General features: G+C 37.3%; 4 protein-coding genes across 5 annotated transcripts; 1 reads left to right on the top strand and 3 right to left on the bottom strand.

Moving 5' to 3' along the window:
• Positions 1 to 530: 530 nt before the first annotated feature.
• Positions 531 to 6838, bottom strand: LOC109011834 (mitochondrial amidoxime reducing component 2-like). Its single transcript, XM_035689201.1, has 9 exons — positions 6812 to 6838; positions 6029 to 6155; positions 3062 to 3214; positions 2482 to 2661; positions 2108 to 2196; positions 1959 to 2023; positions 1690 to 1792; positions 744 to 854; positions 531 to 665 (listed from the first exon to the last, which is right to left on the bottom strand). Exons 1-9 carry the CDS (start codon positions 6836 to 6838, stop codon positions 531 to 533), a joined length of 990 nt encoding a protein of 329 aa, XP_035545094.1.
• A 3045-nt stretch (positions 6839 to 9883) lies between these two features.
• Positions 9884 to 13202, top strand: LOC118348267 (pentatricopeptide repeat-containing protein At3g57430, chloroplastic-like). Its single transcript, XM_035689555.1, has one exon. The coding sequence runs from the start codon at positions 9963 to 9965 to the stop codon at positions 12714 to 12716; it is 2754 nt and encodes a 917-aa protein (XP_035545448.1). The 5' UTR covers positions 9884 to 9962; the 3' UTR covers positions 12717 to 13202.
• Positions 13203 to 37842: 24640 nt separating this feature from the next.
• On the bottom strand, positions 37843 to 41230 carry LOC109011756. 2 transcript variants are annotated; one of them, XM_018993075.2, is made up of 5 exons: positions 40888 to 41230; positions 40647 to 40778; positions 40343 to 40544; positions 38972 to 39022; positions 37843 to 38152 (listed from the first exon to the last, which is right to left on the bottom strand). In XM_018993075.2, exons 1-5 carry the CDS (start codon positions 41068 to 41070, stop codon positions 38133 to 38135), a joined length of 588 nt encoding a protein of 195 aa, XP_018848620.1. In that variant the 5' UTR covers positions 41071 to 41230; the 3' UTR covers positions 37843 to 38132. The 2 variants fall into 2 exon arrangements, with proteins under 2 accessions (XP_018848620.1, XP_018848621.1); XM_018993076.2 differs by lacking the exon at positions 38972 to 39022 and having other exon boundaries at positions 37883 to 38152; positions 40888 to 41197.
• A 4755-nt stretch (positions 41231 to 45985) lies between these two features.
• On the bottom strand, positions 45986 to 47773 carry LOC109011823. Its single transcript, XM_018993166.1, has 3 exons — positions 47704 to 47773; positions 46550 to 46945; positions 45986 to 46329 (listed from the first exon to the last, which is right to left on the bottom strand). The coding sequence occupies exons 1-3, from the start codon at positions 47771 to 47773 to the stop codon at positions 45986 to 45988; spliced, it is 810 nt and encodes a 269-aa protein (XP_018848711.1).
• Positions 47774 to 60948: the final 13175 nt, after the last annotated feature.

Here is a 60948-nt window from a genome sequence, read left to right as displayed (position 1 = left end):
GCAAATGGAACGAAATGCCCCCAGATTTTGCTAGTGTATTTAAGGGATGAAGTCTCGATTATTTTCACAATTCTCAACCTATATCATCTAATTATTATAAATTTTTTAAATTTTTATATAAAATAAAATAAGTAATTTAACTTTTTCAAATCATAAAATAAAAATAATATTAAAAAAATATATTTTAATAATATTTTATTATCTTTCAACTTTTATTTTAATTTATCTCATTTTATCACGTTTTATCTATGAAAAGGAATGATACCGCATCTTTTTTTTTTTTATTTTTGTGACATCATGAAATGTTTTTTGTTTTAACTTTTTGCATTTTCTTTATTCATCAAATTCAAACCCTCCGATCATGCATGGCCATAAATATTCTTTGTCATCGCTGTATCTTTCACCTTTGGAATCATACATGCCTTAAGAAATTCACTACAAACGACAAGTGCTTTTGTGCACTAGCAGGCCACCTTCCTTTTTTTATTCCGTTATAATATTGGAATTTCAAAGAAGATAACTTAAAGAGTTCAACCTACTGCTTCATTAGCAGAGGAAACCTTTCTGAGAACATAAACAAGATTTCCCACTTCAATGACCTTTCCTTTCCCTTGATCAAGTACAGGTAGAGAGTCATTCCAGACTATATTCAGACCAAAGTAGACCTGCAGAATCATTTAACATGCCATTTGTGAATCATCTAGGACAATAATACAGTTGGAAGTCTGGGAATTACGAGTCACCTTTCCCTTCCGTTTTTGAGTTGGACGCAAGATTGTGTCTGACCTGAATGACTTGAGAGTTTCACCTATCTCAGGGCTTGCAATCCCAGTCTCTTGATTGATTGTAGGAATCTAGAAAAACACACTAGTGTCTTTGTAAACATTGGGAGACATAACACAGTTAATCGGGGGAAGCAATGATTTTTTAGAAGGCTCAGACGACACCAATCTACTTTACGATCGAGAAGCCCACATGTACATAGTAGACTCATGGCTGCAAACAGGATATCATGCCCCAGAAATAAAAAGTCCCAATGACATGTGCCTGTATTTCTTGCATACAAGGTACATTTAAAGTCTGGTTTGGATAGCGAGTTGAGATGGCCGAATGGAATGATATGTGATGAAAGTTGAATAAAATATTATTATAATATTATTTTTGTTTTGAGACTTGAAAAATTGAATTGTTTATTGTATTTTGTTTGGAAGTTTGGAAAAATTATAATGATTAGATAAAATAAGATAGATTGAGATGATTTCACTGTCCAAACAAGGGAGGACCGTGAAATGTTAAAATTTTGTAGATTTACTTAAATGACACACGGTGAGAATGGTATATTGATGTAGGACAAGTGGATTTCAAAATTTTCGGAAAAAATTATAAGATTCGAGTTTCCAAGCAGCTCAAGCATCTGCATTAGGATCTACTATCGATATCATCAACACTAAAAATATGTTCAACTTGTTTACCCCTGAGCTTGAAAGTGCACTCATGCTTCATCTCTAAATTAAACTGCAAATGTTATCTCTATAGCTCATCTTAGATATTTGCAAGTCACATTTGTTTAGTTCTTTAGAAAAAAAAAAGGGCTTTTAACACAAAACATGAAATACAGTGATACTATTGTAGAAAATATAACTTGACTGGCATGAGATAGGTAGAAAATGAAAAGAGGTAGCTCTTTACCTTACAGCGGGTGCATAGCCTGACACCCTGAAATGTGAAATTGTTTATCTTGATCTCTGTCCATAGGTCTTCAGCAAATGGTTCACAACCATCTACCAGGATGCTGAAAAATGCAAGTAAAACCTTTTTAAGATTCTAGAACTACTAGTGTTTATGAAACAGATTCAATGACATTTGGTCAGGATTAGTGGTTGGTATTGACTTTTATAGCTGTGAATGTCTCTAAATATAAGTAGCGCAGAAATAAAGAGAGTGATAAGAGTGGGTACTTGGGTCTAAAACGATTAATTGGATTGGGATTATTGAGAAGCTCGTTTAGTGCATCCAGTGATCCCTGCAAAATGTATGTTGAGATCCACCTTTAAAATTCTATGTGAAAGCAAAGGAAACTTACTTAACAATTCTCAACTAGACCAACCTGAGACAACAGCATGTATGGAGACATGTCAGAAAATAAGACTTTGTGTCCAGGAGCATATTTAGGATCCATAGGCCTAGTTTCTGAAGCTGCATCAAAAAATGATTGAATCCATGATAAAGGGAAGAAGAAACAAGCCCAGAGTCTCATAATGACTGGAAATCATCAATGGAGGCTGCCATGTCAAGACGCATGCATTTTGTCTGCGAGGCTTTTTTCTTCAAACACGTATACGTGCATGTGTGTTCAAGAGAGTTTTTATTTCCCACTAATGCCTCAGACAAAGGAATTTCTGCTTTTCATGGGTACCAACAAGTACTGGATTTAATTTTGCACTTTCATAATGTTCTAAAATTCCTTTGATGAAGCCATACCAGTATTAAAACGAACGAGACGGTAGGGCTTCCCTAGAAAATCTGAAAACCACTGTGATGCTTCATCTCCTTCATCCAATGCAGAGCCTGACCATTCCCAGACCGAGACACCATCTGCTAGTGTTTCATGTGGTTTACTTAAAGAAACCTTGAGCACATTCATCCCTGGTGCTTTTAAGACTGCAAATAAAAACAGGTGATAAATAATAATTAAAATTCACAATGATAAAGAAAAAGTAGAGCATCTTGCATGTTACATGTGAAATGAAAGGGGAAATAAGTTCAACTGACAAATTTGTAATTGAACATTATAGATGACGTGGCTCAATCATAGCGGTCTAATTCTAGAGAGGGTGTATTGCAAATATTGGTTACATCTTAAAATACGAGGGCAAAATGAAAATACGGAGTTTATAGGTATAGGATCTGAGAGTGAATAGTGGCTGATGTATAGCGTAACTGACATCAAAACAACAAATTGGGATCTGAGTTGCACCGAATATAATAAGTGATGAGAGTGAGGTGATAATTGAGTTTGGGAAATGTAATTAATTCTTCAAAAAAGGAACAAAGATTATACCCATAAATGAGCTCTCAGTAGGTTCCCAATCCTCTATAGAAGCTTCACTTGGCAACTCCACCAAAACTAAAGCAAGTTTTGGTTCAACTCTTTGAGTGCATGCCCTCCTCCCTTTGCCATTTACAACCACACATTGCCGATCCCAACGAAACCTGCAATATCCATACCCAACATATCAAAGGGAGTTTTTTTTAATAAACTTCTACTTATCATTTCCTAACACTATACATTATACATAATTTTTTATTTTTTATTTTTTTCTCTTACCAAATATGTAACGTATGAATGATGAGTAGAAGAACTCAATTAGTTTAAGAAGAATAAAATAAAAAAAATATGGTGTGTGATATGTGGGATTGCTGAGTAGCAAAACTATTTTTTTAAATCAAAACAAAAATCTTTATGTCTTAAAGACTCATTTTGACTTTTCATCCCATAATTATTCAAACACAAAGATCAATACAACTTTTATAAAAAAATATAAAACCTTCTAAAAAAAATTTCAAAACCAAGAATACCCATCATGTCTCTGGTCCTAGTTGTTGATATATTTGTTTACGTGGAGATTTTGAAAACCTTTTATCAATATAAGCTTCACATTGCAATTATCTTTTAAAGAGAAAAGATATTTACAATTATGAATTGTGTAATCATCGCTTAATTGTTTTGAAAAAAATGAATAAAATAGAGGATCCACATGAAAAAAATTAATTTTTAATAATAAACTTCACTTATTTTCAATACAATTACGCGATAGTTACATAATTCACAATTGTATATAGAATAATTCATATAGAAAAGCGCATAAGTGTACATGGGTTGGCTAGGATTTCTTAGAATCATGAACAGCCATAACTCGAACTAAAGTCTCAAATCAAGTGTCAAAATTGATAGTTTGGATTTCACTTTTGTAAAAAGGGTGATACTTGAGAGGGGTTAATATAAATATATATATATATATATATAAATAGTTTGGATCCACGTATAAGTAACATGCATGACAATTTTATTAAAATAGTTAGCGGGACTTGTTTGGATTCAAAATTTACATCAATTCATCTCATCATTACAATTTTATCAAATTCTTATATAAAATATAATAAACAATTCAAATTTTTAAAATTTTTAAAATAATAATAATATTATAACAATATTTTATTCAACTCATCTAAAATCATCTCAATTTATCTTTAAATCCAAACAAGACTACATGTCAAGAACTAGAAAAAAAAAATCATGGATATATTAGTTCCATTAAAGACAATGGTCGAAGCCCTCAGAGTATCGACCATTGAACACTCATTAGTAATTTCAAAGTATCGACCATTCACCACACAAGACATAAAAGAATCATATTCCAAATGACAAATTGAGAGTTAGGCCTTAAGCCTTTCTAACAAGCAAAAATATCCACGACTCTTCTAGGCATCAACCAAGCCTCTCCAATCCTATTAAACACCTCACATCATAAAATTCTTGCCACCTTATTACAATAAAGTAACAAATGATCTACCGATTTTCTAGATTTTTTTACATAAAAAAACACCAATCAATAACAAATCCACGCTTCCTAAGATTGTCTCTCGTTTCTCTCCTAAAGAATTAAAGCAGATCAATCAAAGAATGCAATCTTTGAAGGCACCTTACTCTTTCAAGGAAAAGAGTGTACCACATTCGAATGAGCTAGACAACATCTAGTACATGAAACGAACTGAAAACTTCTTATTTTATTACCAATATGAATTCAGACCATCATATCCCTCGCAGCCCGACCAAACTGTTTAGCATACAATAAGCCAAACAAATCCAAAGCTACGTCAATTTCTCAATCATTCACAGTTGAGTGGATATTCCAGTGGGATTAACCACTACAACAGTGCAGAACCTCAGCCAGCATCCGGATTCCGAGTAATACAATAAAGGCATGAAAACAGCACCAGTAAGAAGCCTAGCTACCACCGCACCGTGGATCGTGCCAAAAACGAAGTCTGAGCCATCACCTACCACAAAACATTGCACCCAACCAAGTTAATTATGAAATCCTTGAATATTTTTCTGGGCGCTTTCCATCGGAATTTCCCTTCTCTTTTTGAGTTTTTATTGGTTTTTATCCCGTTATTTCATGATGGGTTTCTTGAAGAGGTTGTTGGTGGACTAGAAAATTTTCATCTTCTCCAGAGAGAATGACAGGTCTCTTAGAATAACAGAGAGGAGCTAGCAGGAAATTCAGCACAGCAAGTTTATTCCGCTGGGATAGGATATGGTGGAGTGGCTAGTGGTTACGATAGAGGCTTGCATCAAAGCTGGCGCAATTTCTCTGGCTTTCTGCATGAAGTTAACAAAACAAAATCCTCTGTTTTGAGAACGGGAAACAGAGGAATGGATGTGTCGTCTGTTCATTTCTTGGGTCGACCTTTAAAATGGTTAATATAATCTTCCTTAGAATTATCTGCACCAATCCATTGAATAGCATTTTACATATACTGTTTTTTTTTTTTTTTGGCTTACACGTATAGTTTTAGATATTCTGCTTGCTTGTGCTTTCCGAACACAAATGCTTCTATTATTTTAAACCTAAGAAATACACATGAATATATACCTTGCATTCCACCAAATCTTCGTTATGTTTTCTCTCAACCAATTTCAAGATTCAGAAGAAGCTCCCACCGTTTGAAGAATACTAACGAATACTCAAAATTTTCAACATGCAGTTACAAACTTCACATTACAAGAACATAGATGATCAATCAGAAAAGTATACAGTTTACCACCCAACCTCAAAGTACTTGTTCTCCCCTCAACTTCAAATTAGAAAGTAAATCCATGAACTGAAATAAAGAGATACGCATGCACTGGTGAAAGAAAATAATTCCAGAGAACAGTCAAATGGGTTAGAGAAGCCATGGGGAAAGAACAAGAAGAAAAAAAAAAAAAAAAAATTTAAGAAAAGGGTCATATTGGCCTTACCGGTGGCAGTAATCGGTGCTTGGAGAAGTGAGATTCCACGACACGACTTTATTGGATATACGAAAATGGATGAGATACTGGCTGCCATAGGTGAGAGTCGTGTGTTTTTAGCGAGTGATATCACTTGCTAGCAGAAGCGTCGACTCATGCGGATTTGATTGTGCTTATATGGAGCCCGGACAGTCAGGAGATGCATTTCCAACGTGTACATACACAACCGCTAGTCAAATTCCTGTCTGTCTGTCTAAAATGCTTTATTGGGCATAATGGCCAGATCAGAGTATTAAATGTGGTAAGATTTTATATAGTTGTAAAGTATATCACCAATATTTTGGGAGTTTTTCCTTTTTAATCTTATAAGGCATAGGCTAGATGACACAATTGCCTATTAAAGAGTCTGACAACTCTGAGTGAATAGAATAGCCAGTGCCAGCCAATCCAGGTGAAAAAATCAAGACAGGTTTGAGTAGCACCGTTCAAGCTTATAGTTAAGTTAAAAATATTTTTTTATTTAAATTTTTTATTATTTTAAAATATTTTTAAAAAATATAAAAAAAATATCATACATTAATAATGACTTCTTTAACTATTAAGTAAAAATAAATAAAATATATAAAATGTCAAAAAGATTGATGGATAATACAATCTTATTGTAACGAGATAAAAATGAGATGAGGATGAGGTGCGAAATTTTAAAGAAAAAGTGACGTCATCTTCATTTATTTTTTCTTTTGATATTATCAAGTATGAATCTATGATATAGATTCCTCTAGATTGGCTTACAGCCTCTGTCGTCCCCAAGCCCCGCATCTGACCAAAGATAATCTCTAAGTCCAATAATAACAATTTGTTTAATTTATTTTTCTTTTTTCTAATGTACTTTTACAAGAGATCATCCGATTGAAACAACCATTAGAGCTCAAAGTGGACTCAGCAGTTAAACCTTTGAATTCTTAACTAAAGAAATAAAGGATGCCATCAGCTCCAAAGAACCATGTAAGCACTGCAATATTTAGGTGCATCTTCACAAAGTTTATTGGACTATGTCATGGCCCAAGCCCATGATGATACTGCACGGACCCTTACAAGAGCCCTTCCAAAACCAAATAACCAAAACACTTCAACACTCACTAATTTGTATTTAAAATCAATCTCAACTCATCTCATCATTATAATTTTTTTAAATTTTCGTACAAAATATAATAAACAATTTAATATTTTTAAAGTCTAAAATAACTTTTTCAAATTCTCACACACAAAATATAATAAATAATTTAACTTTTATTCTACTATTCATAAACTATCTCAATCCATCTCAACTTATCTCTAAATCCAAACCACTGCACTCTTTTAGGGTACGTTTGGGTGTTGAAAAGTGTTGAGAATGTTTGTGAATAGTTATGAGTAGAGATTGGAGTGAGTTTGTGGGTCCCATTGAGAGTATTTTGAGTTGTTTGGATGTGTGAAGTATGTTGAGTTGTTGACTTTTGAGTAAGTAGTTGAAAAATATGTGGGTCCCATAAATATTATAGTGATTTGATTTTTAATAATAAATATTATAATGATTTTATTATAGTGATTTTTTAATATTAATAAATATTTTAGTGATTTTATTTTACTTTTATATATAATAATGATAAATTTTATAATGATTTTATTTTTAATTTATATATAATAATGATAAATATTATAATGATTTTATTTTTAATTTATATATAATAGTGATAAATATTATAATGATTTTATTTATATATATATATATATAATAGTGATAAATATTATAGTAATGTTATTTTTTATTTATATATTATAGTGATTTTATTTTTTATTTATATATTATAGTGATTTTATTTTTTATTTATATATTTTAGTGATTTTATTTTTTATTTATATATAATAGAGATAAATATTTTTTTTTTATTTATATATTATAGTGATTTTATTATTATTTATATATTATAATGATTTTTTTATTTATATTTAATAGTGATAAATATTATAGTGATTTTATTTTTTATTTATATATTATAGTGATTTTATTTTTTATTTATATATTATAGCGATTTTATTTTTTATTTATATATAATAGTGATAAATATTTTTTATTTATATATTATAGTTATTTTATTTTTTATTTATATATTATAATGATTTTATTTTTTATTTATATATTATAGCGATTTTATTTTTTATTTATATATAATAGTGATAAATATTTTTTATTTATATATTATAGTTATTTTATTTTTTTATTTATATATTATAGTGATTTTATTTTTTATTTATATATTATAGTGATTTATTTTTTATTTATATATTTTAGTGATTTTATTTTTTATTTATATATAATAGTGATAAATATTTTTTATTTATATATTATAGTGATTTTATTTTTTATTTATATATTATAATGATTTTATTTTATTTATATTTAATAGTGATAAATATTATAATGATTTTATTTTTTATTTATATGTAATAGTGATAAGTATTATAGAATGTTTGTGAATAGTTATGAGTAGAGATTGAAGTGGGTTTGTGGGTCCCATTGAGAGTACTTTAAGTTGTTTGGCATGTGAAGTATTTTCAAAAGTACAAGAATACTTGAAAAGTGTTGAGAGTAGTTTGGCACCCAAACATACCCTTATTTGATATCCAAATTTTCCATCTCTCCTACAAAATTCTTATAAAGGTTGGTACTGGTGGCCTTCACTCAAGGGAGTGACTATAGAGGTAGTCTTCTTATCAAAGACTAGGTGGCTTGTGATTGTTGCTCCCTCCTTTCTTTTCCTTGTTTTTTCTCTTTTTATATATTTTTCTATTATTTAATTAACTTTTATTATTTTGATTTAGTTAATCAATCTTCTCCTTCTTTTGAAGCCAACCAGCTGGTCCTGACGTGTGACGTATCTATAAAAATGTTCTTTTTTATATTTTATTTAATTTTTATTTTTTTTAAATTCTTTAAATCTTAATGAGTAATGTAAGATATAATCGTAAAGTGCGTAAGTATTGTAAAATTCTTTTAAAAAAGAGTGAGGTTCACTATTAAAATATTAATTTTTATCATGTAAATTTCGTATTTACTCAATTTTTTAAAGAGATTGTACAACACTTACACATCTTAATATAATTTTCTCTTTTATTTTTCAAATTTGTCTTTGAATCGCATATCTAGCCGGATATGCCAATCACCATGCACGCACTTGCATTCCCTCTGTCACATTCTCCCACTTTTTGAGGTTTGATGGTGCTTTCTTTTGTTGATTAGTGGTTTGTCCACCACCCTTCTTCAAGAATATAAATAATATGTAGATTTAAGAACAGAACTATTCTATTTGAATAAGCTTCAATTGCAAAAGAAAGGCGAAAATCTCTGTATTGTAAGACCGTGCGATAAATGATTCGAAACAGTTGGACCAAGGAATTAGTCCAACAACCGCTTTGTAGTGGTCAAGTAATAAGTTTATATTTATTTTCTGTTTTGTGTTTTTTAGAAAAAAGTTTATATTTATTTTCTGAATGGTATCAATTGGAAGAATTTCCCATGTTTCCATTCTGCTTATTAATACTAGGAAATTGACCATTAAGAGAAAGAAAAAATAAAAAATAAAAAATAAAAGAAGAAATTAAGATTAGGTTTGTTCATGAATTGAGATGAAAATTAAAAATTAAAAAAAATATTATTAGAATATTATTTTTTAATATTATTCTTATTTTAAAATTTAAAAAAATTAAATTATTTATTATATTTTATGTAATAATTTTTAAAAATTATAATAATTAAATTAGATGAGATGAAATGAAATAAATTGTGAGTGTTTCTCAATCCCTCAATCCAAACTAACGCTAACGAGTTGGCCTCGTAACCCGTAAACTCGAGTCCCAGTCTACGTAGAAGTTAGAATAGCATAACAACTGCAACAACTACCAGATGACCTGCTACATCCAACCATTTTCTCCTCTCCTTACACCGCCCTTCTCTTCCCGCACATTTTCTTCCCTCCGGACCGACCACCACCACCACCCCGCACTTCTTCACGAACACAATCATTCTCTACCCCTTGCCAGTGCCGCCGCCGCCGCCGCCACCGCCACCGCCATCCCCATTACCAGTCCCACGCTCACATCCACCGCCGCCACCACTTCCTCTGCACAACCCTTGTTTCAGGAATCATGGGTCGAATCCCTTCGCTTCCAAGCCCGGTCCAATCTCTTCCGGGAAGCCATATTAACGTACATCCAAATGTTGACCCTCGCCGGTATTTCACCCGACAACTTCGCTTTCCCGGCTGTCCTGAAGGCCGTGACCGCCCTTCAAGACTTGAATCTTGGGAAACAGATTCATGCCCACGTTTTCAAATTTGGATATGCTTCCTCTTCTGTTACAGTGGCTAATACCCTCGTTCATATGTATGGGAAATGTGGAGATATAGGGGACGTGTACAAGGTGTTTAACAGAATGACTGATAGAGACGAAGTTTCTTGGAACTCCATCATCGCTTCACTGTGTCGGTTTCAGGAGTGGGAGCTTGCTTTGGAAGCGTTTCAATTAATGTTGTTTGATAATATGGCACCTAGCTCATTTACGTTGGTGAGCGTGGCGCTAGCTTGTTCAAATTTTCCTAGGCATGATGGTTTACAGCTTGGTCAGCAGGTGCATGCATATAGTTTGAGAACAGGAAATTGGAGAACGTTTACCAACAATGCTTTCATGGCAATGTATGCTAAACTAGGAAGGGTTGCTGATTCGCGAGCTTTATTTGAGTTATTTGAGGACCGTGATATGATTTCATGGAACACCATGATAAGTACTTTCACTCAAAACGATCATTTTCTAGAAGCATTATTTTTCTTATATCTCATGGTTCTCGACGGAATTAAACCTGATGGGGTCACCTTTGCAAGCGTACTTCCTGCCTGCTCTCATTTGGAAATGTTAGATAGAGGCAAGGAAATTCATGCTTATGTCTTGAAGAATACTAATTTACCTGAGAATTCTTTTGTGGGTAGTGCTTTGGTTGACATGTATTGCAACTGTCGACAAGTTGAAAGTGGTCGCAGAGTTTTTGATGGCATCTCAAAGCGGGGTATTCCACTTTTTAATGCTATGATTACTGGCTATGCACAAAATGAGTATGACGAGGAGGCCTTGAGCCTCTTCTTTCAAATGGAAGCACTTGATGGAATTTATCCAAATGGCACGACAATGTCAAGTGTGCTGCCAGCTTGTGTGCGATGTGATCTGTTCTCTGACCAGGAAGGTATGCATGGGTATGTGATAAAGAGGGGTTTGGAGAAGGATAGGTATGTGCAGAATGCACTTATGGACATGTACTCCAGGATGGGGAATATAGAAATCTCAAAATATTTATTTGACAGCATGGAGGTAAGAGATATCGTGTCTTGGAACACGATGATCACTGGCTATGTCAATTGTGGATGCCATGAAAATGCACTCCACCTGTTACATGCCATGAAAAAAGTAGAAGAAAAGAACAAAGATGATGATTTTGAGGATGTGAACAGGGTTTCTCCTAAGCCAAATTCAGTAACGCTCATGACAGTTCTGCCAGGTTGTGCTGCCCTTTCAGCACTAGCAAAGGGTAAAGAGATCCATGCTTATGCCACCAGACATTTTCTGGCATCAGATGTTGCAGTCGGTAGTGCACTCGTTGACATGTATGCAAAATGTGGCTGCTTGAATTTATCTAGGAGAATGTTTGATCGAATGCCCATCAGGAATGTGATCACCTGGAATGTTCTCATCATGGCTTATGGGATGCATGGGAGAGGGGAGGAAGCCCTCGAACTATTTAAGAATATGGCAGCAGAGGGAGACAAGAGTGGCATTTTAAGGCCTAATGAAGTTACATTTATTGCAATATTTGCTGCGTGTAGTCACTCTGGGATGGTACGTGAAGGCCTACACTTATTCCATAGAATGAAAGAGGACTATGGGGTTGAACCTGCACCAGACCATTATGCTTGTGTGGTGGACTTGCTCGGCCGAGCTGGCCAACTGGAAGAAGCTTATGAACTTATCAAGATGATGCCTCCTGAATTTGACAAAAGGGATGCCTGGAGTAGCTTGCTGGGTGCTTGTCGAATTCATTGGAATGTAGAAACTGGGGAGATTGCAGCTAAGAATCTCTTCCAATTGGAACCAAATGTAGCTAGCCACTATGTTCTACTGTCCAATATCTACTCTTCTGCCGGACACTGGGAAAAGGCAATGGAGATCCGTAAAATGATGCAGAAAATGGGAGTAAGAAAAGAACCTGGGTGTAGTTGGTTTGAGTTTGGTGATGAGGTTCACAAGTTTGTGGCTGGGGATGCATCGCACCCACAAAGTGAGCAGCTCCATGGATTTCTTGAAACCCTGTCAGAGAGGATGAGAAGGGAAGGGTATGTGCCTGATACTTCTTGTGTGCTTCACAACGTTGATGAAGAGGAGAAGGAAACTTTACTATGTGGACACAGTGAGAAACTGGCAATAGCTTTTGGTATTCTTAACACCCGTCCCGGAACTACAATTAGAGTTGCCAAGAACCTTAGAGTATGTAATGACTGCCATGTTGCCACTAAGTTCATCTCAAAGATAGTAGACAGGGAGATTATTGTTAGAGATGTGAGGAGGTTCCATCATTTTAGGAATGGAACTTGTTCCTGTGGAGATTACTGGTGACAAGTGCCGGAATTCAATTTCTCTTCTGGAAGAACCAACAAGATTTGCTTAAAATCCTATGCTGTCTGGTACTGTTCATGACAATTCGTTTTCAGATTTTGAAATTTAGTTTGTAACAAGTTATACCATGTAGAAATTTCTTGAAATTTCATATATGTGTATTTATTGATAAGGGAATTTATATAGTAAAGTAGTTGGTCTTCAACTGTTAATCACCACTTCTCTGACTTTGTTGTGAGTCATCGTCCTCAACCTTTGAGCTTCTAAAGTCTTCATATTTCCACAAGACTCTTGAAGATGTCAAGCTATGAGAATTGGTATGAGGAGCTCTTCAACAAATGCTTTTCGTTGTTAGTCAAAATCGAAGCTTTATGGCTACAGTGGATTTTATGTGAATTGGTAATGTTCTCATGCGCTTTTTCCATCCATAGAAATTTAATTTTTATGGGTAAATTGTCACAAACAATTCCTTTTGGATGAAATGAGTTTTGGTGTTGGTTATAGTAGTGGCATCTTTTGATTGTGGTCACAAGCTCTCACCAAAGTCACTATCAGATGTTTGAGATCATTTCTCTGTATGAACCATCCATCCAGCCATTCAATTTTTCATGTAGAAGGACAAGCAAAATGCTCAAATGCATCTGGTTTTTTGGTAGTACTCAACCACTACTATATTGAGAACAAAAATCCAGCTATAGCATTTTATTGTATTGCTCTCAAATCCTTTCAACGTACTAATTTAACCAACTCTTGGAATAATGAATTCCTAAAAAGTTAAAGTGAAACAGATGTATTGTCAAAAAATAGCAGAATATAACATCACACGAAACCTTTTTCATGCACGAGGATCTCAAAATTCCCTCCAATTCTCATTCTGTCAAAGCTTGCATTTCAAGAAGTCAGAGAAGGGGCCCTTTTCAAGAAGTGACCTCATTAACACGAGCTATCTTTTACGTTTGAGATGAAGGGATACTCCATTGAGAGTACTCAGAGTAGTCGCCAGTTGAAATAGCAAACAGAGAAAAAACAGATTTTACACATGATACTGCCTCCAAGTTGAACTCCTGAAGCCCGCAACATATTAGAAAGAATATTTCCTAAGTCATCACGTGGGGAGACATTGATATCAACATAATTCCATTTCTTAATACTTCATAGAAATCATGTTATAGCAAAGAAATTAAGCTAATGTGATCAATAGGACGTAGTTAAGAGATAAACAATATAGTAGTAACAAATGTGTATTTTATCTATTAAGTCATCAAGCACCCCCAACCTGTTAATGTAGTGTAAGAAATCATTTAAAAGTAGCCACGTGTTAATAAAACGGTTTAAAGAAACATATGTTCCTCCATTTCAAGAAGCCAAGTGTCAATGAAAGAGAATTGCCAACTGTTTGATTCTATGGTTTTGATTCCTCGAGATTATTTGGAAATTAAACTAGATGTTCAGATGTTGATGAGATGACAGCACTAATGGAGATGAAGTATAGGAATATGGAACGATTTTAAAGTCAGATTCACATAATTACACTGACACTTGTACTCAATACCTTTCAATTGTACAACCACCAAAAGGAAGGAACTGAGCCACCAGTTTTTGAAAGCAGAAAAATAGAGTACGTTTGCATAGACGAAAGAAAACCTATGGCTTTGCAAGAAAGAAGGATGCTAACCAAAGGTAGCAAGAACAAAAGCGATGTCAAAGCAAACTGTTAAGAACCTGCTGGAGAAATGTTGGATAATAGAGGAAGATGAAGAAACGTAGGAGATGGCTGCTGCAAGAAGAAGAACAGAATGCACGGAAGATGTTTGATAAAAAGACTATCAGAGTTTGTATTGTCACGGGAGTGCTTCGAGGGCTCCCAACCTCCTTACAGGAATTTCCTTACAATAATATTCTCCAATGATCCCTCCCTTTCCACTCACTTCCTTCTTATTCTTACATTTATCTCACCTGTAACTAACTCTTCAAATGATAAACTAACCAAGACTGACTTCCAATTAAAATGACAGACTCAATACTTGAAAATAACACATAAACTCTACGTTGCATACAGGTGTTAACCCCAGAATTTCCCAACGCACCGATTGAAGTCTTTCAACTCAAACGGTGCGTTTAACAGTTATTAAATGCCCAAAGCATAACGTAAAAGACACGACCCATGCCGAATTTAAAAACGCACGCACACTGCTCAGATTTCACACAAAACGCACGCACCCATTTGAGACTCAACATCAAAACGCACGCACACTGACTCTGCCTTTAGGACCTCGCTACGCACTGTTTCCCCCTTTTCTCTTACGTCGTTGTTTTGAGTTCTTCACTTAAAACACTTACACTTCAAGCCACTTCACTTCTCACTTCAAGTTCGGTGCCCAGAATCTCCCCCTTTCTTCTCTTAGTTTCTCTACTCTAGGGTTCCTTCATGCTCTTGTCCCAATGCCAGCCGCCGGTTCATGACAACTCCCTCCCATCACAGCACCTTGCCCACAAGGTGTGGGTAAAGGCCTTGCAGACGCCATAGTAACTCCCAAGTATTCTCTTCAGTCGGCAAACCCAACCACTTCACGAGGAACTCGATAACTGCTCTTGCACCTTGTTTCTCCATACGTCTTCCAATGATTTTTTCTGGTTCTGGTCTTAATTCCCCTGTGTGATCTATAGGTGGTAGTGATGGAAAAACTGGAACTTGGGAGCCGATTTTTTTCTTCAGGCACGAAACATGAAATGTCGGGTGGACTTTGGAAGATTCAGGAAGCTTTAGTCTGTAAGCTATTGCACCTATTTTAGCTTCAATTTGAAAAGGCCCATAAAATCGGGGGGCTAATTTCATGTTGTGTCGAATAGCTAGGGTTTTTTGTCTGTATGGTTGTAACTTCAAATAAACCCAGTCCCCTACATCAAACTGTCTCTTAGTCCTTTTTTTTATCAACAAAGTGCTTCATTCGATTACTGGTTTCACTCAAATTGTTCTTAAGTAACTGTATCACCTGATCCATATCCTTTAAAACTTGGTATGCCGTGCTATTAGTGCTTGTTCCCGGGACATAAGATAGTAAGGTAGGAGGAGGGTGCTCGTACACAGCTTCGAAATGGGTCATTTTTGTTGATGTGTGATAAGTGGTGTTGTACCACCACTCTGCCATAGGTAGCCAAACTGACCAGGACTTGGGTTTTACCCCTGCATAGCATCTTAGGTAGCATTCCAGACCCTTGTTAAGCGCCTCGGTCTGGCCATTGGTTTGAGGATGGTAAGCTGAGCTATAGTCTAGAGAGGAACCTTGGGAGTGAAATAAAGCCTGCCAAAAGGAACTCAAGAAAATAGGGTTCCTATCCGACACCACGGACCTAGGAAACCCATGCAGCTTAAAAATATTTTTCATAAACACATCCGCGACTACTTGAGCTGTATGGGGGTGGGACAAGGCTATAAAATGGCCATACTTCGAAAAATGGTCCACCACCACAAAAATAACACTAAATCCCTTAGAATTAGGTAAACCATCAATAAAATCAAGGGATATGTCGGTCCAAGGCTGATTGGGAATGGGTAAGGGTTGTAACAATCCTGCTGGATAAGTTGCTTCATATTTAACAGCTTGACAGGTCTCACATTCTCTCACCAGCTGTTTGATGTCCCTCTTCATTCCTTTCCAATAAAAATCATGTTTGGCTCTGTGATATGTTTTTAAATACTCGGAGTGACCTACCTGGGGGTTATTGTGAATGTACTGCAGAACTTTTAGCTTAAAATCTGAATCTAGGTTCAAAACCACCCTTCCCTTCTTAACAATCAACCCTTGTTGTAAGGAAAACCCTTGAGGAATGTTCTGATTTTGGTGCAGGTTTTTAAGTAACTCCACTAACTCCGTAGAATCTAGGTAGCTTTTCTTCAACTCCTCAATCCAAAGAGGTGTAGGAAATGAAATCATAGCTGAGCAAACCGACTCTTGGTCTTCCCCCTCCCTTCTTGAAAGGGCATTCGCCACCTTGTTTTCCTTACCCTTTTTGTATTCAATGGAAAAATCATAACCCATTAGCTTTGTAATCCATTTCTGTTGCGTCTCAGTCCCCACACGTTGTTCTAGTAAAAACTTAAGGGCTTGTTGGTCAGTTTTAATGATGAAAGGCTGTCCAAAGAGGTAGGGCCTCCACTTTTGTACCGCTGTCACAAGAGCCAATAATTCATTCTCGTATGTTGATAGTAGCAAGGCCTTGCCCTTAAGGGCCTGACTTAGGAAATAAATGGGTTGCCCTAGCTGCATTAACACTGCCTCTATCCCTTTCCTGCTTGCATCACACTCAATTACAAATGGCTTGCTAAAATCAGGGAGTTTAAGGACCAGTGGGTGGGACATGGCTTGTTTTAAGGCTGTAAAAGCCTTGCTAGCCTCCGGGTTCCAAGAGAAACTGCTTTTTCTGAGTAATGAAGTAAGTGGAGCAGCGATGAGACCGTAATTCTGGATAAATTTCCGGTAATAACCCGTGAGTCCTAGGAATCCTCGAAAGGCCTTCACATTCTTAGGCTCGGGCCACTCTACCATAGAAACAATCTTAGAAGGATCAGCCATTACTCCTTTATCATTAATAATGTGGCCCAAATAGTCAACTTCATTAACCGCAAACCAACACTTGGATTTTTTTGCAAACAGGCAGTGCTGTTTCAGCGTGTTTAAAACCTCTCTTAGGTGACCCACATGTTCCCCCATTGACTTGCTATATACTAGAATGTCATCAAAGAATACAAGCACAAATTTCCTCAAAAAAGGTTTAAAAACATCATTCATGAGCCATTGGAATGTGGCGGGCGTGTTAGTAAGGCCAAAAGGCATTACCAAAAATTTATAATGTCCCTCATGAGTACGGAAGCTGTTTTGGGAATGTCACTAGGCACTACTCTCACTTGATGATAGCCCGAACGTAAATCAAGTTTAGAAAAGATCACCGACCCAAAGAGCTCATCCAGCAGCTCGTCTATAACTGGAATAGGAAACTTTGCCTTTACCGTTTCCTTATTGAGTGCCCTATAGTCCACACAAAGCCGCCAACTACCATCGGCCTTACGAACCAGCAAAATAGGGGACGAAAATGGACTAGAACTAGGCCTAACCACCCTCGATATCAACAATTCAGTCACAATCTTCTCAATCTTAGTTTTTTGGTACTATGGGTATCGGTAAGGTCTATTGGAAATTGGCTGAGTGCCCTCCTTGAGGACTATATGGTGGTCATGGCTACAGGGTGGTGGCAGCCCTTGGGGTTCACTAAATACCCCCTCAAACTCCTCTAACAGATTAGAAATTTGCCCGTTCACACTTACACATTGTTCGTTTGTTACCTCCTCACACATGATTTGCAATAAAATGCCCTTCCCGATAGTCATAGTCGCCTTAAGCAACTTATCACCGTCCTCTACTACCGATGAGTTTAACTTTAATCCCTTGAATTCTATAGGTTTGCCGTCCAACACAAAATTCATAAGGATTTCGAAAAATCCCAAGTGATAGGGCCCAATGTTTCCAACCATTGGATGCCCATCACAATGTCACAACTAGCAAGGTCCAATAAATGAAGAGGTGGGTTTAGCAAGTTACCTTGGACCTTTAAAGGGGTTGATCGGCAGATTCCTTCACTGCTTAGTCCTTGCCCATTGGCTACGCGCACCCTCAAATTAATTGAGTAATCCACTGGTAACTTTAATCTTGAGACCACAGCCATGCCGATAAAATTGTGTGAACTGCCCGAGTCCAACAATATAACCACTTGTTTGCAAAAAATACTTCCAACTACACGCATGGTTTTTGATGTGGGGGTTCCAACAATAGCTACCAAGGATATTTCGGGTTGTTCTTTGCTGCTGGACAGTGTTTCCGGCTGGGTTTTTCCATCATTCTCATCACTCGGCAGCTCCTCCTCCTCAACACCCTCATCCTCACTACCTTGTAACAAATAGATTTTTGGACTCTTACATTTATGCAACGGATTCCACTTCTCATCGCAATGGTAACATAAGCCCTTGCGACGTTTTTCATCCATTTGAGTTGAATAAACAAGTTTAGTACCCCCCGTTGGAGTTTTCCATTTGTGATACGCCTCACCCGAGTAAGAGCTTTGGAAAGAATTACTCCCATCCATAGCATTTGATTTTTCCCCCGTAGATATAGTGAACTTTTTTGTACTGCAATAATACTCCTCTTGCATTTTTGCTAACCCATATGCTGCATGTAAATGTACAGGGTTTAAAATACAGGTTGGGATGCGAACCTCATCTTTCAAGCCGCTGAGAAAGCAACTCAGTTTGTGAGAGTCAGAAAGGCCTCTCACGCGATTGGCCAAAGCCTCAAACTGGCTCATGTAAACAGCTACAGTACCAAACTGTTTCAATCTCGTCAATGCCTCCATTGGATCGTCATACGCCGTGGGGCCAAAGCGAAGGAGTAACACCCTGGAAAACATCTCCCAATCCCGGAATAATCCACCATTTTCAGCTTCTTGGAACCAAACAAGGGCCTCGCCTTCCATGTGGTAAGAAGCCATCAACAAACGGTGAGGTAGTGGGGTTTGGTTGAAATCAAAGTAGTGGTTGACTTTAAAGAGCCAAGCGGCTGGGGTTAGATCCTTGAAAATGAGGAAATTCCAATTTGACACCCATGGGGTTAAATCTTCTTGGGTCTGTGTTGTTGAACTCCAGTTGGAATGGGTTGTGTGGGGGTGGAGGTGGGGGAGGTGGAGGATTGTTTTGTTGGGCGAAATGGGCTCGTAGCATGTCTTTAATCTTTTGAACATCTGTCTTAACCTCATTGAGCTCCTGTTTAGTTTGGTCCATCTGAACTTGTAGGGCATCAACTTGTTGCTGCTGTTGTTGTTTTGATCGAGTGTTTTCAGCCATGGTAGTCTATGGTATGGTAGAGTTAATGCTCTGAGTAGAAGGCGTGGATTTGTGGCTGTTTGGATGAATTTTCTAGGTGTTTGGGTCTTATTTTGGTGGCTATTTGGATGGGATTTTGTGGGTGTTTGGGTTTGCTTTTGGTGGCTGTTTGTATGAATTTTGTGAGTGTTTGGGTCTTATTTTTGGTGGCTGTATGGATGAATCTTGGTAGGATCGGTTGGCTGCTGGTACCACTTGTTAAGAACCTGCTGGGAAATGTTGGGTAATAGAGGAAGATGAAGAAACGTAGGAGATGGCTGCTGCATGAAGAAGAACAGAGTGCACGGAAGATGTTTGATAAAAAGACTATTAGAGTTTGTATTGTCACGTGAGTGCTTGGAGGGCTCCCAACCTCCTTACAGGAATTTCCTTACAATAATATTCTCCAATGATCCCTTCCTTTCCACTCACTTCCTTCTTATTCTTACATTTCTCTCACCTGTAACTAACTCTTCAAATGATAAACTAACCAAGACTGACTTCCAATTAAAATGACAGACTCAATACTTGAAAATAACACTTAAACTCTACGTTGCATATAGGTGTTAACCCCAAAATTTCCTAACACACCGTTTGAAGTCTTTCAACTCAAACGGTGCGTTTAACAGTTATTAAACGCCCAAAGCATAACGTAAAACGCACGCACCCATGCCCAATTTAAAAACGCAGGCACACTGCTTAGATTTCACACGAAACGCACACACCCATTCGAGACTCAACATCAAAACGCACGCACATCGACTCTGCCTTTAGGACCTCGCTACGCACTGTTTCCCCCTTTTCTCTTACGTCGTCGTTCTGAGTTCTTCACTTAAAACACTTACACTTCAAGCCACTTCACTTCTCACTTCCAGTTCGATGCCCAGAATCTCCCCCTTTCTTCTTTTAGTTTCTCTGCTCTAGGGTTCCTTCATGCTCTTGTCCCAATGCCAGCCGCCGATTCATGACACAAACAGGAAAGAAGAGAACAAGTTGTTGGGCTTCTTTGTGTGGAGCTCAATTCTGTTTGTGGTGGCTCGATCCATGACCAGACCCAACAAGTATTATTGGGGTTTTTAGATAGATATTCAACGAAACTTGGGTCATGGAACAGAGGCTTGTGTCGTGTTCAATTGATTCCACTTTATATTTTTATGTTCTTTATCGTTCCTAACAAGAGCTTGGTCAAGCATCAAACACCAGTAGTTTCATTTTACACATGACATTATAAAAACTAAGTTTAAGTAATTTTCTTTCTTGTCACACTGGAAAAGTGCAGAAGACCATCGTCAGCGCATCCAACGTTTCGGATTCCCAAGAACCCTCATGATTACTTTCCCAGGTTTTGCCTAATACGTTCACTTTTGCCTATGCTTCCTCTTTTTCCTTTTCCTTCTTCTTCTTTGCTCATACTTCCTCTCTCTGTCTTCCTTGCATTTTTCTGTTCATGTCCCATTCTCCATTTTTCTTTCACGTCGCCTTCAAGAAATCTTCTTTCTTGCAATGGCTAGTCGCGGTTCTGCTAAAACTTCCCCCAAATCAAAGGGTGAATCCTCCCTTTCCTAGAACCCCTCTTCTTTCGATGGATATTCGTGGCGTTCGGTCTTAAACGTGGTGGACCTTGTTGACTTGAGGGAGTCTTTCTACATCCCTGAATCGGTGGACATGACTATTCCCGAAAGGGGGTGCGTCGATAGAGAGGGCTATGCCAGAGACGTGGCTCTTACAGTTTGTGCCCTAACCAATGGGTTGCACCTCCCTTTCATTCACCTAGTGCACGATGTATTACACTTTTTGAAGCTTACTCCTGCCCAACTTCATAGTAAGGCATGGTGCATGTTGATGTGTGCATGTGTAGTCTTCTACTCAGGTGTTGAAGTCCCTAGGGGAGAAGTACCTAGACTTAACGATGAAGGAATTCCTTTCCTTTTTATAGCGTTGCATCTCTGCCAAGAAATATATGCAATTTCCTTGTCTGTGGGCGTTATTCGAATGCCAAATAATGGACCAGTAAGTTTTTCTTCATCTTTGGTAGTGGTTTGAAGTTTCCCGCCAATGAAATGCATATAAGAGATTACCCTATTTTTGCCAATTGGGGTGTGTCCCTAACGATAAAAGTTTATTGCTAGAGCTGACTGATAGTCAACGTTCTTGTATTGACCTTGTCCTAGAATGGGCTAAGGACCACGACCATGATGGTCTGTGGTAGGATGATCTCCTTTCTCCCTCTAGTATATATAGGTTTCTGGTGGTGCCCAGTTGCACCATGTCAGGGGGGCCAAACTCAAAGTGGTACCGCCCTAAGCAAAAGGGAATGGCCCCCAAACTAGGGGGCCAAAAGTGAAGCGTCCCCGTGGTGAGGGTGCAAAATCTAGTGGCATTTCTGATTCCCCTTCGGAGGTGGCGCAGGGGGTGACTATAGATGCAACTGTTCTTGGAGAGGCCATGTCGGTTGCTTCCCCTGTTAGGGCCTCCTCAATGGTGAGCCCAGGTTTTGATGACCTTGGTGCCTTGATGAAGCAGGTTAGCAAAGACCTTTCGTTAGCTTACGACTTTGGACTGCCTTTGGGGGGTTACCATGTGGACACCATTCCTTTGAATTTCTTGTTGTTGTTCCCACACCCTGCAACAGGAGTGATTTAAGCGACATATAGGCCGTTTTTGCCTTGGGCATATTCGGGGGAGGGGTGCCTGATGTTTTTGCCCCAATTGCTTGTGGTGTCGCAATTAAAACTGAAGGCGACAGCCTTGTCCCTCATGGGGGGCAAGACTTTTCCCTGCACTCCTTTCCTACTACTCCCATGGGTGGTGACACCCTGCCTACGGACCAAGACAAAGTATCCATTCCCTCACCAAATCCTTCTTTGCTTGGTAGGGATGGGAGCACCACCCTTCGCGAGGGTGAGATCTTGTTGGGCAATCGGGACACTCTTAGTGGCAGTGCCCTTGAAGAATAGATAGGTGTGGAGGTAGGAGCCCAGCGCGATGAGCTAGTGGGCGAGCAGATTGGCGCCCAACAAGATGAGCCAGTGGGTGAGCAGGTTGGCACCCTGCGTGAAGGTGGCCCCTCTAGGGGAGTGTCTGCCCCCAAGCTTGGGGTCGTAGTGGCCTCGGAGGAGAAGTTCATTGGTGACGAAAGTTCTCTTATTTCACCAAGCAAGAGAACGACCGCCTTAAAGCTGAGAGGGACTATCTGCAATGCTGCCTGAAGCAGTCGAACGGCTATGTTCATTCCCTAGAGGCAGATCTTGACTCTCTTCATAAGAAGTCGTGCAACCTATGCTCTAGCTCCTCCGTGTCGAGAGTCTCCATGTCCACGACAGTTTTGTCGTGCATATGGCAGAGATGGAGAAAGTTACAACCAGGGTAGACGTGTTGCGCCTCAAGGGGTGTTGGACTCCTCCAAGCGATCTCAAGTTGATGCTGACAGAAAATGTAAGGAGGCGGTTGTAGCCTCGGCTTCCTCCGAAGAGAAGTGTGAGAAAGTGGTCAAGGAGTTGGCCCAAAGAAAACAAGCGTTCTGGAAGGAGCGTGGACATAAAGATAGCTGAGCTAGAAGGGGACCTGTCTCATGCGCAGGCTAGATACGATAAATATAAGAAGGAGTGTGAGGCGAAAGATGCCCGCTAAGACCAGACACCAGGGAGTGTGACCAAGTTGGTCGCACAGGTGAAGGAGCTGTAGGAGGCGCAGAGGAGGTTGGAATCCCATATGGTTGTGGCGAACAATGAGATTGTTCGACTGCACCCTCAATTGTCCACCGCCAAGGCCATTCGAGACCAGGCATTTGGATATAGGTATGGGGTGGGATTGGCTCGTCTGCAAGTGCATTTGCTAGCCAACCCTCGGACAATTTTAAGGAATCTAAATTTGAAGGATTTTGAGTCAGATGCCACTGCGGTCCAGTATGCAGATGCTATGGGTCACATCGTGATGCCTGACACCTTCCCCTGTCCCCCGCCTCCGTCATAATTTTTCTTTTTGTTTGTGATAATTGTTAGGCTCCTGTTTTGGGCTATTTGTAGTTTCTGCCCTCTTTTGGGGCTCTTTGCATTTTTGGGGTAAACAATTATATTTCTGGGCCCTCGAATTGGCCTTCTGTTTTTATGCGTAGTTTTTTGGTTTTTTTTTTTGACAACTTTTTGGCCCTGAAATTGGCCTCTTACCTTTGTATGAGATTTTGTGTCTTGGATAATGTTTCGTTTTACTGCTTTGTGTGCCTTTGTTCTTGAGAATACCTGGTGATCGGTCAATCCAAAATACTTCAATAAACAACCCACTAATAGCTGGCCACCACATACTCAATTTATTTGACTTAGTCTACATCTGCCTACACCCGATGAGATGTGTGTATATGCTATTACCGTATGCCCGTGCCTCACTCCATCCTCGTCTTCCCCTCCATCCCCCTTCCCTTCCATCCCATTCGCAAACGACAAAACTCGGGAGTCATACCAGAGGTATTTCTACCCCACGACAAAACTAGAATCTCATACCGGTGGCTCCTCGACACCCGACGGAGCTCGACCCAGACGGTGGCATGGAGGGAGCTCCATTTCCAGATACAACTTTAAGATCACCACCCCTAAACTGATGGACCTTCAATATTTTCAAATTTACCCGTATTTTTTTTGTTTCTTGATTGCATCATACATCTTTCTCGTTTTCTTTGACCTTTCAAATTTGAGAATACAAGTTATAATTTTTGGTTTGTCCCTTTCACAGTTTAAATAGAAAACGTTTTCGTTTGGGCGATGTTGTGTGAGATGATATCTTCTTTAACTGTGAATTTGGTGCTTGGTTGTGTTAATGTAAACGGGTGAAGAAGAAAGAGGAGAAACCGATTGGAAGCCTAAAAAAACACGATGCACAGAAAGTGTTTGATAAAAGTTTTAAGAAGAAAAATTATGCTCAAAGTGGATAAAATTGTTGATGAAATTGTCCGTTTGACATTGTATTAGCGTTGGCATGGGTCTATTAACAGTCCAGAATATTAACGTGTTAATGTAGCACTAAGTGGGTGTTAATGTAAGTGGAGTCAGTAGTACCAAGTGTAGGTGTTAATGTACATGGAGTCAGTAGCGCTAAGTGTTGGTGTTAATGTAAGTTTGTAACAATTGTTTTTTGTATACCATTGTATACCATTGTACATGTTAATGTAAGTTTCTATACATGAAATGGTAGGGTAGCATTTTTTTTATACCCATGTACATGTTAAAATTAGCATTGTTTTTTTGTTTGCACTACCAGTTTTTTTTTTGGATTAAATGAAAATATTATCATTGATATGGAGGATTACACCGTACAGACTAAATCAGCCAAAGCCGAATTTTGGACCTCTGGATGGCCATCCTCTAACCAAAAATTGTCATTAACAGTTTCTGTGCCATGGTGATTTGCGGGCAACAATATTGAATATTCTCACTTCAAATTGTCTCAACAACAGGGATAACAACATGTAAATAAAGTTGTTGATTGAGTATGTCTACTATAAATAAAATAGATAGAGGAGAAACCTTGTCGAATTAACATTTCAAGTGCTGATGGTGGCACTTGGGATGCATAATGTAAGACTTTTTACTGGATTTGTGATAAGTTTTGGTGGATCAAGATGATCAAAACTGCACATATCCGAAGTATCTAATATTGTTTTTTGCACCAACATGCTAGTTTCTCTTATGCACCATCTTTTAGCATTGTTAAAATTGATGACTTTTCAATATGATGACAGTTAAGGAGAAGTTCGGGCTCTCATTCTGGTTCAAGTTCTTGGACTGCAAGAGGGGAAGACAAAGGTAGCTTTGAGAGACCACTTTGCTATTGTGGCTGCCAAGCGAAGCTACTTATTTATGGAAAATCTAATAGTTTTGGTAGAAGATTTTTCAATTGCCCAAACTATAAGATGGGTAAACAATGTGGTTTTTTTGAGTCGATTGATCTTCAAAAAGAGCAAAACAACTGTTGTAAGACAGCCTTGGAGTTAGCTGAACGAAGCCACGACAGGGTACTTAATGAGCGGCTACGCATCGAAGAATCTAAATTTAAAGCAATGGAGAAGAAGTACAAGGGAGTCTTAAAAGTGTTAATCTTGTCATGGTTATTTTTTATAGTTTGTGGTGTAATTGTTATGTATCCAAAAAATTACAATGTATCTCAGTCATTACCAGGACTCATGTAATGTAGTGTACTTTAATGTAATGATTACTACTATTAACGTAATGACTACTCATCACAATATGTCCTAACAGTTGAATATTGCAAATCACAATATTTTCTCGAACTGAAATATTCAATTCCAAATAAATACAAGATGGTTCCAATAGAAATACAAGATGTCTAGAAATAAATACAATATAGTTCATTTTCTTCAATAAACACAATACAATATAAATACAATAAATACAATATGGCTCCAAAAGCTTTCTTCAGCTGCCTCGAATACCTAATTCAGCTTCTCCTCGTCTGACTCAAAACCCTTAGCTTCTCCTCACCATTCTTAAAAACCTTCCTGGACAAATCAGAAGGTCCTCAAATTTCTTACATTTCTAAAGCAATCAAGATATAGCTAAGGAGAAGAGGGAATATATCACATACAAGATATATTCAAAATTGCACTATGAATCCAACTGTTCTGATATGTTGTCTGTTGTTGGCCCAAAATCCCTACAAAAATAACAATAAACTTTATTAGTTTCTTTAATTAAAAACCAGCAAAATAAAAATAACTATAAGGCTACTATACCTCACTGAAGGAAAATTATTTTTAGCATGTCCCTCATTCTTGCAAATGCTACAACGTCTTTTCTTTGTTGTTTGTGTTTCCTTTGGGTTCTTCGCTCTCAAAGACTTTGGGCGCCCTTTTGTGGGCACCAGTGGAGGATCTTGCACCGTTTGTAAAAAATTTGGTATAACTTGACTTCTAGATGGTATACATTCATTGATGGGCACCGTTTGTGAACATTCAACTTGATCTTCCATTGCAAGCAACTCTCTATGAACCTTCTCCAAAGCAAGTGTGAAGTGATTGTATTTTTTAGCTGAATGTGATGCAAGTTCGACAATGTCATAAAGTTGTATCATTGACTTGCTTTTTCTGATAGCAGGCTCATCTTGTTCTTGCCGCACTTGGTCATCAGAACATGGTATGTCGGGAATGGGTCGACTCTTAGCATTAATAGTCCATCTGTCTAGAATATAATGCTGTGGCAATATATTTACCTTCGCTTTCTTTCCAAAAACACATAAGATGTGCCTACAAAGAATCCCCATAAACTCACACATATGGCATGTACATATGGCATGTCCTTCATCACCCTCCAAGGTCACATGGTAAATAGGTGTTTTTTTACAATGGGCTGTCACTCCATATGTCTTGCTTGGTACCGTAGACTATTGAACAGCTCATCTTTGAAGATCTTGAAAGACTTTTTTGTATAAACAATCGTCGCCTCCTCTTCAATTTTAAAAGGTGTCTTCATTATCGCCCGCGTAGATTTTGTCCGCACATCCTTCTCTTTCTCTTTAAAGTAAGTGCATCTACAACTTTTTCATATTGATGCACAAAGTCACTAACCATAGTGCTTGAATGAACATAATCTTTGAAAAATTTGTTCATGCTTTCACTCCTCTGAATTGTTGACATATCAGCACAAAATATCGAACGCAAGTAGGTCGGTACCCACTTATCCCGTCGGCTGTAAAGATTTTGAAGCCAAGTATTTTCTCCTAGGTCATACTTCACCACAATCAAAGCCCATTCTTGCTTGAACTCATCAGTAGTAACTGTCTCATGTATGCAATGACGAAAATCTTTCTGAAAGTCCAGAAATTTGTTGTATACATGGACCAAGTGTTCAAAAAACTTTTGTAAAATGTGCCACAAGCACAACTTATGAGTTGTATTCGGGAGTACCTCTACAATTGCCTTAACCATCGCCTTGTTATCATTGGTAATTATCGTTGAAGGGGCACGCCCAAACATTGCCTCTTACTATGTTTTCAATAACCATGTATATGATTCCGTTGTTTCATTAACCAACAAAGCACAACCGAACATTATGGTCTGATGATGATGATTAACTCCAGAAAATGGTACAAATGACATCTTATAAATATTGGTTAGGTAAGTGGCATCAAATGTAATAACATCCCCAAAATATTGGTATGCAGCTTTTGATCTCGCATCAGCCCAAAAACAACTTCTCATACTCCCATCGTTGTCAACTTGCATGGAAAAAACAAACTCAGGTTCTTTGAGTTGTCGATCAAGAAAGTATGAATATAACCTTTGTGCATCCCCTTCTTCAAATATTTTCCTCCTTTTGCTTCCTAAGTAATTTTCTACATCCTTGCCAATACAACCAACATTAAATTCACCACTTGAATCTTTACTCAACATCGACATTATCTTTCTTGTTGGTACCCCGGACTCATTCAAAGTCATAATAAGTTTTTTTTGGACTTTAGTAACTCCCCTATATCCACGAAAGAAGCTAGTACTTCTCGGTGTAAGTAGAATATGATTATGTCCAACCACAAACTTGTTGACTATCCACTTTTCACCATCTTTCTTTATTCTCATTATTTATTGCCTTACATCCAATTTTTGTCTCAGCGGGTTCAGGGATTTGTCGATCTGTGTCTTTCCGACTTACTCGTCGAAATCCTTCCCTTGTGCAAACATAGTCTACTGTACAAAGAGTTTTATCATCTTTCGACAATCGAGTATGATTCGTCCGTATTGCGAATCCTTGTCGCCTTGCATATGCCTTGTAAAATGCTTGGGCGTCTTCGACCTCCTCAAATATCATACCAATGAATGGCTCTAACGGACCACTACTTGAAGAGGGAATCACATTCACTCCATCTTCGACATTGACACTATCTTCAACATTCACATCACATTGAATGTCTTCACTTTCAGCCTCAAGTTCATCACTAAATATTATAAATTGGTTCATTCAATACAAAACCACATGATTATAAATCCATTAGTTATGGAAAATCAACAAAGCTAAAAATAAATAAAGAAGAGCATGATTATAAATCCATTAAATAAATTTGTTCCTCCAATTTAAGATGTGTGTACGTATTCTGTATAATTTTATTATGAATATTGATTTGCTTAAAGTGGACATCTCTATTAGAACAATTTCTCTACATTAATGTCATGTCTGTATCCCTAACCAACATGTAAAAATATTTTACACTTTCTTTGCACCTCATATTTTACAATTTCTCTACATGATGTTTTTCAAACTTCTATTACATGAGTGCATAAGCACAAAAATGAAGACTTTTACAAATTGCATGAAAGTTTCTTTATGTTCATGAGGAGGCCAATATGTCCCTTCCCTTGAGCACGACAGAGGAGCAGTAGTGTAAAGATTTATTCTCCATCTTTTTTTTTCTTCAAACAAATCAACAATCCAGTAGTGTAAAGATTTATAATGTAAAATCTTTAAACTGAAAGCCAAGTTAGATCCCCAAAATATAATGTGAAGTGAACTCTTTCAAACATTTTGTCAAACACCAGTAGTATAAAGATTTATAATGTAAAAAAGGAAAAATACTTGAGCAACACCAAGGTCACTGGAGTCAGCCATAAGCAACTGTTAGTTGGTGACGAACTATGGTGGGCGACGAAATTAAAATTGCTAGACTGGTTTTTTATAAAATCAGTGTTTGCTCTAACAGACCAAGGAGGACAACGACAACCTTTGGGTGGTGGACTGGTGGCAGTGGATGCTTGCGGCGGATTCTGACAGAGGATGCAGGCGGTGGTGCTTTGCTGGTTGACGCACGCGGGAGTGAAGATCTTCGAAGTCGTGTAGCCTGTGCGTTGCTGGTAAGTGGTTTAAATTGTTTTACAATTCTCTTCTATCCTGTGCGGGAGAGTGTAGCATGATTATAGTGTTATTTCTGAGGTGGCGCCCAACCATTGGAGGGCTGTTAATGTGCGTAGAACGGATGGACCGCTTAGCAGCGGGACTCTTTGTTCTTTTGCTCCTTGGGTACTTAGCCTCTAGGCGTTCCCTCAGCTGGTCGGCTAAAAGGGTTATAGGATCTTCTACCCTCCATGCCTGTTTTGATTGCACCATCACACAACTCAGCCTTTGGTGGCTAACTTCCTTGGAGGGTCGTGGGGTCTTCTGACCTTCATGCCCACCTTGATTGCATCGCGAGTGTGTAACTCAACCTTTGTGGGCTAACTGCTGAGTGCATAGCGAGTGTGTAACTCAACCTTTGGTGGCTAACTTGGAGAGGGGTCGTGAGATCTTCTGACCTCCACTCCCGCCTTGATTGCACCGCGAGTGTGTAACTCAATCTTTGGTGGCTAACTATTGATTGCACCGCTAGTGTGTAACTTGACCTTTGGTGGCTAACTTAGAGAGGGGGTCGTGGGGTCTTCTAACTGCCACTCCCACCTTGATTGCACCGCGAGTGTGTAACTCGACCTTTGGTGACTAACTGCTGAGTGCATCGCAAATGTGTAACTCGACCTTTGGTGGCTAACTTGGAGAGGGGGTCGTGGGGTATTTTGACCTTCACGCCCACCTCAATTGCACTGCCAGTGTGTAACTCGACCTTTGATGGCTAACTATCGAGTATACCACGAGTGTGTAACTCGACCTTTGGTGGCTAACTTGGAGAGGGGGTCGTGGGATCTTCTTACCTCCATTCTTGCCTTGATTGCACCACGAGTGTGTAACTCGACCTTTAGTGGCTAACTGTTGAGTGTATCTCGAGTGTGTAACTCGACCTTGGGTGGCTAACTTGGAGAGAGGGTCATGGGGTCTTTTGACCTCCACGCCCGCCTTGATTTGCAATGGGCTAAATGCTTACCTACTTTTATTGCCTTTTGTTCCATCAAAATATACATTTTGAAAAACAAAAAATTGTCTTTAAAATAAATGCATAAGAAAATAAACTTTCTAAGGGTAGAACTTTTTTAGGTGTTTGGCATTCCACAAGTGTTGTAGCTCCCTTCCCTCGCTATCTTTAAGTCAATATGATCCTGGACGGTTGCTGGCGGCCACTACGTAAGGCCCTTCCCACCGTAGGCTGAGCTTCCCTTCGTCTTGGGTTGTGACCCTTGTTTCCCTCAAGACTATGTCGCCAACCTTGAATGATCTAGGTTTAACTAGTTTGTTGAAGTATTGCTCGGTCTATCTCTTACTAAGTTTGTTGGGGTCTTCATCGAAGTTCTGTAGGCCAACAAGACTCCTGGAAGCTCTTCTGCCCACTCGCCTTTCTGGTCGCCCAACTTCAAGATTTCAAGTTGGGACTTATTTGTTGATTCTACTTGCATTTTTGCCTAAGGGCGCCCGGGTGATGGGTACCTTACCTTTATCCCGAGTTCCTGGCACCACACCCTATAATGATTTGCATCGAGCTGCCTCCTGTTGTTGGAGACTATAGTGTTGGGGATCCCAAATCTGCACACGACGCTTTTCCATAAGAACCTGGTGATGACTTTGGCTGTTATAGTGGCTAGAGTTTCTGTCTCTGCCCACTTCATGAAGCAGTCTACTGTTACTATCATGTGCTTCACCCCTCCATTTCCCGATGGGAATTGTCCGACCAAGTCAACCACCGACTGGGCAAAGGGCCATGGGGAAGTGATGGAGGATAATTTTTCTGGTGGGTAGTGTGGGACTGGGGCGTATGCTTGGCACCAAGTGCATTTCCTGGCGAACTGCTTGGCATCCCTAAGGGCGTTGGGCCAATAGTACCTTGTCCTTAGTGCTTTCCTTGCTAAGGCTTTCTCGCCCAAATGGTTACCGCAGATGCCCTTATGTATTTCTGCGAGGACATACTGCACTTCTTCGAGTGAGATGCACCTTAGTAAGGGTGTTGTGAAACCCTTATTGTACAAGACGTTACCGATTTTGACAAACTGTCCTGCCTTCCTCCTAATCTTCCTTGCCGCCTCTTTTCCTTCGGGGAGCTTCCCTGTCTCTAGGTAGTTTCTATCTCGATGGCCCATTCTGGCATTTCGGGGCCCACCTATGTTACCGGGATCCCGACAAGTGGTACCTCGATCAGCCTTCTCTGTACCTCCCATGGTAATTATGCATCATCCTTCATTGATGCCGCCCTGACCAACCTGTCTGCCACTGAATTGTTCGCCCTTGGAATTTATACTATGGGAAAGTACTCGGACTGGTCGCGGAGCGTAAGTACTTTTTCGAGATATTTCTTTAGCTTCTCCCTCTTAGTGGTGTAGGCCCCTGTTACCTGGTTCACCACTATCTAAGAATCAGCTTTTACCTCGACCTGCTTGGCGCCCAGCGCTTGGGCGGCAAATAGTCCCACTATCAAGGCCTCATACTTTGCCTCATTATTGGTGGTCTTGAAGGTGAGTGTTGCCATATAGTGGTGCTCCCTTCCACCCCCGACTTGACAGGCAGACCCATCGACGATGACCGTCCAGGGTTGGCCGAGGGGTTGCATCGCACCTCTATTGGGAAGCCGTTGAATTCGGCCACAAAATCTGCAAGGGCTTGGCCCTTGATTGCATTTTTGGGTGCATAGCCGATTTCGAATTCACTAAGCTCAATTGACCATGCAACTAGCCTTTCTGAGGAATCTGACTTTTGTAGTACTCTCTCGAAAGGATATTTTGTTAATACCTTTATTGGGTGAGCTTGGAAGTACGGTTGCAGCCCCCTTGCGGCTACCACTAGTGCAAACGTTAGCATCTCCATCCGTGGGTATCTAACTTCGGCGCCCTTTTGGGCACAACTCGTGTAGTAGACTGGAGACTGGTTTACTTCCTCCTCCTTCACTATGACTGCGGAGACAGCTTGGGGGGATACATCCAAGTAAACATACAGGATGTTCCATTGATTAGGCTGCCTCAATAGGGGCGGATTGGTCAGGTACTACTTCAATTCTTCGAAGGTTTAGTTGCACTCTTCATTCCAAGGGTGTACTTTCCTTAGAACCCGGAAAAAGGGGAGGCATTTATCCATGGACCTTGACACAAACCTGTTCAAGGCAGCCACCTTCCCTGCTAGTCGTTGGGAGTCATTGATAGTTTCAGGTGGCACCATGTTTAAAATTGCTTTTATCTTCTCTATGCTGGCTTCGATTCCTTTCTCTGAGACAATGAACCCTAGGAATTTGCCCGAGTTCACTCCGAATGCGCATTTGGCCGGATTCAGCTTCATCTTATATTTGCACAATACTACGAAGGATTCCCTAAAGTCTACTCTTAGAGCATCCTCAATAGATTAGCCAAAACTAAAAGACACTTTTGATGAATTTAAAATGAATTTGACTTTTGGCTATTCTATTCACATAAGTTTCCATATTGGAATAACTATTTTTTCATTATATAACAATAAAATAATATAAGATAAATTTGACTTTGTCTATTCACATCAAATCTTCACATTGGATTATCCATTTATTCATTATATAGTAATGAGTAAATAATAATTAAAAAAATATTTATTTTTTTTAATTATTAATTAATTAATTTAATTATATTATATTTTACTATTTTATCAATAATATGTTAATTAGTAATGATATTCTGATTAAATTATGATTTTAAAAAAATTATATTTTACCTACTAACCCAACCATCAAACGTAGATTGACCCAACCACCCAGCCCCCCCAGCACATGAAGATGGACATTGATAGAAAGAAATGGAGAGATAAATAATTGATAAAAAATGTATTAGATGTATCAATAGGAACCTTCAAATTTAGAAAAACTTTTGAAAGTCAATGTATTTATATTTGAAATTTAGCTAATCCATTGTGAGCATATTTTGTTCTTTAATAGCTAAATACTCAATGGATTTAGCTTTTAGCTAATCCATTGAGGATGCTCTAACTGTTGGGTGGCTTCCTTGCTCTTCACTAGTTGGTCATCTACGTACACCTCTATGGTCTTCCTAATTTGGTGCTTGAACATTTGATTGACCAGCCTTTGATATGTCGCCCCAGTGTTCTTCAACCCAAAAGGCAATACTCGGTAGCAATAGTGCCATCTGTCAGTTATGAACGCCGTCTTCTCCTCATTCGCCTTATTCATCCTGATTTGATTGAACTCAGAGTAGGCTTCCATAAAGCTTAAAGATTTTTGCTCGATTGTGGCGTCCACAATGATGTCAATTTGGGGGAGTGGGAAACTATCCTTAGGACAAGTTTTGTTGAGGTCAATGAAGTCCATGCACATCCTCCATTTACTATTGGCTTTTCTGATGAGCACTACATTGGAAAGCCATTCAAGGTAGTGTGCTTCCCGTATGAAGCCGATCGCTAAAAGGCTATCGATCTCCTTAGCTATGGCGGTCCATTTCTCTATGCTGAACGACCTCCTCTTCTGCCGCACTTTCTTGGCTTTTAGGTTGATGCAGATGCTGTGCCCTATGACTAAATTATTTATCCTTGACATGTCTTCATGGCTCCAGGCGAACACGTCTCTGTGTTCAATCAACTTCTTTAGGGCCTCTCGGTACTCTGGTGGGAGCTTCGTACCAACCCTTGTGGTGGCGGCTAGGCATTCTGGGTGAAGCTATACTATCTCAAAGGGCTCGTTGGCCTCGGCTTAGAGCAGATTGCTTTCATCACTGACTTCCATGTCTTGTTCCTCTTTTATCTGAGGCGGTGGTGGCGGGTGCTCCCCTGAGCTACCCACCGAGCATATTGCTAGCACCTCTATCTTTAACTCCTAAACGTAACACTCTCGTGCCAACTACTCGCCTAGGACTTCGTCGACTCCCGCTTCTATTGGGAACTTCATTTTAAAGTGGTAGGTGGAGGTTACCACCTTTAGGTGATTGAGGGTCAGGCATCCCAATATGGCGTTATAGGATGATGGGGCCTTGACCACTAGGAAGTCCGTCATGCTGGTGATCGTGTGGACCCCTTGCCCCACCGTAACTGGAAGTGTGATGGCCCCGATAGGTTGAACAGTTTCTCCTAGAAACCCCTTGAGTGGGGAAGGCTATGGTCACTGCCTGTTGGGGCCGATATCCATTCTAGTGACCGAATCCCAAAACAGGATGTCGGCTGAGCTCCCATTGTTGACCAAGACTCGTCTAGTCGTGTAGTTGGCTATCAACAACGTAACTACCAATGCGCCATCATGGGGGTACATAACCCTTTCGCAATCCTCATCCCCGAACGAGATGGTTAGGGTTGTCCACGTCTTGGGGTATTTGCATGGTCTGTCTGCCATGTATACTTCGTGATACCTTGCCCTGCGGGCTTGGGCTTTCTTGCTTAATGTTATGGCACCGCCCCCAGCGAATTCGCTTGCTATTGTGCAGATCTCTCCAAAGGGGTCCTATTCTTGGTCCCTTCTTGGTTGATGAGAGTTATTCGTTCCTGGTCTTTCCTGCCTCTGACGCTTGGGGCTTCTACTCCGCCTTCGCTCTTGTCGACAATTCGCTTCCCTCTGTGGCCTGATGTAATCAGCCAGCATCTTTTCCAACTCCCCACTCCTGAATAGCTCATCGACCCTCTTCTTCAGGGTGATGCAATCTTCGGTCTAATGGGAATTGGTTTGGTGATACGTGCAATGGCGCTAGCCCTTGCCTGGCGAATGCTCTTCCTTTCTTGCAGCCTTATTGTTCTCTTGCACATTGTGGTTGTTGTGAATTAGGCAGCGCCCTTGGTCTTGTTGACTGGTGTATCGGTCACATTTATAATCATGTTGCCATCGATTGTTGGCCATTTTGTCTTTATCTTTGGAATTGTTTTGGTTCTTGTTCTCTGATTTGGTTTCCTGCTTATGTGGCTCCAAGAGGGCCTGTAACGTGTCCTCCACATTAAGTTTTCTTGCTCGGTCTATGAACTCTCTTAGCGTGTACGGAGTCCTTTTGGCCAGTTCGGCCATGAACGAGCTTCGGGGTCAGATTCCTCCCAAGAGGGTGCCCAAGGTGATTTTTTTGTCTTGTTCGTTCGTGGTGAGCCTCTCTTTGTTGAAGCGAGTTAGATACGTTTCCAAGTTTTTACCTTCCTTTTGTTTTATGGTCAGTAGATAGGCAGTTGGCTTACGACGAGTTAGAGGGCGCCCAAGGTGATTTTTTCGTCTTGGTCGTCCGTGGCATAGTCATTTGTGCTTTAAAATTTTCGAGGTGATTAACAAGATCCTTGGATCCGTTGTATAGGTCAATCTGGAGTACCTTAAATTTGGGCGGTAGTGGAACCGCCTGACCTCCTTGCTGTAAGGGAGGTATGTACATGTGAGGAGCTATTCCACGGAAGGGAACCACACATCCTCTTTGGCATCTCCTCATATTTGTCAACAAGACTACGCAGCTCGTCGTGCATCTTTTTCTTTTCTATCTTTTCACTATTTACCCCCTCTGCACCGTGTTCGTCTCCTTCAACTTTCTCGTTTTGGGTTGAGGGTTTATCCTTCTACCATTTTAACTCCTCATTCTCCTTCTGCACCTACTCAACAATTGCCATCACTTGATTTAGCCTTTTTTCTGTTTCTGCTAACCTCACCTCCACTTCCGTCATGCTTATTTCTGGTTCCTGGTGTACGTGGGATCATGTGACCGTTGGCATGTAAAAATCACGTTTAACGTCTGTCAGAAGGTCCCACAGATGGTGCCACTGTAAAGGATATGTTTCAAACCACCAACAGTACGAATGATCTGCAGCAACAAAGGGGTGGCACTGGTTGCCCTAAGTAGAATTTGATGCTTAAGTCAGTAACAAGATGAGAATAAATGTATGTAAAAATGAAGATGATAATGTTTGTTACCTCTCATAGATTATTTATAAAAGGACATGGACATGGCGTCTCTACTCACCATCCAGTTGAACACTTTCAAGGCCTCCTTAGGCTTGTGCTTCCTCAAATATGAAGCAATGAGCAAGGTGTTGATGGGTGTGAGGTAAGGATGTGCCACAGGGCTGTGCTTGAGGCGGGCGAGGAGAGACATGGGGAGGGCCATATCCGGGTCGGAAGTGAGGGAATCGATGAGAATGGAAGGAGAGAGAGAGATTTTGGAGGGGGGTTTGTGAGGAGGGCAGTTGTGGTGAGGTGGATTGTCGTGGGGAGGTGGTTTGAGGAGCAAAGGCATGGAAGGAGGAGGTTAATCTTCGTGAGCTCCTCTTGGGTCAGTGTTGCAATGGAAGAGGCAGCTTCACTCGTGGAAGTAGAAGTAATAGTATAAAGTGGTGCAGTTAAAGGTTGGAAGACATGGGAGACGATGGAATTTCAGGAAAAGGGCAAAAGTTGAAGTTGTTTCAGTTCGAGATTTCATTCTGATTCAGGCTGCTTCCTTTCCTGTACAAGGTATGTTCCATCCACTCTCTCTCTCTCTCTCTCTCTCTCTCTCTATTCTTTTTATCTTTTCCCCGTTGGGATTTATTGACCTGTGCCAAATTCCAATTGATATACTAGATTTTTTATGTCAATTATTTTATGAGATTTATTTTGAATTTATTTAATAACTATAATAGATATGTCATATGGTAAATAACAATAGTATGTCCATATGTCAATAACTAATTGGGCATATATACTAATAATAATATAATGATTAATACTTACATTTGGTTATGTCACTGATTGATAGAGTATATATGAAAGATATGATGAACTAGACTAAATGCTCTAAGGAAAAAAGAGAATTTATCAACATGCAATCCTTATAATTGGATTTGGTTACGACGAGAAAGAAAACAAAAATTCCTGAATTATAAAAACCTCCTATGGTAAATATTGGAAAATCTATGGATATGACCGAATTACTTATAAGTCTAGTCTACCAAAAGGTAGGCCTAGCTTGATTTTCCCAGCCTGCTACCCAATATATAGTACCTAAATTATAGCATCTAAATTAATATTTATATGCAACTTTTCATGTATTTTATATATGAGATAATTTAAGTCAAAATTTCATACAATTGTCGACATTTATGATACAATAATTTTCTATATGAGAATATTGAAAAGATTAGAATGACTAAACATAGCTCTAGATTGGATGCATCCCTAAAGGTGATAAACGGTTATATTGTCAAATAGCTCTACCATAAGCCTATCTAACAATCTGTCCACGAAATATCATCGACTTTGTGAAATTTCAAATTGCACAATTTTAACATATGTCAAGTTATTTTGTAACATTACTTCTATAGAAGTGGCATTATCTCTCAATTTTTTATTAAGTAAATTAAATGCATAAATGAGAGAGAGAGAGAGAGAGAGAGAGAGAGAGAGAGAGAATAGTAAAAAGAGAGAAGGCACAAAAAGCTTTACTAATTATGTTTTTTGTTTTTTCTAGTGAAGTTCCCTCTCCCACACAATGACACAAGGAAAATAAAAAAAGCCACCCAATTCACATTGACAAAAGCACGCTGCATAATCTCACTTGACCAAGGTACCATTGTAGGCTTGAAGCAAAGGAGTTTCGCAAACAAAATTAAATAAACATCTTTCCATTTAACTTGTATAATTCATGTTTCCTAATTCCAACAGCATTGTTAGACTCCATACGCATTTCACCTCTTGAAAGATCTTCAAATACAACATGTTTCACCTGAAGGAAACGAAAAAAGGTCAGTGGTCTGCATAAAACCATGCATATGGAATTACCACCAAAATGCTCCTGACAAAAAAGAAAAAAAAAAATCTATTAAAGTTGTGAAATCAGGAGGTTTGAGACTAACATCTTCCAACTATTCTAATAATATTTATGTTTATTTTATTGGCACTGAGTGTCCAGGAACAAAGTCCGGAGTAATTCCGGGGCTGCACAACCTCTCGACAAGCGGTATCAAATGAGTCATTGTTTCCCCATTCCTCCCACACATAAAGCGCCAATTTATCACATTCGTCCATCACCTCCTTAAATTATCTTAAGTAAGAATTTCACCCAACGCAGGACTCCAAGTAATCTTCTGTGGGACATGAGACTTATCGCAAGAAGTCAAGCTATGATAAATTTATTTCACTTCAGATGTTACTTTCTTGGAGGGGGGGCCCAACACATCCGATCTTCTCTCCCCAGTTATAATCTAACTGAGTACAAATAGGCGTAAAATGAAATAAAGATAGAAAAAGATAGACACGAAGGGTACAAAATAATGGATACCTATCTCTAGAAGATGGGAAAGAAAGAGTTGAGAATGAAAGAGACACCCAGCACTGATTAGAGCAACAAAGGATAATAAGACAGTAATCTAGTGTATCTTTAAAATTTAACCCAACATAAATTATCAACAAAGGCTTTCAATATTGCATATCATTGCACCCAGCATAAGAAGCAATAGTCACAATAGTCAATTACTGAAAATCATTACTAGCATTTGAGAAAACAAATCGTGCTTCCGTGATATAATATAAAATACTAACTAACCATTGCAAAGGTGATTTTCCCAAAACCAGTGTCTCCCATGACTGCCAGAATCTACATGAAATAATACAAAGATAAAGAATAAATAAAAATCAACACTAAATATTACTCATCAAAATCAAACTCAACACCAAAAATCTGTATAGCTTTCTTAAATTGCAAAGTCTTGAAGTCGACACAACAACAGAACAGTGCTAAACAAAAAATTAGAGTTCTGGTAACCAATCTCCTATTTTATACACACCGGACACTTTCTAATATATATTAATCCAAAAGTTTAAAGCCCTACACTTTGTAATAGCAATCAGAGGTTAACGCCCAACAAAATCTCTGGTTAAGATTACAAAATGTTACTCTATTGACTTCCAGGACAGGCTCCATCTCATTTCCATAACAAAAGTTTCTGGACAACTGACAGAAAATAGGCTAGAGATAATGGCTAGAAAAGATCGATAGTTTGTGGAATGAGAACAAGAGGATTACAGGACAAGAAGCTCAAATGAGGAGTTGGTGGATAAATATCTAGTAGAATGAGAAGGTAGCTATGAATTAGTACAGTGGCAGTGGAGGATTAGGGAGGGATATAGCGTATATTTCAGAGTGGAAGCAATACGATGTCTTTGTTTTTTTTTTAATGGATAATAGAGATGTTATTAAAGGTGCGGCCCTGTACACAGGTGGCATTAAATCTACAAGCAGTAAAGCTAAGGTTATCATATCCCACTGTCCGAACTTAGAGACACTTCAGCATAATGGAATCATTCACCGCACATCTAGGCGACAAAGATTACCATTTTCCCTTTCAGCATGCCATAAGCTCCACCCTTCCCAAGGGCCTAACCCAAACTATCCGAAGACATTTGAAAATTGAGTACCAAAGTGCTCTGGCCACATCACTGTGAAGCCCTGCTCTTCCTACACATCCAGCTCATCTCATCCACGAGTGTAATCTCCTTGACAATGTCAACAACCTCATTTTTTATTGCTGTCATATTGTCAGATAAGAATCTTTCTTACCCATCACTTCAATATCATGGAGATTGCGCATGAGTATCAATTTCATCCTAACGAGTCTTTGATTTTCTGAAAACATGAAAAAATGAGTAGCTCCATTGAGCTACCACTGTAATATAGTATATCAATCTCCTCAGAGATCATAACCAATCATGGCCCTAAAATTTATGACTGGCATAAGAGGATCCAGTAGCCTAGTCCAATTAGATGGGATATTTGTTATAGTCTCATGGAAGGTCAGCTAAATATATGTATAAGATAATTAACAGATTCATCTATCTACCAATGAATTAATTAGAAATATGAAAACAACAATGCCATAACAGTGGCTCAAAGCTTTCAAGAATGAATTTGCTTTACCTCGCACATCCTCGGGGGGCTTTAGCCTAAAGGATTTCGCTGTCTTAGAGCCTATCCCATCTAATACCACAGCTTGATACGTCTTAATCTCACCTCCATTGCCAAGATCCTTGGCCATGAAGGTTATATAATACCTGATTCCGTTGGCAGCCTGACCCATTACCATCAAGACCTTAACAAACTCCAACTCTGCATTGGCATCCTACACACCAACCAAAGTCATCACGAATTTTCACAAGTTTCTGTTTAAAAAGATGATGCTGATAATAATTTTTATAATGATGATGATGATTAGAAAAGAAACCTTGAACCGACGATTGTATTCATCGATTGCGAGCTGCGAATACCGTTTATACATATCATAATCGTAGGCTATGTTGCACGGTTGAATTTGGTGGAAACAACTGACGCCAGGGATGTCAGAAACATCAAAGCCCTAAACCAACAAATGACACGAAAAGATGGAGGAATTAAACAAAAAATTAAAGCTGGAGTAGGCGTTGACAATGATAATAGAAGATCGGATAAAATATAGTCAGACTCACGTCACTCTTCAAAACTTGTTCGCTGTAGGAGTAGGCTTCCTCTGGTGTCATCTCATCACGGTCATCATTTATCGCGTCAAATAGCGTCGAAGGTGAAGAATAATTGTTTTGTCTGAGGATTAATTCTCTTTCCAGCTTGTCGTAACCAAACAATTCCACAAGACCCATTTCGTCCGTTTCCATTGCTCTTCAAGCGATAACCCAACAACTGGAGAAACACGAAGACAAACCTAGCCGCTGCCGCTATCGCACTCTCCCTCGCCTGAATCACCTAAGCAAGCACGGGAATGACTCTCCGCATTAATTTTTCTTTCCATCAGGCATCCCCGTTAACAAAAGAAAAAATAAACCAAACATTTTTAAAAAATTAAAATATGAAAATGATAGAGATTCCGCTTGAGTTTCTCGCTCCATTTTTTTTATTTTTTGTTTATTTAGTGATTAAAAAAGTGTTATTTAATAATATTGTAAGTTTTTTTCTCTTTTAATAATATTTAAAAGTGTTAAAAAATTATGTGAAAAAAATAACAAAAAAAAAAAACTTAAGTTTTTTTCAAATATTATCCATTAAAATGTGTAAAAAAAAAATGAATTGTATAAAAAAGTAATTCAAAATCACCAATAATGTATCTCAAGTAATATATAATTAAATTATTATATAATAATAAGTGGTATAACCAGTCAATACGAACAAATTATATAACTGACCATATATATGAATTAGTAATTATATAATGTCGTGGATCAGGGTGGAGGACGTGGAGTCCAAGCATGTCGTGCCTCGCGCCGGGGACTCCAGAGAGACGAACTGGGGAGTCCAATTTCCTTAATCGAACCCAATGCTTCAGGCAACTCCAATGCTTCCTTAATTCTTGCCTCTCTCTATAAACCCCGACAAGAATGGAAAGAGAGAGATTTCGGAGCATTTAATTTTGATAGTTAAGAGCACCAGTAGTGGGCTAGCTAAAATAAAATTTTACCCAAAGAATAACTAAAGTGTAAAATAAAGTGTAGTAATGGGCTAGCCAAATGTATAGTAATTTTAGCTTTAGATGAATTGGCTGGCTAAATTTATTGAGCCAAAGGAGGCTAGCCAAATATTACTTTTGACTAAAATAATCCATTCCCGCTGCTTTTCTCTCCCGTGCAGTAGAAGAAATTCACAAATTTCGGACAGCTCTCTTCCAAAAACATAACTTGAAGAAAACCCAGGATTGCAAAAAAAAAAAAGGCTTGACGCAGCAGCAAGACGTCTTCAATCTTCAACCCAACCCAATCTTCAACCCAGTCTTCAACCCAGGTAAGCAAGGAAAAAGTTATCTTTGGTGTGATAATTTGTTGTGATTTATTTCCTCTCTTTTGCGATTTCTTTTGTGATAATCTGTTATAATTTATTTCCTCTCTCTTTTTTTTTCCATAGCCAAGATGCAGTACCACATTTTTTACTCACCCAAAATTTTTTAATTTCAGTTCTTTCGCATGTGCCTTCTATGTGTTTGTGAAAATGTTCCGTAGTTTCAAATATGTGAGAAACTTCTTCTAGAGTAGACTTCTTCTAGAGTAGACTTTGATATACCCTGTTCTTCTATTTATTGATAGATATACCCAGTCCTTCTATTTATTGATAAACTTTTCATCAATAAATGCTACGGGTCAATAAAGTGAGAATTTAGTTTCACGGGGCCTAAGAATCTCTCCAAATGACAATGTGTAACATCCCGATCCTATATCATTAGAGACAATTTCACGGATATTTTATTAGGTTTGATAATTAGGTTATTATTATTGTTATTATTATTATCAATTTTTACGTTTGTTATTTTTAATAGGATTATTATTTATATTATTGGATTAAGTGAAATATTTTTTTTTTTATGGCATCCAAGCCCATGAAGTCAGGAATCAGTTTCCACGTTAGACTCGTTCCATTTTCGTCGGATGCACGTACGTCTTTTCTTCTTATTCATTAGGGTTTCATGGGTCTATATAGAGAACTTGTTCATTATAGACGTAAATGTCTTCAACCTAGAGTTAGGGTTGCCGCAGCCACTGCATGCAAATCATCTGCACGACAGCAATGGCCTCCTTCCCCAAACCTGGCCACCCACACGGCAACCACCATGCCTCCCTGTCCAGAAACCAGCCGCGACAACTCCACGCCACCACCAGCCACCACAGAAGGCAGCAGACCATCCTCAGCGGCCAAGGCACGCCGCAACAGCAACGGACGTGGAGAAGCCTCTGCTTCTCTTCCACGGTAACGACCACACGGACTCACACGGACTCACCTCTGTCTAACACTCACGAAACAGAGCAAGCCCATGCCATAGCACCGGGCACCACTCAGTGAGACGCAACAACCGGAAAGGCCACTAGTCGACGACGGAACCACCATCAACCACGGCGACTCCAAGCTGTCCAGATCACGCCGAAGCCACCACCGGCCACCATAGAATTCATCGGACGCACCTCTGTTTTGCACTTCCGAAATAGAGCAACCGAACCACTGTTTTGCCGGAGTCCACCCCAGAAGACATCGGAGCACCACCCACGGTGCCAGAAACCGCCGACCAGCTCTTCCCCGTGGCATCTACTCCATCCCGGTTGGCCTTCGACCCTCAGCCACCCAGCTCTGTGCGTGCGCCTCCCTCTCTCTCGGTTGCACTGCAGCATGGTTCTTTTCCTTCGGCGTCGCACCACCACAGTCGAGCCCCCAGTCGCGCCGCCGTGACCCCCGCCAGCAACCCAGAACCGCCGCACGTCAGCTTATCTCTCGGTGAGCCCTTGCTTCGCGCGTCTCTCTCTCCCGAGCTCTCTGTTTTTCTGCAGAACATATACATACGTATTTTGCTTTAGGTTTCAGTTTACTAAGTGTTAGTAGATGAAATTACAAGTATGCCCTTTCTAATATAGTATCTTGAAGCAGTGTTTTTTAAGTATAATTATATTTATAACCTTACGTTTAAGTATAGGTTAATTATGAATATTGTTATGTCTTTTTAATTAAAGTTGAGTTTAATATTTCAAGTTGAGTTTAATTTTGTTAAGTAAATATATTAGTCAAATGCTCTTTTTATTAAGAAATTGTTTAAGGAATTTAAAATGTGTTTTGAAGTACATTATGAAGCCTATTATTTTAGTTAGTTTTCTTTTATCTATTTAGTCGGATTTTAATTATTCTGTTATATTTTAAAAAGAATTAAGGAATATGTTATGAGTTTTGAATAATATTATGATTAAGTCTACTTTTATTAAATCGAATGTTTCCACCAATTATTTTAGAATTATATATATATATATACAGTTAAATTATATTTGAAAGATTAGATATCATATTTCAGCAGTAAGAGTTGTTAATTTATTTTGAACGATTTATTAAATGATATTAATATTTATTAGATTTCTTATAAGATTTAATCATTGTGTTAAGAAATGAAACTTATTTTAAGAATTGAAGTTTTATGACGTATTTAAATAGTTCAAGTATTCTACTAAGTTTTAATATGTTATCAGTATTTTAAGTAATTTAAATACTATGAATTATCGATTTTAGTGTTAAACAAATATTTGTTTGACTATATTTTAGAATTCCAAATTTAGCTAAGTAAGATATTAGTATTTATTTATGTATTTCCAAACAATTTAGTGATAGTTATTTATTGAATATAGGTCTCAAGTTACGAAGTATTATTCAAGAAGAAACGCATCGAGGTAAGTAAATTTGATCATAAATTAGGATCATCACAGTTAGCTTATATGTATGTATTATTCAAGCCAGTTCTTTGACAGCCATTATTTATGAACCGCTCATATCATATGCAAGCATGTCATCTAGCATAGCATACGACCATGTCATTCCGCATCATGTTCAGATTTAAAATTTATGATTATGTATGTAGTATGTCATGCATCTCATGTATATAAGACACATAAGCCATCTTAAATTCAAGTGTAAGATAAGTTCAGATCAGTTAATAAGATGGTCATTTAGATGCATGGTACCAATGCAGTCTAGTTTCAGGGTGGTGTGCAAGCCACGAACTCAGTCGTGGTCCACCATAGTATGCTAGAATACTATCAGCAGTTCCCCTTGCTGCAGCGGGATGTGGGGCTGGTGCACAACCTTACACACAGGGTTAAGTGTGTTGGCCAGTCAGATAAGTAAGATAAATCAGTCAGTTAGCATGAACAGTCATGAATTTTAAGTTCAGCATGAAAGTTCTTATGAAAATTTTATGTTTATTACGTTTTCGTTATGATAGATTTCTTACTGAGTCATCGACTCATTTTAGTTTATTTTCATGTTTTTATTTACCCAGGTGAAGATGATGATTACGAGCAGGCAGGCCAGGAGTAGAATGAGCATTTTAGTTTTGTTCAGACTTTTTAAAATAAAATGTGTCTTTTATGACGAATTTATTCAGTTATTTCTTTAATGTTTTTGGGAAGACATTTTTATTAGACCTTTTATTTCATAATAAATTACTTCAGTTTATTTTTAAATTATGCAATTTAGAGAATCGCTTGCCGGGTTTATTTTTCATGGAAAATACGTGACACACCTAGCCTACGGGAAGGGGGTGTTACACAATGGAAAAAACAAAAGCAATGACAAAGAGACTATATAGTTAGTTTACTTTAGATTTTTGTTTTCCTTTTGGGCTTCTAGCCCCTTCGTCATCCCTTCCCTATATTGGTAGTTTTTCTTATCTAGATATATTCTATCATTTAGAGAGAGTTACACGCAATATGAGGACACTTTCTTTTATTTTTAATAATGAAACCGATAAGCATTGTTCCCACTTCATCAAGTCTTGTTATGAGTCGGCTGGCAGCATTTTTCAGCATTTCCATTTTATAAGACATTTTGTTAAGTTGTCTTATGAACAAGAACCATAAACTCTAATACAACCATAGACATACAACCATAGACTTGAACTCATTATGAGGCACTATATTGTTGCCATAAGTGCTCGACGAGATCTGCTTGGAGTTGACAATGGATTTTCCTATCCCTAAGAGCATGATGGTGTTGAATGAACTCGCTAAATTCAGGTGTAGGGCCAGTTGACACTGGATCATGTGTGCTTTCTGCCAACTATTCATATTCGAACTCTTCTTCTTCGTTGTTAGCCCGTTCCTCTTCAATGATCATATTATGTAAAATTACGCATGCCATCATAATATCATTGAGCGTTTCAATGTGAAAAAACCGTGCAGGTCCACGAATTATAGCAAATCGTGCTTGAAGCACACCAAAAGCACGCTTCACATCCTTCCTTGCAGACTCTTGGACTACAGCAAAATATTTTTTCTTGTTTCCTTGGGGAGTTAAGATGGTCTTAACAAATGTTGCCCATTGCGGATAAATGCCATCAACAAGATAGTATCTCATTGCATAGTAATGATCATTAATGGTGTAACTAACTGTCGGAGTAAGCCCTTGAGCAAGATCAGAAAATATAAATTATCTATCAAGCACATTTATATCATTATGAGATCCCGGTAATCCAAAAAAAAACATGCCAAATCCATAGATCGTAAGAACCCACTTCTTCTAAAATAATTGTTGGTTCATGGATATGACCAGAGTACATACCATGCCAAGCAGTTGGGCAGTTCTTCCACTTCCAGTGCATACAATTGATGCTTCCTAACATACCTGGAAATCCACGTTTTTCACCATCTGCGAGCAATCTAGCAATGTCATCATTATTGGGTTTCCTTAAGTACTCTTCAGAAAAAATCGAAACAATTGCTTTGACAAACATTTTTAGGCTTCTTAATATCGTAGTCTTTCCAATCTTCAAATATTCATCTATAAAATCAGCCGTGACACCATATGCAAGCATCCTCAGAGCATCTATTATTTTTTGAAGGGAAGAAATACCAAACCTTTCAGAATTATCTCGTCTTTGGACAAAATAAGGTTCATGGGCTTCTACCGCTGCTTGAATTCGAAGAAATAGAGAACGACTCATTCGAAGCCTCCTTCGAAAATATTTGTGAGGATAAATTGGAGGATCAGCAAAATAGTCATGAAAAAGATTTTGGTGGGCTTGGAATCGATCGCACCTTATGAATTTACGTGATTATTTAGAAGAACCACGTGAGCTTGATCCTTCTTCTTCCACAAGTTGTCTCAATATCTCAAATTCTTCATCAAAATTTGAATCGATAAGTGTCATTTTGTGAAAAATTGAACGATCCATTGAGAGGAAATAAAAAGAAAAGGTTTCACGGGGACACTTGAGTTGAAGTGAATGAAATTGTTGATGAAATGTTATGTTTTATAGTGGAAGAATATAGCCGTTGGAGAATTATATCCGTTAGAATTTATAGCCGTTGGAGAAATATAGCCATTAAAAAATATAGCCGTTAGAAAAATATAGCCGTTAAAAAATATAGCCGTTGGAGAAATTCAAATTACAATTAGAATTAAAATAAATGAAAAGTTCAAAATCAATATTTTAATATAATAGTGAAAAATTTGTTGAGCCTGTTATTTGATGTTGTTGAAAAGTGGCTAGCTAAATTTGTAAGCCGTTGGAGAAATTTAAATTACAATTAGAATTAAAATAAATGAAAAGTTCAAAATCAATATTTTAATATAATAGTGAAAAATTTGTTGAGCCTGTTATTTGATGTTGTTGAAAAGTGGCTAGCTAAATTTGTAAAAGTGGATTTCTTAAATTTTAGCTACAGTTTGTTGAGCCCACTACTAATGCACTCTTTTAAATACTTATGGGAGTGTTTAATTTTGTCAAATACTTTTTTATAAAATTTTCATAGACATTCACTATGAATAACGCAAACCAGATATCTCTAGATGATCATCTTCTTCCTTCTTAAGATCCACATCTAAAGCCTTCACGCTCACTGTCATTCTTGACAGTATATATACTTCTGACCTAAGCTTTTTATCACATTAATTGTGGAATGGGAGCTTGGTAGAAATTCTCTCTCTGGAGTGATTTTGTTGAGGAAGTCGATTCTGATCTTAATGCTATCTTGATTGCTCACATTCATTGCATATGGATTGGAAGAAATGTCTGTTTACTACAACAAATTTGGGCTTTTGGGATGAAAAGAGTTTCATCCCTAAAAGTCATTTTTTGGGACGAAATTTAAATTTCGTCCCAAAAAATTGATGACTTTACAAAATCATTAATACGGTCAAATAACCGTTCGAACAGTATTTTCTGTGACGAATTAAATCGTCTCAAAAATTTTTTCCCGTTTAAACGGTAAAAAATACATTCAAACAGTAAAATCTTGGCGGGAAAGTAATTTAATATCATGGGAAAAGTTCACAACCGTTCGAACAATAATTTGTTGTGTTCAAACAGAAAATATTTTATGGCAAAACTTGGAGGGAAGGTTTTTAAACCGTTCGAACAAAATATATTTAGTTAGAACATATTCAAGCACTGCATTATACATTAAAATGTATAATATTAATCTCGGCACGAAACTCAAAATATAAAAAATATATATCATATATACAAATTCATTAATTAATTTTATGTAATTAATTTAAAAATATTTTAATGATTTCTTTTATGTTAAATAAGATTTTTAGTTAAATAAATATTATCAACCATACACCACATAATATAAATCAATAATTACTCCAGAAAAGACACACTATTTAATTTACCAATAAAGCAAATTATCAAAACACCATATATACTATCCATAACTATAACAAAAAAACATATATATAAGTAAAAAATAGAAACTATTGTGATGCAAGGTCTCTACACATATCCTCGACTGAACCTAATTGTCTCTCTACTTGTGCTAGTCGAGTACTGAGATTGACCTGAGTTGCATTATTGACATTAATCTCTGTACATAACTCATTAACCTCTGTACGTAACCTAGAGACGGTAGCCATAATCTCTGTACGCAACTCAGACATGGCAGTATGCACTGCATCAATCACTGTTGATGTGTGTACGCCGATCTCAACACGCAATATATCAGTCATCTCCTCGCGAGTAGATGTGCGTAATGCCTCGGCCTATGTAGATGTCTCACCAGCCGATACTCCAGTGTCTCCCGGCTGTGCATCTCTCTGAATCGCAGCCCTGTCAGGAACAGCTCCACGAAAATGAAATCTCGAGTGTCCCGTGCTCCGTGACAAGGTGGTGCTGTTGATCGGTCCCATCAGCTCCCGGGAACACTTGGCAGGTTCGGGCATGACCCCGGCATGTAGCAAAAATCGAGTGATGAGGATCCTAAATGGCAATGTATCTGTAGTAATGAACCGTGCGTCTAAGTGGATCCTCTCAAATATATAACCCACGAGATCGATCGAGATACAACGAGCGACCCATATCATAAATCTCGCTCGATCCATGCCGACCTCAGTCTTGTGCTGCCGAGAGTCAATATTGTTGGTAATGATCAAATTCATGATCTTGAAGAAAAAAGATAAATATGTCTGCCTAATACTCTTCGTCCCATCGTACGCTGGAGCATCTAGACCAACAATCAAGTCTTTGACCTCATGATCAGCAAGTGTATCGATCTCATCTGAGTAAACTGGTCCCTCCTCCTAAGACATCTCTGCATCACCTGAAGGATCAGACTCTTTAGGCAGTAGGTTCGGACAGGCATCAAGAAGCATAGGAATACCCATATATGCAGCGAGTCCGTCTGCTGAAAATATAACAGGAGCTCCTCAGACACAGATCTTGTATGCCCCTCTATCGTCTGGGCTGACACCATCGAGCTCTTTATAGAACTCAATAACGATCTCAATATAGGAAATGAGCTCCATTCTTTCTTCTCGCTGATCTAATATTGGTGCTCAACCACGATCATTGAATACTGATGGGAGGGAATGACCCTCCCATATAAGAGCCACAAAATCAGACAGTTTTACCTGTCATACAAGTAAAACAGTCTGCTCTCAAACTGTTTGAATGTAAGGTTCTCCTGATCTACCACGTTTATGGCCCCTATAAGACATTATTATGAACCTGAAATTTTAAAAACAAAATATATATTCAACATTAGTGATAAAATCTAATTACGAAGAAAAGATTTATAAAATTATATACTAATAGCAATTTAATAAATTAATTGATAGAATAATTCAATAAAACGATGAAAACAATTTAATAAGCTAATACAAAGTAAATGGTTTGAATTTAACATAAAGCGTTCGAACGATAAAATATATGGTCGAACGAACATTGAAAACCATTCGAATGTTTTAAAATTGTTCGAACGTAAGGGTTAAATTGTAGATTGAGCTCGGCCATGGCTGAGTCAACTCAGCGGCCATGAAAACACCAAAAAATGCATCGATTTCGTGGTTTCTTCGACAAAATACATACTACTCTTCATTTCTAAACATCTTACGGTAGATTTATGATGTTCTACGGTGACTATTGATGAAAAAATATAAATTTTCTAGAAAAAATGAATAAAACCATAAAATCATAAAATAAACGGTAAAATAACTTTTAAAATGCATACATTCACTTGGGAGGAAGAGTGTTTGACGTAGGTGCTGATTACGGCGGCAGACGGCAGCAATTGATGGGTGTTCAAACGTTTTCTCTCGTTTTCAAACGGTGGGGACGACGGCGTGAGAGAAAGCTCTGCCCGCAATAACTTATATGTGCATAACCGTTCGAACATTATATTTGACCATTCGAACGGTTTTAAACTACGGTTCGAACGTTAATATTTACCATTCAAACGATATTTGTTTTAAGTTTAGTAAAAATTTATATTAAATGTATATTATATTTATAATCCTATAAATTAATATAATATATATACTATTATAATAGATTATATATACTGTAATATATATGTAATATTATAATATATTATAATATATATTATGATAGTATAATATTTTAAATGAAAACATAATAACTTATATGTATTTTATTATAGTATAATAGTAATATATCATAATACTTTACTATCAAAGTGTTATATATGAGTTTGTAATATATATATATATATATATATATATATGATAGCATATAGTACTATTTACTATGAATTTATACTTAACCAATATATATCATACTATATATTCCATTATACTTTACTATATAAGCTATATATGATACTATACAATATATATATAGAGTATAGATTAATAATATACTATCATCTTATAAATTTCTCTATACTTTACTATGTGATCTTAGTATATTTGAGGCTATATATATGTGAGTATATATTACTAATACATATAATCTTATATTTTCCACTATACTTTAGTATATGATAATATATATGATACTATATATATGATATAGTATAGATTACTATATATCATATAGTATATATTACTAATATATATGATAGTACATATTACTAATAGATATCATCTTACATTTTTATAGTATACTTTAGCATACTATACTATATCTATGATATTTAGTATAGATTACTATATATATGATAGTATATATTACTATATATGTGATAGTATATAAAACTAATACATATGATCTTATAGTACTTTTCATTTAATGCTAAAAAAAAATATATTTAAACATTAAGGTGATGTCTTCAAACGGTACTCGTAAACCGTTCAAACACATTATTTGTGTTTAAACTTATGAAAAAAACATTTAAACGGATTATTGCAATGGTGAGAAAACATCCCGCCAATTAATGACTCTGGATAACCGTTCGAATGTTCTTTTTTATAGTTCGAACGGATTATTGCAGTGGTGGGAAAATACCCTGTCAATTAAAGACTCCTGGATTACCATTCAAACGTAATTTTTAGCCGATCGAACGGTAATCCAGAAATTTGTGGGTGGGAAAACTGGCGTGTTGAAATTTTTTCGCATTCGACTGCACTTTATTTACATTCGAACGGTTGGCCATAACTTATAATCTTCCCGCACGCCGTCAGTTCCTCATTTTTCTCTCTTCTCTTTCACTCTTCTTCATTTTCTCTCCAAAATCTTACATTTTCTTTACACAATCCTTCATTCTATCATCTTACAAAGATGATTGCTTAGTATATTTTGCTTAAAGGTATGACTTTCTTTATAATTTTACTTCTAAATCTATCATTTTTTTTTATTGATTTTGTAGTTTATATATATATATATATATATATATTGTGTAGGTGTTTGTTAAATTAAACAAAAAATATGTTTGTTAGAGGGTTGCTATTCGAAGTATATATATTGTATGTTTGTAGTGTTTTCTGAATATGAGTTTGTGATGTTTTGTGAGATAGTACTCGTCTAAACTGGCTGGTGTTTGGAATTTGAGTTGATACCGTTCGAACGTGGTTATATACCGTTAGAATGGATAAATATGTTCGAACAATATATTACCGTGTTCGAACGGTTGTAAAAACTATCTTAAACTATCATATAAATATGTAATATTACAGTAGATTATATATAGTATATATATGTAATAATTAATAATACTTAAACTCATATTAATATCTAAAAGATAATAGTTGTAAGAATTATCTTACAACTGATTACTTAATATGTGTTAAAATTATATTATAAAAACATAAGGATTATTAATACTTAAACTCATATTAATATTTAAGAGATAATAGTTGTAAAAACTATCTTACAACAAACTTAAAAGGGATAAAATTATATTATAAAAACATAAGAATTATTAATACTTAAATTCATATTAATATTTAAGTCTTCATTAAACTATGAGAACTAACTTAACAAATAATAAAAGATAATTAATATTAAACTATGAGGACTAACTTAACAAATAATACTACGATGACTAACTTAACAAATAATAAAATTAAATTTTAATTAATACTTAAAATTAACTATAATGTATAATTAAGCTAATAAATAATACCAATAATATATTTAGGATACTAAAAATACCCATGATATATATAATGTATCATCTTGTATTTTCGTATTTTTGTTATTATTATTGTGTTTTAATATTGTATCTTCTACTTGGCATTAAAATAAACTTTAGACCCCTTCGAGAGTTATTAATCATGTTGAACGGTTGATTGATAACTCTTGAATTGTCCAGAGTAGACAGTTTGGGATTGTAAGATCATTCTTGTAAAGTATCAAATTATATCTGTTACATCCGACATTATGATTTTGGTAGACTCATCCCTTATTGTTCTTTGGATATGCAATTTCAGTGAATGTGCATCGATGTATTACTCGTCAGTGTGCACGACCAAACAAGCATATTTGGAGAACTATGGGGAGATGCTATCGAAATTTTGTTGGACGTGATAGATAATAGTTGGTAGGTTGGCGATTATGATCTTGCAATCCCGAATGGGATAGGACCAACTACCCAATGAAATGAAGAAATTGCATTACATGTTAGATAATTGATTGTTTGTTGATGCATGTGACTGTTTGCAATAGAATATTAGACATAGATAAGAGTTGGATGCGAGTTAGAGATCGGTTGGGTGAGGATTATAATGTATACGCTGAAGGAGTTAAGAAATTTTTAGAGTTCACATCCTCATCCTGTGCAATTGGCAGTGACGGTCGTATTAGATGCCCATGCCGACTTTACAAGAGTTTACGTTCTCATAAGATAGAGTTGGTGAGAGAGCATCTGTTACTCAAAGGTATTGACCAAAGTTATACCGATTGAGTCTTACATGGAGAACCATATCCAACGTAATTTGAACTTCGAGATGAAGAAGAAGACATCGAAGAAGATGTACATCCTGAGATTGTTGGTGACGATCCCGAAGAGGATATGGAGCAAATGCTGAACGACATTGGTGCGGGAATGTTTATGGATGAAAGTGGAACAGATCCATTAAATTCAAATGATTCGTGCCATGACATTTTTACCTGCTTGTGGAATGATTCACAGCGTGAGTTATATCCAGGGTGTAGAAGGCACAGTAAGTTGTCATTTACAGTTAGACTGCTTCATATAAAATTCATGTGCCAAATTTATATTAAGGCTACCAATATGTTGCTCGAGCTATTTAAAGAGGCACTTCCATCGGACAATATTTTATCCTGCAACTTCTACGAAGCAAAACAATTGAAAAAATGACTCCGATTTGATTACAATATAATATATGCATGTAAGAATGATTGTGTTATTTTGGTTAGAGAATTAGCAGTTGAACGAGTGCCTCATTTGCCATGAATCAAGATGGACAACTGAGAAGCAGAATGTGCTGCGGAAGGTTGTATGTCACTTTCCATTGATACCTAGATTATAACGGTTATTTATGTCACGTTCAATGGCTGTGGATATGACATGACACTCATCATCTAGAGTCAAGAATGATAATGTTTTGTCACATCCTACAGACTCTCAAGTTTGGAAGGAATTTGACTTGAAATACCAATGATTTGCTGAAGAATCTTGTAATGTTCGACTTGGATTAGCAACAGATGGATTTAATCATTTTAGGAACATGAATACTAGTCATAGTACTTGGCCAGTTGTACTTATGTCGTACAATCTACCACCATGAAAGTGTATGAAAGATCCATATTTCATGATGAGTTTGCTCATTCCAGGTCCGAGATCACCAGGAAATGATATAGACATACACTTGCAACCACTGATAGCATAATTGAAAGATTTGTGGGAGAATGGGGTCTTAACATTTGATTCATCAACAGGTAAGTCGTTCAAGATGCATGCTGCGGTGTTATGTTCAATAAATGATTTTCCCGCTTATGAAAACTTGTTAGGTTGGAGCACTAAGGGGAAATTGGCATGTCCGATTTGTAACAAACATATCCAATCTGAATGGCTTACGTATGGGAGGAAACTATGCTTCATGGGTCATCGTCGATTTTTTCCTTGTGACCATAGATGGCATGGAAATGGTAGGATGTTTGATGACATTGTTGAATGGGGGCACCCTCCACCATTGTTGTCTGGCGAAGATGTTATTGTACAGTTTATGAATGTCGGAAGTAATGATTTTGGTAAAAAACAATAGAAGAGAAAACAAAGTGCGAATGAGTTGAATTGGACAAAAAAAGTATATTTTTTGAACTCCCCTACTGGTCGATGTTAAAATTGCGGAATAGTCTCGATGTTATGCATATTGAAAAAAATATATGTGAGTCCGTGCTAGGAACATTAATGTCAGTTGAAGGTAAAATAAAGGATAATATAAACTCACGGAATGATCTAAAGCGATTGGGAATTAGACCTGAAATGCACTTGTGACAAAGTGGTTTGTCTGTTTACATGCCAATTGGGTGGTATACATTGTCAAGAAATGAAATGGCTACATTTTGTGAGTGATTACAGAAGATTAAATTATCAAACGGGTATGCCTCGAATTTAACAAGGTGTGTGTGAACAAATGACTGGAAATTTACTGGACTAAAAAGTCATGATTGTCATGTATTTTTACAACGTATCTTACCTGTTGGTATTTGTGGGTTCTTGACCAGAGATGTGTGAGTTGCGTTAATTGAGCTAGGCGCATTTTTTAAAGATTTATGTGCTAGAACGTTGAATGTAGAAGCTTTGGATCATATGGAACGGGAAATTGCAGTTAAATTGTGTAAGTTGAAAAGTATTTATCCACCATCATTCTTCGACATCATGGTTTACTCAGCTATTCATTTGTCACGTGAGGCTCGACTTGTAGGACCAGTCCAGTATAGATGGATGTAGCCCATTGAACGGTTTCTTAGAAAGTTGAAACACAATGGGTAATAAGGCTCGTCTAGAAGGATTAATTGCAGAAACAAAGCATACATTTTGTTCCAAATAATTCTATGGCGTTGACACAAGGTTTGATCGGCCGGAAAGAAACTTTGATGTTGACCAAGCAAGACAACGAAACGGATTTTCTGTATTTTTCCAATAAGTACGTCCACTTGGTGCTCAGTGTAGTTTTGATTTGTGTGAAAAAGAGTTCGAGAAAGCTCAGTGGTACATACTAAATAATTGTCCAGAGATAGAGAGCCACTTGAAGTAAGTTCAAATTAATTGTTAATTAATCATTGAATTTACTTATTAAATAATTATACGAATATACTTATTGTTGATAATTTTTAATTTCAGTGATCATATTATCGTGCTAAAAAAACTAGGAGTAAATGATATAGACCAGAAACATGAAAAAGAGTTTTCGAAATAGTTCGAACAACGAGTAATGACATTAATACAGTGCAATTTTTCACTAATAGATTTTAAATAGAGAGGATTGTTAACGATTGAATGATTATACGTTATTTAATATGTAGGTTGTACAAATGCATGTGAGTAATCCGAACGATATATCAAACGAACTATATGCACTGGCGCATGGCCCTTCGAGACGCATTGCTCAATATTTAGCATATATTTCTCGAGAAAGTAGATATCAAACAATTGATCGATAATTTTATAGGAAAACACAAAATAGTGGTGTCCTTGTCGAAGGGAGTCATGATGGAGACAATGTTGATTTCTATGGAGTTATCATAGATATAATTAGAATGAGATATGTGGGGGAGCTTGTGATTTATATATTTACGTGTGATTGGTGGGATTTAAGCAATCCTTGAAGGGGAAAATGCCAGGATGAATATTTTCTGAGTATTAATACATCAAAAAAATGGTATGAAGATAATCCTTTTATTTTGGCTTTCCAAGCATCTCAAGTATTCTATTTAGACGATCCTTAGTTAGGAAATCAATGGCAAGCAGTACAAAAGTTTTCTCCTAGAAATATTTATGACGTTATCCCTGAGGCGAAGGGACAAGATGAAAAAAAAGATGATCCCTGTACTCAAGAAGCATACCAAGAGAGTTAACCTGCCTTTAACTTATTTGTAGATTTGAGCCAGTATGAGATGATCCCATTACATAGGAAATATATTGAGCCTGAAATAGTTGAGGTGAGAGTTGATCAAAGTATTGACTCATCTGAAGTATCTACAGATGATGAGAGCGAATCTATAGATGAAACTGATACAGATGATTGATCGGTTTTGTGTTCACATTATACAGTATTAGCAATTATGCCACCAAAGAGGAAGGAAGTTCGTATCCCATCTCCACCTGTTCCTAGCTCTTCGTCTGACTCACCATTATGGACTGACTCTATCGAACAAGGTAAATAGCTAATACTCATTTTTTTAATTAAGATATATGATAATTGATACAGATAAATAACTAATATTATTTTATAGAGATAACATTACAATCTCGTCACAGGCGAGTCACTACTAAATGTGTGACATTGGAGAAATATCCTAAAGTAGGTAAGATTAAGGTTAACATTCCTGACGAACATATCGGAGGTGAGGGACAACAAGCAGCTTGGCTTGCTTCACATGTGGGTGCTCTTACACAGACTTATGCACTTTTGGCTACGAGTTCATAGCATAAAGTCTCGCAAGATGTGAAAGAGCTTATAAAGAAGCGTTGATTGGTACATAATATTTAAATAATAAATTTTTATTGATATTATTTAATATTCTAAATGATACTATCTTTGTGTATATACTTCTTCAAGGATGACTTTGAACTAAATTTTGGTCGGAGAGAGGAGTGTAGGACTGTCGAAGAGTTAATGTGTAATGCATTCCGCAAGTATAAGGTGAGATGTCACGAGCATTACAAGAAGTACAAGAACAAGGAAGATGCACGCCAACATCCTTTTCAGGATGTCCAACCTGAAAAATGGGGAGAACTTTGCGACATGTTTGACGATCTATCATATAAAGTAAATTAAATGAATTCTTGATGTGTCATATTTGTAATTTTTAAGTTACTAACTTTTACACTTCTATGCAGGAGCGAAGTTCTATAAACAAAACGAATAGATCAAAGTTAAAGATCCATCATCATGCAGGCTCAAGATCTTTCCATCGCCTCTATCAGAAATTGGTAATGTACTTTTTATTTTTATTTATTTTTATTCTATGTAGTTTGCTTTTAATATAGACTTTATATCTTAACAATGTCTCTTGTAGAAAGAGTCAAACACCAATTATGATCTGACAAAATTATATGCTGCATCACATACTAATAGTAATGGAGAGTGGATTCATCTCGATGCTCGTGAGAATTATGTAAGTATTATAATTTATTTTAATTAACTATATTTAAATTATTGTGTCAATATTAATTTTATATGTTGTGTGTATGATAAAATGATTGCCCTCTGTATTGAAGCTGTATCAGATCATAATTCATCAACAAGTGATGTTGAAATTTTTACAAAAGTTCTGGGTCAATGTTCGGGCTACTTGAGGGGTTTGGGTTGCTGTGTAAAGCCTTCAGGCTCAACATCAACGTCAAGCACTACTGCCATTGCGTTAGAGAATACAAATTCTAGGATCGAAGAATAAATGGCAAAACAACAGGAGTTAGATGCTCAATTGACGAAACAAGCAGACATGGAGATGTGCATAAAACAACAAGAAAATCAACAAAGAGAGCTGCAACTCCAAATGCAATAACAACAAAAACAGATGCAGCTTCAAATGCAAATGCTTATGCAATAATTCAGGCCTCTAAACAATTAAATTTCATTAGAAGTGTTTTTGCATATTGAACAATTATATATCACGTCCTGATAATTTTATTAGTATTTTGTTTATTTAGTTCTGACTTATTAGATTAGTTTTTTTATATTGAACAATTGAAGGCGGTCACTACTTTGAGAAATGGTAGGGTGGTGAACATTCCAGCTCAAGGTTCAGACAAGGCTAGTAAGGTCTCTAAACCCGTACAAAATGAGGCTGGAAATGGGGAGTTTGAACAAAATGAAACTGAAACTGAAAAGATTTCATGTCCTGTACCTGCTTCTTTTCCTCAAAGATTGGTTCCTCTGCAGAAAGACAAACACCAATCTGAAATTTTAGAAATATTTAAGCAAGTTAGGATTAATATCCATTTATTGGATGCTATTCAACAAATTCCTACATATGCTAAGTTTCTAAAAGATTTGTGTACGGTTAAAAGGAAATTAAATGTGCAAATGAAAGCTTTTCTTACTGAGCAGGTCAATGCCATAATTCAGAGCAATACCCCACCAAAATATAAAGACCCCGGTTCACCAACAAGTGCTTGTGTTATAGGAAGTTAAAAAATTAGTCAAGCATTGTTAGATCTAGGTTCAAGTGTGAATTTACTGCCTTATGATGTTTATGAGCAACTTGGCTTGAGAGAATTAAAACCAACTCCAATCATTTTACAACTAGCGGATAGGTCTATTAAAATTCCTACATATTCAACAAAAACTTGATCAGCTTTTAATTTTGACTTCCAAGCGTAGAAGCTGTCAAAGTAATACAAGGGTAAATCCCAAGATCGAATTCACAGGGAGAATGAGAATTTAGCAAACAATTCATATTCGCAAGACAACATATTACCGTTTGTGGTGACTAGAAATTTTGAAATGCAAAGAAATCAGTACACTAAATGATCTAGCAATGAACAAAAATAATAAGAAAAGAGAAATAAATTTTAGAAGTTAACAACTAACTATATCGACACCAAAATGGAGCTATTTACTAAGGGAGTGTGGAATGAATTAAGAGTGAAATGGTTGGGAAGTTCCCGCACGAGTAAAGCGGAAAATAAAAGTGAATCTATTTTTCTAAAATTGCTAAGAATCAAAAGATTTAAAGATAATGTGCGGAACTTGACTTAAACTTGTAAGAAGCAATTAAACAAACACTTGGGATACAATTTTTGCCCACTAATTTGGTAATGGATTTACTTCTATTTTTATTTTCTCTCAACCATTCTCTTATTCCTAGAAATCATGGTCGGATAATATAGCAATGAACCACAATTTTTATTCTAATAAAACTACTTGACAAATTATATGACAATCATAGAAAAATGAAGGAAAACTATCAAAGTCATGTTACTTGTTCAAGTATCAATTGTGCCTTTACGTCTACAACTGATCTAAACCAAGAACAAAGAACTCTAATCTTTTCTAAATGCACATTGAAATATAATCCATCAAGTTAATCATCAAAAGCACGAAATATTGAAGAAAATCTAACCCCAAATAGTTATGGGTTACTCATTGAATTCTAAGTTAAAAATCTAGCCTATCATCTCTAAATTAAAAAAATGCCCAAAAATATTAAATTCCAACATCACTAATTACTGTTTCACAGGAAAATTGCTGAATAAAAAATATACTGTATCCCTAAAATCTGCTGAAACTCGAAACTAAGAAGAAAAAAAATAGACGGAAATAAAGAAGCGAAAAGAACAGAGCATTTGTTGAAACCCAAAAAAAAACTCGAGAAGCAAAACTAGCGGAAGAAATAAATCCCAAAAAAATACTTGTCCCGGCGCACGAAAATTCTTTTCTTTTTATACTCTCCATCCCATCTGCGTTTCACGTCTTCCAGCTGCCCGTTTTGATCTCAGCTCCTGCGTTTTGACTTCAGCCCAGCATCGCGTTCCACTTCGTGCGTTTTGAGCCAGCCTTGCATCTCCAGCTGCGTTTCACGTCTCAGCCCCTGCGTTTTGAGTCAGCCCAGCACAGGTTCTGCAGTTGCGTTTCAACTCCCTATTTCGTGCGTTTTGAGCCACTGCTGTCCGTGCGTGAATGGGTCCTGCTATGAGTGCGTGAGTGGTTCTGCCTGCGCTCGTCTCCAGCTCCTGCATTCGCAGTGAGGCCTTCTGCTCGTCGTTTCATCGCGTGAGTGCCCTGCACCATTTCTCTGCAGTGCGCTCGTCCGTGCGAGTGGCTCCATCCCTCTTTCATTTCTTTTCTTTGTTTTGTTTCCAATCCCTAGCTGCTGTGCATTTCTTTTGTTACTGTCATGCTAATTGGGTACTTCCAATAATACCCATATATTTTTAACATCTTTCCCACAATGCCCTGCAACATTAGTAAAATATCAGAATAAAATTTGGGATATTAAACATAATTTAACGTTGAGTCAAGCATTAAACTTTACTATATAATTAAATGCTTAATTCATTTTTTTGGTTAAACAAATCATTCATTTTAGCAACTTAATCATATAATTTTTAACACTTTATCACACCGCACAACTAGCTTTTTGCTAATCTCTAAGAAATAATACGATAAAAATATTGTAGGATCCAAGAGTGAGCTACTAACTAAAC

Source organism: Juglans regia, chromosome 4 (genome assembly GCF_001411555.2).
Source record: "Juglans regia cultivar Chandler chromosome 4, Walnut 2.0, whole genome shotgun sequence".
NCBI classification, from domain to species: domain Eukaryota; kingdom Viridiplantae; phylum Streptophyta; class Magnoliopsida; order Fagales; family Juglandaceae; genus Juglans; species Juglans regia.
This window is presented reverse-complemented; position numbering and strand designations above follow the sequence as displayed.

Coding starts and splice junctions, on each gene's coding strand:
- LOC109011834 (XM_035689201.1), bottom strand. CDS start 6,838: ATGCGGGGCTTGGGGACGACAGAGGCT. Junction 2,197..2,481: donor TCTCGTTCGTTTTAATACTG/GTATGGCTTCAT, acceptor TTTTTGATGCAG/CTTCAGAAACTAGGCCTATG. Junction 855..1,689: donor GGCTATGCACCCGCTGTAAG/GTAAAGAGCTAC, acceptor GTGTTTTTCTAG/ATTCCTACAATCAATCAAGA.
- LOC118348267 (XM_035689555.1), top strand. CDS start 9,963: ATGACCTGCTACATCCAACCATTTTCTCCTCTCCTTACACCGCCCTTC.
- LOC109011756 (XM_018993075.2), bottom strand. CDS start 41,070: ATGGAAACGGACGAAATGGGTCTTGTGGAATTGTTTGGTTACGACAAG. Junction 39,023..40,342: donor GCCCCCCGAGGATGTGCGAG/GTAAAGCAAATT, acceptor TATTTCATGTAG/ATTCTGGCAGTCATGGGAGA. Junction 38,153..38,971: donor GGAAAATCACCTTTGCAATG/GTTAGTTAGTAT, acceptor CGTTTCCTTCAG/GTGAAACATGTTGTATTTGA.
- LOC109011823 (XM_018993166.1), bottom strand. CDS start 47,773: ATGACAGTGAGCGTGAAGGCTTTAGATGTGGATCTTAAGAAGGAAGAA. Junction 46,946..47,703: donor TGATCATCTAGAGATATCTG/GTTTGCGTTATT, acceptor ATCGATTCCAAG/CCCACCAAAATCTTTTTCAT. Junction 46,330..46,549: donor TGAAAAACGTGGATTTCCAG/GTATGTTAGGAA, acceptor ATCTTGCTCAAG/GGCTTACTCCGACAGTTAGT.